Here is a 72,089-nt window from a genome sequence, read left to right on the forward strand (position 1 = left end):
CTCCCATTATTATTGTATGGGAGTCTAAGTCTCTTTGTAAGTCTCTAAGGACTTGCTTTATGAATCTGGGTGCTCCTGTATTGGGTGCATATATATTTAGGATAGTTAGCTCTTCCTGTTGAATTGATCCCTTTACCATTATGTAATGGCCTTCTTTGTCTCTTTTGATCTTTGATGGTTTAAAGTCTGTTTTATCAGAGACTAGTATTGCAACCCCTGCTTTTTTTTGTTCTCCATTTGCTTGGTAAATCTTCCTCCATCCCTTTATTTTGAGCCTATGTATGTCTCTGCGTGTGAGATGGGTCTCCTGAATACAGCAGACTGATGGGTCTTGACTCTTTATCCAGTTTGCCAGTCTGTGTCTTTTAATTGGAGCATTTAGTCCATTTACATTTAAGGTTAAGATTGTTATGTGTGAACTTGATCCTGCCATTATGATATTAACTGGTTATTTTGCTCGTTAGTTGATGCAGTTTCTTCCTAGCCTCGATGGTCTTTACATTTTGGCATGTTTTTGCAATGGCTGGTACAGGTTGTTCCTTTCCATGTTTAGTGCTTCCTTCAGGGTCTCTTGTAAGGCAGGCCTAGTGGTGACAAAATCTCTAAGCATTTGCTTATCTGTAAAGGATTTTATTTCTCCTTCACTTATGAAACTTAGTTTGGCTGGATATGAAATTCTGGGTTTAAAATTCTTTTCTTTAAGAATGTTGAATATTGGCCCCCACTCTCTTCTGGCTTGTAGAGTTTCTGCCAAGAGATCTGCTGTTAGTCTGATGGGCTTCCCTTTGTGGGTAACCCGACCTTTCTCTCTGGCTGCCCTTAAGATTTTTTCCTTCATTTCAACTTTGGTGAATCTGGCAATTATGTGTCTTGGAGTTGCTCTTCTCGAGGAGTATCTTTGTGGCGTTCTCTGTATTTCCTGGATTTGAATGTTGGCCTGCCCTACTAGGTTGTGGAAGTTCTCCTGGATGATATCCTGAAGAGTGTTTTCCAACTTGGTTCCATTTTCCCCCTCACTTTCAGGCACCCCAATCAGACGGAGATTTGGTCTTTTTACATAATCCCATACTTCTTGCAGGCTTTGTTCATTTCTTTTTCTTCTTTTTTCTTTTGGTTTCTCTTCTCGCTTCATTTCATTCATTTGATCCTCAATCGCTGATACTCTTTCTTCCAGTTGATCGAGTCGGTTACTGAAGCTTGTGCATTTGTCACGTATTTCTCGTGTCATGGTTTTCATCTCTTTCATTTCGTTTATGACCTTCTCTGCATTAATTACTCTAGCCATCAATTCTTCCACTTTTTTTTCAAGATTTTTAGTTTCTTTGCGCTGGGTACGTAATTCCTCCTTTAGCTCTGAGAAATTTGATGGACTGAAGCCTTCTTCTCTCATCTCGTCAAAGTCATTCTCCGTCCAGCTTTGATACGTTGCTGGCGATGAGCTGCGCTCCTTTGCCGGGGGAGATGCGCTCTTATTTTTTGAATTTCCAGCTTTTCTGCCCTGCTTTTTCCCCATCTTTGTGGTTTTATCTGCCTCTGGTCTTTGATGATGGTGATGTACTGATGGGGTTTTGGTGTAGGTGTCCTTCCTGTTTGATACTTTTCCTTCTAACAGTCAGGACCCTCAGCTGTAGGTCTGCTGGAGATTGCTTGAGGTCCACTCCAGACCCTGTTTGCCTGGGTATCAGCAGCAGAGGCTGCAGAAGATAGAATATTTCTGAACAGCGAGTGTACCTGTCTGATTCTTGCTTTGGAAGCTTCCTCTCAGGGGTGTACTCCACCCTGTGAGGTGTGGGGTGTCAAACTGCCCCTAGTGGGGGATGTGTCCCAGTTAGGCTACTCAGGGGTCAGGGACCCACTTGAGCAGGGAGTCTGTCCCTTCTCAGATCGCAACCTCCGTGTTGGGAGATCCACTGCTCTCTTCAAAGCTGTCAGACAGAGTCGTTTGCGTCTGCAGAGGCTTCTGCTGCGTTTATTGTTTACTGTGCCCTGTCCCCAGAGGTGGAGTCTACAGAGACAGGCAGGTTTCCTTGAGCTGCTGTGAGCTCCACCCAGTTCGAGCTTCCCAGCAGCTTTGTTTACCTACTTAAGCCTCAGCAATGGCGGGCGCCCCTCCCCCAGCCTCGCTGCTGCCTTGCCGGTAGATCACAGACTGCTGTGCTAGCAATGAGGGAGGCTCCGTGGGCGTGGGACCCTCCCGGCCAGGTGTGGGATATGATCTCCTGGTGTGCCTGTTTGCTTAAAGCGCAATATTGGGGTGGGAGTTACCCAATTTTCCAGGTGTTGTGTGTCTCAGTTCCCCTGGCTAGGAAAAGGGATTCCCTTCCCCGTTGCGCTTCCCAGGTGAGGCAATGCATCGCCCTGCTTCAGCTCTCGCTGGTTGGGCTGCAGCAGCTGACCAGCACCGATCGTCCGGCACTCCCCAGTGAGATGAACCCAGTACCTCAGTTGAAAATGCTGAAATCACCGGTCTTCTGTGTCGCTCGCGCTGGGAGTTGGAGACTGGAGCTGTTCCTATTCGGCCATCTTGCTCCGCCCCCAAAATATAATTTTAAAAATTGCATATAGAACATCCCACTGGTGGGACTGGATTTGTTTGCAAACGGCCTTGTCAGTGAAGTGGAAGAAAATGTGAAGCCCCACTCAACTGAAGTTTGCAACTTGTCAGCAGATCTGGAAAAACAATACAGTTAAAATTCTTGACTGTCTGGAGATAGGAAATTATTAATACATTTCACGAATGCATATTTCCTCATTGCCATTACAATTGTGAGGAATGGCCATATCTTTTGCTGTTATTTTTAAACCCCATAGAATATTTGTGGAAAAACAGTTTGTCTAAATGTACAAGGTAGTTTATAACTTGTCTACATTTCTATCTCAGAAGCAAAGAGATAAATAGTCAATTCTGAGTTACATTTAATAAGTATTCATTTGTATCTCTCCACCAGAGACAAGAGAGAAAAGCAGCTTAGTCCCAGACCTCAAGGTATCCCAGTATGGCTTGGATGAAGTTTGACGTCCTCGAAAAGAAAAAATAGAGAGCAACATAAGGCAAGTGAATGTAGTGTATAGTATAAGCATTATAATGCTCTAAGGTATAAAATCAAGTGTCAAGATGCATAGTTTACAGTAAGGAAATGTTGTGTCAGACTAATTTGGATATAAATCTGTATGAACATGTGATCTTAAATCTCTATGGCTCAATTTCTCTATCTGAAAAATGAGAATAATATTGGTACTCACTATTGTAAAGATTGAATGCACATTGCTAGAATATGCATAAGAAATTGCACATTGTACTCCCATGTTTACTGCAGCACTATTCACAACAGCCAAAATTTGAAGCAACTTAAGCATCTTCTAACAGACGAATGGATAAAGAAAATGTGATACATGTACATGATGGAGTACTATTCAGCCACAAAAAAGAATGAGATCCTGTCACTTGCAGGACTGGAGGTGGTGGAGGATGGAACTGGAGGTCATTATATTCAGTGAAATGACCCAGGCACAGAAAGACAAACTTTGTGTGTTCTTACTTATTAATGTGAGTTTAAGATGAAAATGACTGTACTCATGAAGATAGCGAGTAGAATGATGGTTGCCAGAGGGTGGGAAAGGCAGTGGGGGAGTGGATGGAAAGTGGGGATGGTTAATGGATGTGAACATAGCCAGATAGAATGAATAAGATCTAGTATTTGATAGCACAACAGGGTCACCACAGTCAGCAATAATTTATCACTCATTTCAAAATAACTAAAAGATGGGGCCGGGGGAGGAAAAACATCAAGAGAAATAATTAATGGATACTGGGCTTAATACCTAGGTGATGGGTTGATCTGTGCAAAAAACCACCATGGCATACATTTACCTATGTAACAAACCTGCATATGCTGCACCTGTACCCTGGAACTTAAAAGTCGAAGAAAAATAAATAACCTGTTTAAACCATTTGCCTGGCAAAACAACAACAACTAAAAGAGTATAATTGGATTGTTTGTAACACAAGGAAAAGATAAATACTTGAGATGATTTATACCCCATTTATCCTGAGGTGATTATTATGTATTGTATGCCTGTATCAAAATATCTCATGTACTCCATAAATATATACACCTACTATGTACCCACAAAACCTTTTTCAAAATAATAACAAAAATTTAATTTTGTTTAAATTTAAAAAAAGAAAATGCACATTGCCAGAATATGCATAAGAAAATGCACATTGCAGGCCAAGCGCGGTAGCTCACGCCACCCAGCACTTTGGGAGGCTGAGGCGGGTGGATTGCCTGAGCTCAGGAGTTTGAGACCAGCCTGGGAAACATGGCAGATTCTCTATGAAAAATTCAAAAATTAAGTGGGCATGGTGGTGTGTGCCTGTAATCCCAGCTACTCGGGAGGCTGAGGCACAAGAATCGCTTGAACTCGGGAGATGAAGATTGCAGTGAGCTGAGATCATGCCACTGCACTCCAGCCTGGGCGACAGTGAGATTCTGTCAAAAAAAAAAAGTACATTGCTAGATTAATATTAATATAATATTAATTACCAGTGAATATCTTGAACCTGGCCAACCAGAGAGCCTTGGATGGAGACTCCCAGTCTTTGCAGCAAGCTGGGTGTGTAGGTTTCTACCTTTAGGATGTGGCTTCCCAACCTGACAAGGAGCCAAGATGCTTGAGAAATTGCCATTTCCATATAATTTGTCAGTTTCTCTCAGCAGACGGTGCCCTCGAGACCTTCACCCACATGAGTTCAGAGGGCAAGAGCTCCAATTTGGCCACCTCCCAAACTAAAGACCTTCGTGTGCAAGCATGGTCGCCGGGAAGCATATTGCTGAATAAATGCATTCTTGAGTTAATGAATGGGAGGCAGAAAACCCTTACGCAGTGTCAAAGGAAGGCCGGGTTCTTTGGGGGTTTGTCTGGCAACTGAGCCGGGGCCACTTTCTCTACTTCCCTCTGCAGGGTTGTGAGACTTTGAGGAAGAGACACAGTCCCTGGTGCCTGGAGACCTGGTCTTGAGTCTTGGCTCTGACTCCTAGCTTGCTGTGGGATCTCAGGTTTGTACTTGTTCACCACAGTGCCTACTTCCCTCTTCATAAAAGGGAGACAGCACCAGTGGGGTTCAAACCCTTTGATAAAAGCTAATATTTTTAGGCTGGGCATGGTAGCTGACACCTGTAATCCCAGCACTTTGGGAGGCCGAGGTGGGTGTATGGCTTGAGCTCAGGACTTTGAGACTAGCCTGAGCAACATGGCGAAAACCCATCTCTATCAAAAATACAAAAAACTAACCAGGTATGGTGGCACGCACCTGTGGTCCCAGCTACTTGGGAGACTGAGGTGGGAGGATCGCTTGAGCCCAGGAGTTTGAGAGCAGCCTGGATAACATAGTGAGACTTCATCTCTAAAAGAAAAATTAAAAATTAGCTAGGTGTGGTGATACATACCTGTAGTCCTAGCTACTTGGGAGGCTGAGGCAGGAGGATCGCTTGAGCCCAGAAGTTTGAGGTTGCAGTGAGCTATGATCATGCCACTGCACACCAGCCTGTGTGATGGATCAAGACTCCACTCATATATATATATATAAAATGTAAAATATGTACAAAATATATAAAATATATTAATTGTGTGTGTGTGTGTTTAACAGCTGTCAATTCTTTGACACCCCTCCCTTCGAGTGATGAGTTCTATGTCACTTATCCTTGAATTTGGGCTGACTTTAGTGACCCTCTTAAAATCAGTGGGCTATAGAGGAAATAAAGCCATGTGTTTTTGAGGCTGAGTCCTAAGAGGTGAACCAGCTCCCACCTTATCTGCTGGAACATTCTTGTTTGTACCCTGGGCCACCATATAAGAAGCCCAACTTCCCAACTTCCCTGAGACTGCCCTATGGTCAGGTCATGTGTGGATGCTGTGGTCAACTGCCCAGCTGAGTAGCTGACAGCCGGTGTCACCTGGCAACTATAAGTAAGCCACCGTAGATCCCCAGACCAATTGCACCATCAAATGTCTTTGGCATCTGCCAACATTTGACTGCACTGTATGAGAGACCCTGGGCAAGAGCTCCCCAACTAAGCCCTTCCAGAATTCCTGACACACAAAATTGTGAGCAAAATAATTGTTTCAGGCCACCAAGTGGTGCGTTAATTTGTTACTCACCAGTGGTAACTAGAACACACTCAAAGATGGAAAGTGATTGCCCCAAGACCTCCATGGGAGGTGGCAAGACCAGGGTTTGGAATACAGCTTCCCCAAACCTCAGCCAGAGTTCTTTCTGCCTGTTCCGATGTGAGGTTGAGCCTGTTTCTCAAGCTCTGGGGAGACGCTCCCCAGTGGATATTCTAACCAGGATGGGAAGCATCAAGCTGTCTAACAGATCTCTGTGCACGATGCCAGGGAACACAGAAGAAAGGTGACATTCCTTCCAGGAAGAAGAGACAAATCTCCTATGCAGAAGAATTCCAAATAATCGATGTAGATTCTCTGCAGTCATGGCAGTGGAGCCTAACTCCAGCACCTTTGGGGTGATCTGAGTGTAGTGACTTCCTTCCGAAAACTACAGTATAGAAAGGGGGAACAAAGAATAACTTCACAGTGGAGAACCCTGGCAAATAGTACCTACACCAGGTGATCAAGTGGTAGGGGAGAAAAGATTTCATTTTCTCACCCATCACTAAGTTCATGGTTAAGGCGCCCATAGCAAAGGACAGGTGAACAAGAGAAAAGCACATACAATTTAATTTTAATTTTATTTTATCTTATTTATTTTCTGAGATGGAGTCTCACTCTGTTGCCCAGGCTGGAGTGCAGTGGCATGATCTCAGGTCACTGCAACCTTCGCTTCCCAAGTTCAAGCGATTCTCCTGCATCAGCCTCCTGAGTAGCTGGGACTACAGGCACGCACCACCACGCCTGGCTAATTTTTGTATTTTTAGTAGACACGGGGTTTCACCATATTGGCCAGGCTGGTCTCGAACTCCTGACCTCATGGTCTGCCTGCCTTGGCTTCCCAAAGTGCTGGGATTACAGGTGTGAGCCACCGTGCCTGGCTCACATAATTATTTAACACAAATGTTATGGGACGTGAAAGCCTGCAGAAATGAAGACCCAGGGAAACAGGAAAACTTGTATGCTTAGGTTTGATGAAGAGTGAATGGTTGCAGGGAAGGATGATTGAAGAACAAAAGGTATAATCTAATAGTAATAAACTGGGAGAACTTAACAAGGCCTGTTTGGTTAGATTCTTGGCATCTCTGTGGCTTCAGGGTTAAGGATGTTCTTTTATCTAGCGAGGATATCTCTCAAATGACCTGCTTCAGGGGAGAAGGGCAGGTGGATGGATGGTCAGAGAGTGACCTTCTTAAGCTTTATGATCTTCTGCTGCTGTTTTCTGTAATGCCAAGGTGCTATATTTTGGGTTATCGTGTCCTGAACCCCATCAAAGGAAATTATCCATGATGATGTCATGCATGTACCCTTGCTAGAATATGAGGAAAGTGACACTTCAACTCTGCAGTCTTCCTCCCCAAATCCCATAACCCCAGTCTAATCATGAGAAAAATATCAGAAAAATTCCAACTGGGGCACGTTCTGCAACATAACTGACCAGCATTTCTCAAAGTTGTCAAGGTCATCGAAGCCAAGGAGAGTCTGAGAAACTTACAGCCAACAGAATCCTAAGGAGAATTGAGGACTAAATGTAATGTGGGATCTTGGATGGGATCCTGGGACAGAAAAAGGACATTAGGCAAAAGTTAAGGGAATCTGGAAAAAGTAGGGACTTTATTTAATGATGATCTATCAATATTGGTTTGTTAGCTATGACAAATGTACTAGAGTAGTGTTAAGATGTTAACAGCATGGAAGATAGGGTGTGAGTTATATAGGAACTCTCTGTATTATCTTTACAACTTTTATGTAAATCTAAAAATATTCTAAAATTTAAAAAGGAAAGATAAAAAGTGTTGGCAAGGGTGTGGAGAAAAGGGAACCTTTGTACACTGTTGGTGGGAAGGCAAATTAGTGCAGCCATTATGGAAAATAGAATGGAAGTTCCTCAAAAAAACTGAAAATGGAACTATCATATGATCCAGCAATTCCACTCCTGATACGTGTCCAAAGGAAATGAAATCAGTATGTCAGAGAGATATCGGCACTCCCATACTCATTGCAATATGATTCACAGTAGCCCAGATATGGATGGAATCAACCTAAGTATTCACTGACAGATGGATGGATAAAGAAAATGTGGCATATATACACAATGGAATATTATTCTGACCTTAAATGAAAGGAAATCCTGTCATTTTTGACAACATGGATGAACCTGGAGAACACTGTACTAAGTGAAATAAGCCAGACACAGGAAGGCAAATACTATATGATCTCATGTATATGTGGAATCTGCAGAGGTTGAACTCAGAAGTAGAGATTAGAATAGCAGGTACCACAGTCTGGGGGCGGGGAGAGAACGGGGAAGAGTGGGCCAAAGAATACAAACCTCTGGTTCGAGTTGGTGTTTGAAATATAAATGAAAAATGAGTGTAAATATATTTAAAATTATAAAACATAAAAAAAGAAAATCAAAAAGGGTACAAAGTGTCAGATAGGAGGAATAAATTTTTGAGATCTATTGCACAGCCTGGTGACAATTGTTAATAATACTGTATTGTATATTTCAAAATTGCTAAGAAAGTAAAATTCAGATGTTCTCACCACAAAAAAAATGATAAGCGTTCGAGATGATGGATAAGTTCATTATCTCAATTAACCATTCCACCATGTATACATATATCAAAATAATCACACTGTACCCAACAAATATATATAATTATTGCCAATTTAAAATTTAAAAAAAGGAAAAGAAAGGAAAAGAAGCCACATGCCAAGCCTGCTCCCAGCTGTGTGAAGGAAACTGATTTTATAAGCTACGTGGCTTCTCTTTGTCCTTCCCAAACCTTTCACCCTAGCGTGTTACCCTTCCTCCACCAGGGAATGGAAAGAGCACAAAGTTTCGAGTCAAACAGGTGGAGACCACCCCAGCCCTGCGGCTGACTGGTTTCAGGAGCTTGGCTAAGTCACTCAGCCTCTCTGGGTCTATAAAATGCAGAAACTTCTATCCCACATTGAATTTATAGGATTAAATGAACCAACGTGTTAAAGCACTTCTAAAGGTATAAAAGCTTTTATAATCTTCTTTAGACCCACAGACGTGAATGATCGTTTTAAAACATGTTTTAAATATGCAGTTTCTGAAAGTATATGCTTACCACATACACAATTTTATATGAATCCGTGGTGAGATCACCTACATGCCTTGCACGTGTGTGCAGTCTTTTGTTCTTTTCCTTTTCTACTTAGTCTTCCTCCTTTTCTCCTCACTACGTTTCCTCTGGTATGTATACCTCTGTATTTTTCTCCATATTTTATAGCCCTATACATATATTTGCATATCTGTATAGTTATACATATACACATATACATACATAACAGCCATGGGCAAGGTTGCTACTATTTACAAAAAAAAAAAAAGTTGGATCATAATATGTATGCTTTTTTTTTGCATCTTCCTTTTCTTCTTTAAAACACAAGTTAATGTTTTAAGTTATTTGATAATGCCCTATTTCATCTTTTTAGCAACCTTGTACATATTCTGATGTTTTTATTTCTTCAGGTTAGATTCCCAGAGTGAGATTTCTGGGTGGATAAAAGCAAAGTGTATTTTCTGTCTTTTTGTTTTTAGCAGATGTTGCCAGGGCCGCATGTGAATGACTTAACTTGTAATGTCACTGCACTTGTCACTGTAGCAAGGAGAAAGCCTGGACCTGAGAGTCAGGCGGAAGTCAGCTCTGCAAGGGATGGGCTGTGTCACTTTGGACAAGTTGGGTTCCCTCTCTGGGCTTTGATTTTGTAGTGGGTAAAATAGGTGGTTGGTCTAAGACAGTGTTGTTTAAATTAATAATGGAGCTGATGTCCTCATAAATAAAATATTTTTGAAGCCCTATTTATGAAACAGAGATAGAGGATACTCTGGGGGAAACGGAGAGTCCCTGCCAACTTGATCTTTCCCATATGCCCTTGGAGGGTCCTCCAGCATCTCTCAGAAGAGAAGACTGTGCTGAGCACAGTTAGAACTCACGGGCATTTCCGGAAGTTCTATATTCCAAGTGCGTGCCAGCGACGCCTCCCAAAGAACAAGATCAAGGATTTGTTTTTCCGTGTGCCTCTTGAACCCTCTTCCCACTTAATCCTAACCATATTTAAGCCTGATGATCCCCATTCCAGGTATTTGTACAAAATTCCTTTTCGTCCTGTCCCCAGAAAGAATACCATGGGCTGGGCCAAAAGAAAAGAGTTAAAGCAAGGAGTATGTCCAGATACCCTCACATAGACCCTCACCTCCAGGGGCTTCACTCCATCAGGAGGAATTTAAAAACTTTCTATGAAAAAAGTATAAAACCCAATGTTAGCAAAGATGTGGAGAAGCAGGCATTCTCATACCATTCTCCCAATTCATCCTTTCATAGAATTCCTGGGAGGTTGAATTGATACATCATTTCTGGAGAGCAATTTGGCAAAGCGAATTTAATGTCTCATAAAAATGCATGTGGGTTGATTCAGGAATTTCCTTCTGAAAGCTGATCTTAGGGAAGTTATCAGTCAAGTACTTCAAGATCTATACACAAATCTGTTCATTTCAACCTTATTTATAAAAATACTTTCTAATAACACACCCAGGGATTTCACTTACAGTAAATGCCTTACAGCAGAGTTATATGGAAATATACTTTTCTCCTTTTTTGAGTTGGAGTCTCACTCTGTCGCCTTGGCTGGAGTGCAGTGGCACCATCTCAGCTCACTGCAACCTCCGCTTCCTGGGTTCAAGTGATGCTCATTCTCCTGCCTCAGCCTTCCAAGTAGCTGGGACTACAGGCAGGTGCCACCACACCAGGCTAATTTTTGTATTTTTAGTAGAGAAGAGGTTTCACCATGTTGGCCAGGCTGGTCTCGAATGCCTGACCTCAAGTGATCCACCCACCTCAGCCTTCCAAAGTGCTGGGATTACAGGTGTAAGCCACTGCACCCAGCCAAGAAATGCAAATATTTTTACTAGATATTGTTGAGCGAGGAAATTTCTCATGTGATCCATTTTTAATTATGAAAGGATATAATATTTAAATGTGCATTAGGATATTTCACAAAATGTTAACATGATCCTTGGTGATGAAAAATCATGGGTAATGTATTTATCATTACAGTCTGTAATTTGTGTATTTTTCCCAAAAAGGGACATGGATGTTAACTGTATAAAAATATAAAAATACATGAATAAATATATTTATATGGATTACATTGGTCAGAAGAGTGACTCACGAATTTGTTTCCTTTTAGAAATGGACATCTTTTAAATTTTAAAAGCAAAAAAATGCTTGTTGCAAAAAATAAGGAACTCTGGAAGACAATTTTGACAGCATATGTATACATTTTTCATTTCTGATGGATGTTGCCAAATGTTCTGCTGTCACAAAGGAAAAAAAAGCTTTGACACAACAACATGAGTGAATCTCAAGAGTATTTTGCTTAATAAATGAAGCCAGACTCAGAGGCTACATACTCTATGGCTCCATTTATATAACATTCTATAGGGATAGAAACAGATTAGTAGTTAAGAGCCTGATGGTTGGAGAAGGGTTGACAATAAAGATGCAGCCCTAGGAAAATTTGGAGGATGGTAGAACTGCTCAGTATCTTGAGTATAGTAATCATTTGTCAAAACACATAGACCTATATACCAAAGCAATTGAATTTTACTCAGTGTAAATTTAAAATAAATAATAATTTTAAGAGATGATTCAGAGTAGGAGTCTTGCACACTTACCCTGCAATAGCATTGGATAAATCCCCACAATTCTAATTGCTTGAAGCTGCACATATAGATACTGCAGATCTACTCCTTAATTTCTTGGAGGTTGGGGATCTAAAACCTTCCCCAACTTTGCCTTGGCAGAGCCTGTCCAGCAGAGAAGGAAGTGGCTCTGGGATTGAGAGCTGCAGGTACCAGCACTGTGCACATGCTCAATCAATACAGCATACCCAGGGAACCTGAGACCACATTAGCTGTGTTTTAAAGAACTTTCAGTACCCCAGACAGAACCGATCTATGGATTCATGTTCCTTATTATATACTGCAAGGTGTCTGGAAATTCTGCAGTACCCAAGTATTGTCACCTGTTTCCCTTAGAACTCATCTGCTGGTAGCCGGGAGGCAGAGGTTGCAGTGAGCCGAGATCGCATCATTGCCCTCCAGCCTGGGCAACAAAAGTAAAACTACAACTCAAAAACAAATAAACAAAAAACAAAAAAACAAGAACTCATCTGCTGGTAGCAACATTTTACTGGCTGAGGAAAACACTGTTGCTTCACAGCAAACTACGTAAGGTCTAACTCACCCACCCTTCTTGCAGTTCTCTCTGCTTCCTTATTCCCCAGTAAACCCCAAGGTCACCTCCAAGCTTTCATCATTAAAGGGGAAGGAAGAGGTCATCGGTCGAACACCTGTGTGCCAGAAATTGAGCCAAGCACTTTATATCACTGCTGCCTCTCCCAGGCAGTATGATCTTGAGAAAGTGTCTTAACTTCCCTGAACTCTTTCCCTTTCCTGTTGAATGGAGATATTAATAATACTCACCTCTCAGACTTACTGTGAAGATTGAGTTAATGGAAGTAAAGCATTTACAATATGTCTAATAGATAGTAACTGCCCAAAACATAGTAATTATTGTTCATAGCAGTAATCATATTGCTATCATTATTATCACAAGAAGTATTCATTAAGTGTTTACTATGCATCAGGCACTGTGCTTGACAAACTGCATATATCACCTCATTTAATCCTTTTATTGAACCCAGTGAGGCAATTATTAAGGTGGATTTGAGTGCATTATTTCAAGTGGACATTTTGATTCCCATTATACAGGTGAAAAAATAAGGCTCAGAGAGGTTGAGTAACTTGCACAAGCTCACACAGTAATGGGAATACAGGTCTATCAGATTTCCAAGCCCACCCTTACAACACCAAGGGAGTAGGGTAGTAGAACAAAACCTTTAAGGATATTCCCCAAGTCACAGACCTGACTTTGAATGTCAACTTTTTGCTGTATGGCCTTAGACGGTTACTCAACCTCTCTGAATCTGAAAAATGGGAGGATACTAGTACCTACCTTTAAAGGTGTTACCAGTTTTTAAAGAGTGGGGGATGGGCCGGGCACGGTGGCTCACACCTATAATCCCAGCACTTTGGGAGGCCGAGGCAGGCGATCACCTGAGGTCAGGAGTTCAAGACCAGCCTGGCTAATGTGGTGAAACCCCATGTCTACTAAGAATACCAAAATTAGCCGGGCATAGTGGTGCTTGCTTGGAATCCCAGCTACTCAGGAGGCTGAAGCAGGAGACTCACTTGAACCCGGGAAGTGGAGGTTGCAGTGAGCCAAGATCGCACCACTGCACTCCAGGCTGGGTGACAGAGTGAGACTCTGTGTCAAAAAAAAAGAGTGGGGGATGGAAATTGAAGCCACTTAGCACAGTGTCTATTACGTGGTAAGTCGTCAGACAAAGATGATGATGATGACAATTTATATCTCTCAGCTTCTAGGCACATAGATACCTATCTCAGCTAACAAATTGCTATAGTAGTTTGTTTCGGAAATTATAAAAACACATGCACCCATATGTTCATTGCAGCACTCTTCACAATAGCAAAGCCATGAAATCAACCTAAATGTCCATCAACGGTAGACTGGATAAAGAAAATGTGGTACATATATACCAAGGAATACTATGCAGCCATCAAGAAGAATGAGAACCCATCTTTGGCAGGGACATGGATGAAGAAGGTGAAGGCCATTCTCCTTAGCAAACTAACACAAGAGCAGAAAGCCAAATACCACATGTTCTCACTTATAAGTGGGAGCTAAATGATGAGAACACATGGGCACTTAGAGAGGAACAATATACACTGGGGACTTTTGGAGGGTGGAGGGTGGGAGAAGGGAGAGGATCAGGAAAAATAACTAATGAGTACTATGCTTAATACCTGAGTGATGAAATAATCTGTACTACAAATCCCCATGACACATGTTTACCTGTATAACAAACCTCCACTTGTACTCTCTGAAGTTAAAATAATTTTTTTTTTTTGAGGGAGAGTCTCACTCTGTTGCCCAGACTGGAGTGCAAAGGCACAATCTCAGCTCACTGCAACCTCTGCCTCCCAGGTTCAAGGCATTCTCCTGCCTCAGCCTCCCTAGTAGCTGGAATTACAGGCGCCCGCCACCATGCCCGGCCAATTTTCTGTATTTTTAGTAGAGACAGGGTTTCACTATGTTGGCCAGGCTGGTCTCAAACTCCTGACCTCGTGATCTGCCTGCCTTGGCCTCCCAAAGTGCTGGGATTACAGGCATGAGTCACTGTGCCCAGTCAAAATAAAAGTTGTTTTTTTTTTTTTAATCCTTTAAGTGAAGCATTTCATTTTATTTCATTCCAGCTTTTGCATGCATAGTCTGAAATTGCTACTGATCATTCTTTGCACATCTTGTTTAGTCTGTCTGAGAAACTGAATGGACATTTGGCAGGAATGGCTTGGATGGGGGGCCCAAGATGGAGATTAGGACCACATGAGTAATAAACATTCATGCTCATGCACATGCGCACACAAACAGTGCTGCCAACATTTGCCTAAAGTGTAATCTGCTTATAAAAATGTTTTACTTTCCTAGCTCCATGGTTTATCCTTTAACATTCCTCATTAAGGGTTTAGATCTATATCAAAATGGGGTTATTTTTATTTTAAAAACATATACTTATTATGATTATTTCCTGATTAAAAATTGTTATGTACTTAATGGAAAAAGTTAAACGTATATGGAACGATGTCATGTAGAGGAAATCATGACTGTCTTAAAGTCTCCTATCTTCCCCAATCCATTCCTAAAATAACCATAGTTGGCAGTTCGTGGTATATTTTAGAAAAAAATGTGTGAAGATGGTAGACAAGATGGGGAACGATCTGGACTGGGTGGAGGTTGATGAGATAAAATGACGAATATCGAGTGCTCTTCCATCCTACAAACTAAGTGAATAAAGTCTGGATGGGGAGAATGTCACAGGGTACATGAGAGAGAAAAAAGACATTAGAGGATTCTAGTTGAGGTTAAACTTAGCAATACTGAATCATTTACTGGTGATTCCACCCACCTTGCCCTTCAGAAAAAAAAATAGTTCTGACTATCAGAGAGTTTATATTCTGGTAAGAGAAATGGACATTAAACAAAAAATCATATATATATATGTGTGTGTACTATGTTATATTAATATATATATATCTCTATAATTTCCATTGTGATAAGTGCTGTAGAGTAATAGGTCTCAAACGAGAGTGATTTTGCTCCCCATGGTACATTCAGCAATATCTAGAGATATTTTTGGTTGTCGCAATTGAAGGGAAAGAGAAGTGGTTCTGGGGTCTAGTGGGTAGTGGCCAGGGATGCTGCTCAACATCTTAAAATACACAGGGCAGTGCCTACAACAAAGAATTGCCCAGTCCAAAATGTGAATAGTTCTGGTTACATAGAGCTATGAATCCATATCACATGTAAATATAAAGCCACGAATTCAGTGGTTTTATGCAACAGAGGCTGCTTCTTGCTCATATGAATTGCAATAATTAATTCGTAAAGCAGTTAATCCTCTGATGAATTATCAAGAGCCTACTTTTAGTAGTCCGTTCTCACGCTAGTAATAAAGATACACCCGAGACTGGGTAATTTATAAGAGGAAGAGGTTTAATTGATCCACAGTTTCCCTGGGCTGAGGAGGCCTCAGGAAACTTACAATCATAGTGGAAGGGGAAGCCAACGTATCTTCTTCACGTGGCAGCTGCAAGAAGTGCAGAGTGAAGTTGGGAAAAAGCCCCTTATAAAACCATCAGATCTTGTCAGAACTCACTCACCATCACGAGAACCGCATGGAGATAACCGCCTCCAACATTCAATTACCTCTCACTGGGTTCCTCCCTCGACGTGTGGGGATTATGGGAACTACAATTCAAGATGAGATTTGGGTGGGGACACAGCCAAACCATACTACCACGTCGTAGGAGAGGAATCAGAACCTCTCAACTTCAATCCCACCCCAATACTATGCAGTGGTAGAAACATCCAACTATTAAGCTTGAAAGCGAAACAATAAAACCAACGCAGATTCAGCTTCTGTTGAGGTTGTTCCTTTGGATGTATGGGTACTGTGAATAACCTCCAATAAAGAGGAGAGAATAAATCATTGAGCCCGAATGGTACAGAAAACAATGACTGAATCAATTCAAATCACATAAGCTCTACTTTCAAATATCCTGAATGTCTTTACTTTTGTCCGTCTTTGTTACACTACCACAGTACCTATCACACCACAATCACCCCTAGCCTGGAGGAAGACAGTAGGAATCTAATTGCCTTCCTCCATACCTTCTAACTGCACACTCCACACAGCAGCCAGAATGTTACTTTTCAGAAATTTTTATTTTAATCAAAAAAAGCATGGGCGTGAATTTTTTGAGTTAATACTGAGAATTTATAAATGTTTTGCAAATTAAACAGAATTCTGTCTCTCAAAGGCAACCAGGAGAGTGTTTCTGTTCTCCTGTTATTTGCTCACAAGCAAAAATTCGAAATGCCGATAAAAGCCCTTTAGAGCTTGCAGGTAGCACCTTTCTTATCAAAACAAGACAGAAGAGTAAATCGAACCATCCAGAAAATCACATATCCACCCCTTAATAATACTAATTGAGAAAATCTCAGGCAGTTACAGTGTGAACAATGTGTGTGATTTTTTAAAACTCAAAGAGTACTAAAAACTTTATATGTAAAATTGGTCAGTTCTGTTCCTCTCCATCCTAACTTCAATCCCACTACCCATAGGCAACTTTTTCTAGGGTTTATCCGCATAAAACTGAATAATATATGCATACTGTCATTTTTATTTATCAGTTTTAGTCTGTTAACTACCTCTTATGGTAGATAAGGATTTAGTTCCCTTATAACTACCTCTCCTCTTTATTTTCTCCCTGTCCTGCAAATTTTTGGTTAAATAAATATTCAGTGTTTACATTGTTATGACTGTACTAATTTTCTTAAAAGCTGAGCTAAATAATACCTTCTAATCACGTTACTGTCTTGGTTAATTTTTCATTTTTTCCTGGAGTTGACAATTGCCTCTTTTTTTCTATTTGTTTAAGTATCTTTGTACTTTTTAAACTACTCTACCACACTTGTCAAATGTCTACTAGTATTATTTTGTAAGTGCTGAATGAACTTTTAAAAATATAGATCTTATTACACCCCTTTTTAAAACTCCTCAGTTACTTCTCATAGCACTCGGAATAAAATCCCAACTCTCTACCTTGATCAGCAGAGCTCTGCATGACGTAGCCTCTGCCTACTTTTCCAAGCCTTCTCAAGCCAACCTCCCGGTCTTTGTAGACTTTTTATGTATCCTAGAATAGTCAAGCTCCACCCCCTCCCCACTTTTTTTTCCTGTCTCTTTGCCTGGCTAGTTCGTTCTTAAACTTCACATCCTTTTTGAAATGTTGTCTCCTCACAGAGGCTTTCTGTATCCATTGTTTATAAATTAGCACCATCTCATTATTTTACTTCTTTTCTCTCTTATACTTTTTAAGGTTTTTTCATTGCCTTTTCTGTATTCCCTGATGTTTCTCTCTCCTCCTTACTCAGCTTAATTTTCATGATCAATCGTTATAATGACAGCTTCCTTCCCTCATTGACTTCACAGAAGTCACTTGGCAAAATCAAAAATTTGTTTATTCAACTTTCCTTTTTTTTTTTTTTTTGCCTCATACCCGTGCAGTTCAATGTAGCTGAGGGAAAAAGCATACAACCGCAATAATCATAACTACAAACCCTAAGTTAAAACCCCTTAAAGCTGCCAAGCAATAATTTTCTATTCCCCTATGACATTGATGTTCTCAGTCCTAGAAGACTATTGTGCATCTCATCTTCACACCTGAAACCCCTGATGCCTCCTTCTCCTCCTTCACTCCCAATTGACAACCTTGCTTTTTACTGTTTTCGGAAAATAGAATTAGTCAGAGGAGAACTTCTCTGGACTCCCACATAGGGTCTCTCTACCTACTCTTTGCTGTCTCCTGATTTTGCAGAGAAACATCTCAGTTTCTACTCCTAAGTGCCTGCTCACTTGGGTACCTAGACACCATTCCTTCTCAACTATTGAAGAACAGCAGTGCAACAGTTCTGCCCCCTCCCTCCTATGGCATCATTTTTCCCTCCCACTTGGGTCATTTCCATCAGTATGCAAACTTCCCACTATGTCTTCAATTTCAGAAAAAGAAATAAGCCTTCCTTTGACCTCACATCCCTCACCATCTACATTCCTATTTCTTTACTGAATTTTGAAATGAAACACTTGAAATACCATCTGTACCCACTTTATCCAATTCTTCTCTTTCCATTCTTTCTTAGACCCACTTTTTGCCCTGACCACTTGACGAAACTTCTCTTGTCAAGGTTACCATTTTTTTTCCGCATTGCTAAGTCCAATGTTCTATTTCCCATCCTCTTACTTAACCAGCAGCAGCAGTTACAACAGATTATCACTTTCTCTTCTATGGAAAATTCTTATCACTTGCCTTAGCAGATACCAAACACACTTTGTGGTTCTCTTTCTACTGTGTGCTCCTTCTCAGCCTCCTTCACTGATTCCTCCTCCAGTCCCCTCTCTCTTTATGTTGGATCCCCCACTCTGCCCTCGGTCATCTTCTCTGTCTATCCTCACTCTGTCTCTGTCTACACTCTGTCTACACTCACTCCCTTGGCGTTGTCATTCAGTCTTATGGCTTCAAATGCCATCTGTCTGCTGACAACATCCACATTTACATCGATTTGTTAGATTTTTCCCTGGGTTCATCCTAAGATCTATCTATTATGTTTGTTTTTCATGGGGCTTCTTCTTTTCATGCATTTGATTCATTTCCTTACTCTTTAGACATTTTAAACATACTCATTTTAAAGTCATTTCCAGATTCAAATTTCTCTTAGCTCTAATTCTTTGGGTGTGAATTCTTCTCAGGCTCCACAGAGCTGTATTGTCGTTGTTGTTGTCGGCTTCTTGGTTGAGTGTTTCCACATGAGCAGGTTGTCCAAGTTCCGACATGACACACATGGCAAAGGCTTGAGATTCTAATTTTTCACAATGAATTCTGTTTCATACCACAGCTTAGCAGAAACATCCTGGTATGGGTTGTGTACTCTGGCCAGTGGCTTTAGTCTTTCTGATATACAGTCATGGACAGTATGGCCCCTTCCCGACTTCTAGCTTTATTTAGAGAGCTCATTTCCAGTTTCCTGTTGTCAGTGTCCATGACCTTGACCTTGACTCTCATTCCTTCTTGGGCATTATGCCCAGGCTCTATATGCCAATTGATTATTTTCTTTCCCTTCCCTTCCCTTCCGTTCCCTTCTCTCCTTCCTTCCCTCTCTCCCTCTCTCTCTCCCTCCCTCCCTCGCTCCCTCCCTCCCTCCCTCCCTCCCTTCCTTCCTTCCTTTTTTTACTTGTATCTTCACTCAATTTGCTTTATTTTTAAAATGAAAAATGCATAAATTTAAGGTGTCCAACATGATGTTTTGATATACACAGTGAAATGATTAGTACAGTCAAGCAAATTAACATTTCCATCTCCTCATATACTTAACCTTTGTATGTGTGTGGTAAGAACCCCTAAAATCTACTCTTAGCAAATTTTAGGTATGCAATATATTATTAACTGTAGTCACCATGCTGTACATCAGGTCTCCAAAATTTATTCATCTTGTAACTGCAAGTTTGTGCCCTTTGATCAACATCTCCCCATTTTTTTCCAGCCCTCAACTCCTGGTAACCACTGTTCCATTCTCTGTTTCTATGTATTTCACTTATTTAGATTCCACATATAAATGAGATCATGCGGTATTTTTTTCTTCTGTGTCTGGCTTATTTCACTTAGCATAATATCCTACACATTCATCCATACTGTTGCAAATGGCAAAGTCACCTTCTTTAAGGCTCCATCATATTCCATGGTGTGTGTGTGTGTGTGTGTGTGTGTGTGTATAACATTTTCTTTATCCAGTCATCCACTTAGGTTGTCTTCATGTCTTGGTTATTGTGGATAATGCTACAGTGAATATGGGACTGCAGATATCTCTTCAGGATACTAATTTCATCTCCTTTGGGTATATACCCAGCAGAGGGATTGCTGGGTCATATTGTAGTTTAAGTTTTAATTTTTTGAGGAACCTCTATATTGTTTTCTGTAAAGGCTGTACCAATGTACCTTCCCACTAACAGAGTACAAGAGTTCCCAATGTGCCCCCTTGATTTTAACTCCCATTTCCTGTTACCACTTGCAAATCCTTTTATATTTTTGCCACCCGAAGAGTTCCCCTTCTTACATCTGAGCTTCACTGTATGTTAAACATTTTTGGTTACACGTTTTTCCAGAATTTCTCTATTTGGAGTGGGAGAATAGTGGGAGAATGCCTCCTTCATTCTCTGTTGTGTAATACTTTTATTTTCTTCAATGCACAATTTATTTTATTTTGTTTGCTTATTATCGGTGCCCCAGGAAAATGTAAATGCATAAGGGTAAGGGCCATATGTGTCTTATCCTCTGTCCTACTTCTCTATGGCAGACAGTGTATGGGCCCCACCTAGATTCCCTTAGCATTCACTATTTCCATGCATGCCAGTGGCTTCTTACCGCAAAATTATGACTCTGCCCTGGGGAATTTCTTTGTCTGCAAGAGTGCCAGGTTCATGTACTGGACAGGCTGGGAGGTCAGAGAGTCATCCCCTGGGAGTACTCCTTAATTCACGAAAGATGGAAGCTGGTGAATAAATATTTCAGCTTTCTTGCCTCTCAGCTAGGCTGACTCTGAGACATTTTTCTGAGAAATGTTTTACACAGTCTTTCTGAGGTCTGCAGTGGGATCAAAAGCCAGCTGCCCACACTAGCAACATGCTTTCAAACACCCTATATTGGTTGTTATCTTGTCCTGTCTCATTTTGTCATCCACCTTCCAAATTACTTTCACTCACACCTTTTATTGTGTCTGCTTCTGGAAAAAAAGAAAAGAAAAGAAAAAAACCTGAGACACCCTATGGTTCAGAAAGGTTACTGAGGATACAACAGGATCCACTTTTGAATGAATGAATGAATGAATGCATGAATGCATATGGAGAAATTGCATCCAGGTCAAGCACAGTTGCTCACGTCCGTAATCCCAGCACTTTGGGAGGTGAAGGTGGGAGGAGCTTGAGGTGGTAACCACTGTTCCATTCTCTGTTTCTATTTATTTGACTTATTTAGATTCCACATATAAATGAGATCATGCAATATTTTGGAGATCAGCCTGGGCAACAGAGTGAGACCCCATCTTAACAAAAAATTTAAAAATTATCCAGGCATGGTGATGAGCATCTGTACTCCCAGCTACTCGGGAGGCGGATCTGGGAGGACTGATTGAGCACAGGAGGTTGAGGCTGCAGTGAACCATGACTGTGCCACTGCACTCCAGCCTGGGTGACACAGCAAGACCCTGTCTCAAAAATAAATTTTTAAAAACCCAGTTTTTAAAAAGGAGAAATTGCATTCAAATCCCCTAAAAGTAAAACAAGCTGCAGTTGTTTGAAGAATTGGTATGCTACCCTTAGGCTTAAGACAGTGAAAATATCCAGGGAGTATGATAGAGGGGAGGGAACGGGCAGATGTGTGTCATTTGTCCATCGTCATGACTTTAAATAGAGTTCAATAGGGTGTCATTCTTTCTCCTACCCATGGGACAATAGTGACATCTGTTCAGCTTCTCCCATACCTTGTATTACATAAACAATGCTGTAGTGAACATCCGAATAATTGCATCTTTGCACATTTCTGTGAGAACTGCGTAAGAGAAATTCCTGGAAATTGCTATGAGTGTCATAAACTATGAGTCTTTCGCATTTATCAGATCTGCCAAGTTGCTCTCCAGTTTTGCGTTCTCCACATCCTTAACAATAAGTGTAACCCACGTGCTTCCTCTTTGCTAATTTGGTGTATGTATCACAGACTTTTTGGGGCTAGAACTTGCATGTCCACAAATGTGAGTGAGGCTGATTTTCTTCTTCTGTGTTTATTACTTCTCCAAATTCTGAATCAGAAAAGGAAATAGGCAGAGGGAGGTGTACAATTGGACAAAGAATATCAGTGTGGGGGAAAAGAGACATTTTTGTTTTGACATGATTTCAGATGATCGTAACGAGAAAGAAATGAAATTTAGTCGATCATTGTCAAAATGCTGAAGGACTGAAAGAAAGTTAAAGATGTTTACCCAACGAAGGAAGTCAGTGCAAGAGGCAGCTTGAACAAACAGGCCCCAGGGCTGGATGAGATGGTTCATGAGATGGCAAGATTAGGATAGCATTGGTTGGGTGATTAAACTAAGGTCTCTTAGCTTGCCCACGATTTTATTTTCTATCATAGTGAAAGAGTTGCCATTTTTCTCTTTTATAAACAAACACAAGGGTGGTATGATGTTGGTCTACCTTTCAAAGGGCTCCCAGTGATTCCTTCCTGCTGGTATTCACACCTTTCTTTAACCCCCCACCTCTTGAATATGGGCTGCACTTATTACCTGTTTCAGAAAGATAGAAGATGGCACAAGTTATGGGGTGTCCCTTCAATAACTAGGTTCTAGGCAACTGTGACTTCCGTCTTGCTGGCAGAATCTCTCTATTGCCTTCTGGGCTGGCACGATTTGATGAAGCAAGAACCTGTGTTGGAGAAACCTGCATGACAAAAAAAAATGAGGGTGGAGGCCAGGTGCAGCGGCTCACACCTGTAATCTCAGCACTTTGGGAGGCTGAGGAGGGAGAATTGCTTGAGCTCAGGAGTTCAAGACCAGCCTGGGCAAGATAGTGAGACCCCATCTCTACAAAAAATAAAAATAAAAAATTAGCTGGGCATGGTGGTGTGTGCCTATAATCCCAGCTACTTGGGAGTCTGAGGCAGGAGGGTTGATTGAGCCCAGGAGTTTGAGACTGCAGTTGAGCCATGAATGTGTCACTGTACTGTAGTCTGGGCAACGGTGAAACCTGTCTCAAAAAAAAAAAAGGGCGGGAGGAAGGAATTAAACGAGAGTGGCCTCTGGCCAACAGTAAACGAGAATCCAAATCCTGCCTGCCAACAGCCACGGAGTGAGTTGGGAAGTAGGTCCTTTCTCAGTTGAGCCTGCAAATCAAACTCAGGCCCTGGATAACACCCGGAGTGCCTCCAAGAAAAGATCCCAAAGAAAAGGACCCAGTGAAGCCATGTCCAAATGCCTGACCCACAGAAACAGTGTGGTAATAAATGTGTGTTGTTTTGAGCTGCTAAGTTTTGGGGTAATATTTTGTGCTTCAGTCAATAACTAATACGGATGGCATGTTTTATGGTGAACATCACCGATTTTATGGAATTTTGATAGTACTTTCATATTCTAGAGAGATTGAAAATCTCCCTTCACCTCTTGGGGAAAGTGAAGAGAAACTAAGTTCATGTCCTGGTTGCATTTATATTATTTTTCTGGACAAATAAAAGTACTCTTATCCTATCCTTTTTTAACAATTAAAAAAAAATAGAGATGGGAATCTCACTATGTTTCCCAGGCTGGTCTCAAACTCCTGCCCACAAGCAATCCTCCCACCTCGGCCTCCCAAAGTGCTGGGATTATAGGTGTGAGCTATTGCACTCAACCTCTTATCCTATTCTTCTACACTTTTATGCCTATCCCTTTGTTTACACACATTGGTTCTTCTTGCTTCTGATAGTCCCCCAGACATAAACTCAGGTTCATTAATTTCCCTCTTATTTTTTTATTTTTTTATTTTTTTATTATTTTTGAGATGGAGTCTTACTCTGTCGCCCAGGCTGAAGCGTAGTGGCGCGATGTCAGCTCACTGCAATCTCCGCCTCCCGGCGTCAAGCGATTCTCCTACCTCAGCCTCCCGAGTAGCTGGGACTACAGGTGTGTAGCACAATGCCCGGCTAATCCCATTATCTTCATTCACCCTCACATCATCAAATGTTGGCCAAATTCAAGATCTTCCCCTCCAGGTGGCCCCTTGATCAAAGAGGGCCCAGACATCACGGCAGAGTGTCTTAAATGATATGATATGATAGATGGAAATGATCATAAAGAAGGACTTGGGACCCTTTCAGGCATGGTTGCAGGAAGGGCACTGCAATGTGAACAGATGCAGGCCGTTCAGATCATCCTCACTCATGTCTCTGAAACCTGAACATGGTTCACCTTACTCAATGATGCCACTCAAGTGGCTCCTCCAAATACACAGGTTTGGGTGCCACCCTAGATTCTACTGGCTTTTAAATTTCACCTTTTTGAGGCCAGGTGCAGTGACTCACACCTGTAATCCCAGCATTTCGGGAGGTTGAAGTGGGAGGATGGCTTGAGCCAGGAGTTTGAGATCAGCCAGAGCAATATGTCAAAACTCTGCCTCTATGAAAACAATATAAAAATTAACCAGGCGTGGTGGTACCTGCCTGTAGTCCCAGCTACTCAGGAAGCTGAGGTGGGAGGATAGCTTGCCCCCAGGAGGTCGAGGGTGTAGTGAGCCATGATTGTGCTGCTGCACTCCAGCCCAGGAGAAAGAGTGAGACTCTGTCTCCAAAAAAAAATTTTTTTTAACAAAATTTGTTTTTAAAGTCACTTTTTTTTTTTTTTAAGAACAGCATTTGGGGAATTGAGGGAAAATGCCACCAGGCAATGATGGAATGAAAAGAGAAGGAAAAGCAAAGAGAAGTTATACTAACAGAGATAACCAAAGATGTTTTTTCTCCTAAGTTTAAAAGACGGGAAGTCTTAAATTCTCTGCCAGGAATAAATTCTCTCTCTCTCAATCCTGTTCTCTCTTGTTTCTGTCCAAGGTTAGATAAAATTATGCCTATGAGGGTCAGGGGATTTATTTCACTGTTAAGTGGAAACAGCTATGTAAATTTTAATGTAGAGATTATATTTATGTCATAACCAGGGTCTTAGAATTTTGCAATCTAATTGTTATATTCAATGGTTCTTATTCTTTTGGGAGCTGAGGAAGGCTTTCTTTAAATGAAATCTCTCAAGCAAGACCAGTATGTGCAGCAGTTAAAATAAGAGCTGCTGGAATACTACTCAGCAATAAGAAGGAAAAACAGGGCCGGGCGTGGTGGCTCACACCTGCAGTCCCAGCACTTTGGGAGACCAAGGTGGGCAGATCACCTGAGGTCAGGAGTTCGAGCCTGAACAACATGGAGAAACGCCATCTCTACTAAAAATACAAAATTAGCTGGGCATCGTGGTGGGCACCTGTAATCCCAGCTACTCAGGAGGCTGAGGCAGGAGAATCGCTTGAACCTGGGAAGCAGAGGTTGCAGTGAGCCAAGATGGCACCATTGCACTCCAGTCTGGGTGACAAGAGCGAAACTCCATCTCCAAAAAAAAAAAAAAAGGAAAAATAAAGCACTGATGAACAACACAATAACACAATTTGCAGGAATTCCAAGGGAACTTAACCGAGTGGAAAACCAATATCAAAAGGTCCTGTACTGCATGATTCCATTTATATAATCTTGAAATGACAAAATTATAGAGATAGAGAACAGAATAGGGATTGTCAGGGATTAGGGAGGCGAGGACACTGGGAAATAGGTGTGGCTTTACTAGGGTAGCACCAAGGTATACTTGTAATGACTGATCTGTATCTTTACTGTGATGGTCCCATGTATCTGCATATGGTCAAATTGCATAGAACTGAACACACACATGCATACAAATGAGCACATGGAAAACTGGTGAAATCTGAACAAGGTCAGTGGATCACATCAATGTCAATTTATTGGTCATGATGTTGTACAAGATATGCAAAACTGGGTGAGGGCTATATATGGCATCTCTCTGTATCATTTCATACAACTGCATATGAATCAATGCTGATCTCAAAGTTGAATTTAAAAAAGAAAATCAGAGTTGATTTAGAAGTTGGGTGGGACTCACTTCCTCCTCACTTTCTTCTCCTTGAAGTGAGTAACTTAGAGCCCATGAAAAACCCTCAGGTCAACTCCAAGTTCTGCATTTGGCAACGAGGAGCTCCCACCCAGAGATGGAGGGTGACCTGTGCTCACTACCCAGTGAGGGGCTAAAAGGGTTGGAGACTCAGCCTCATCTCAACATCTCCATATTTTCAGCCTAAGACTCTTTCTTCTAAATCTAAACTATTGTTGTTGTATTGAGACGAGCTCTCACTCTGTCACCCAGGCTAGAGTGCAGCGATATGATCTCAGAGTAGCTGAGACTACAGGCAGGTGCCACCACACCCAGCTAATTTTGTAGTTTTTGTAGAGACAGGGTCTCACTATGTTTTTCAGGCTGATCTCGAACTCCTGGACTCAAGTGATTCACTTGCCTGCACCTCCCAAAGTGCTGAGATGGTAGGTGTGAGCCACCATGTCCAGGAAGTCCCAATTGTTTTGTCCTTGCTGAATATTTGCTGTAAAGACCAAATTAACTAAATATATTAAAGCAACTTAAAATCATTAATACTGAAAGCTAATGAGGCCTTGTAAAACCCTTTGGGGAGGGTAATAATCTTAACCCTGTTTTACAAGTGAAGAAATTAGAGCACAAAGAGGTTAAGTAATTTGCCCAGGGGTAAACCCTAGCAGGTGGCTCCGCTGGGATTAGAACCCACATGGTCTGGCCCATGAGGGTTCCCTAGTGCTGGGCTGAGCATATACTAATCACACAAGATGACATGTGTGTGCACGTGTGTGTGTACGCGCATATGCACAGGCGTGTGTCTTTCAAAAGTCAAGTCTGCATGCCTGCTAAGGCCATCACAGAAATGAGATTTGGGTTTAAAACTCAGCAACTTTCCTAATGCTGTGTTTCTCAAACCCTCCATTGGAGAAATTTAATTTGCTCAGGAATCTCCTGTTTTGCCACCAGGGAACGACAAAGTGACAGAACTTTGGCAGCTCCAACTGAGGGCTCCAGTACCTATGGCCCAGCTCAGCCTGATATTGCAAAGGGAGGGGAAGTCAGGTAGCACGGACATCCAGAGCTGGCCTCATGCCAAACCCCTACGACAATGCCCGGGCCTTGTCATTTACTCCTGTTTCTGCTTACACTATCCGAAGATGCTTCATTAGCTCTTCATTCCATATTTATTTAGTTATCCATCAATGTCTCTGTCACTTTTATTGCCTCTTCTTGATTTTAAAATTTGTTCTTAGCTGTCTGTTCTGAATATACCCATGCCTTCCTCATCAGAATCAATTATTTCATAATTACATAATTCATTTGCATCAAATAAATTCCTATAGTTTGTTTTTCTTTTTGCTTTTGTTTTTTTGAAATGGAGTTGTGCTCTTGCTGCCCAGGCTGGAGGGTCATGGCACAATCTCGGCTCACTGCAAACCTCCACTTCTGGAGTTCAAGTGATTCTCCTGCCTCAGCCTCCAGAGAAGCTCTGATTACAGGTGCCCGGCACACACCGAGCTGATTTTTTGTATGTTTAGTAGAGATGAGTTTTCACCATGTTGGCCTATAGTTTTCAATGTGGTCGCTTTTTCGGGACTATCAGAAGACCCTGAATTTTCTATTGTCTCATGAAGGGTGTCCTTGAGTTCGGATGATAAGGATCAGGGATTGGGAGAACACAGCAAGTAACATGCTCGCTCACACAAGCAACTTTTTTTCTTTTTACACAAATAAAACTATATCATGTGGTAGTATCCTTTTTTCACTTAATAAATTGTGGACTGTTTTTCAACATCATTTTGAGAATTACTGTACTGGGTTAAATGGTGTCTCCTCCAAGTTTATGTCCACTCAGAACCTGTGACTGTGACCGTATTTGCACATGGAGTCTTTGCAGATGGAATCAGGCTAAGATGGGGTCTCTCTGAATTACAGTGGACCCTACATCCAGTGACTGGCATTCCTATGAGAAGAAAATTTGGGCACAGAGACATAGGAGAAAGAAGACCCCATGAAGACAGAGGCAGATGTTGGAGTGATACAGCTACAAGCCAGGCGTCTCGGTCCATTTATGTTGCTGTAAGGAAACACCTGAGGCTGGGTAGTTTATAAAGGCAAGAAGTTTATTGGGCTCACAGTTCTGCAGGCTGTGTGGGAGGCATGGCACCAACACTGCTTCTGATGAGGGCCTCAGGAAGCTTCCACTCATGGTGGAAGGTGAAGGGGATCTGAAATGTGTGAAGATCACATGGCAAGAGAGGAAGAAAGAGACCAAGCAGGGAGGTTCCAGGCTCTTTGGAACAATCAACTCTCGTCCAGTCATTACTGCGAGGACAGCACCAAGGCATTCATAAGGGGATCCATCCCCGTGACCGATGGTCATGGGTGTTTAGAAATCAGGTTGCTTTAGAAGCCTCCCATTCTGCCCTACCTCCAACACTGGGGATAGAATTTTAACACAAGAACTGAAGGCACACAAACCGAACTACAGCATGAAGGAATGCCAAGGATTGCTGGTGACCACCTAAAGCTGTGAGAGAGGCATGGAATACGTCCTACCTCAAGGCTGTCAGAAGGAACTTGGCCATGGCAACATCTGCATTTCAGACTCTGGTCTCCAGAACTGGGAGAGAAGAAATCTTCATTGTTTTAAGGAAGCCACTTTGTGGTCATTTCTTATGGAAGTCCTCAGAAAATATTACAGGTACTTAGTACTGCATCGCATGGATCTGTTAAATATATTTAACCAATTCCCTAATGAACACTGGTTTGTTTTTCTTTTTCTTTCTTTCTGTTTTTTTTTTTTTTTTTTTTTTTTTTTTTTGAGATGGAATCTCGCTCTGTCGCCCAAGCTGGAGTGTAGCTGGAGTGTACTGGTGCGATCTTGGCTCACTGCAACGTCTGCTTCCCGGGTTCAAGCAATTCTTGTGCCTCAGTCTCCTGAATAGCTGGGATTAAGGTGTGTGCCATCACACCCTGCAAATTTTGGTATTTTTAGTAGAGACTGGGTGTTACCATGTTGCCCAGGCTGGTCGGGAACTCCTGAGCTCAGGCAGTCCTTCCTTCTTGGACTCTCAAAGTGCTGGGATTGTAGGCGTGAGCCACCGTGCCTGGCCAACACTCGTTTGTTTCTATAAAGAATATTTTCGAACTCGGATTGTTAGTTTCTGTACCTTTATACTATTTTCTAATAACTTGTCTCCAAGTGGCCAGTGGTATAGTGCTGAGCATAGGTGCCTTTCTAGTAATTTATTTTCAAAAATAAATTTGTTAAAGCAAAGAGATGCACTCTTTTAACAATTTTTATTTATACCACAAAGTTCATTTGCCCATCCACCTGCAATTCATCAGAGGACCACTTATTCTATTCCGCATCATGAGATGGCATCATTAAATATTATGAAATACTTGCTTCCAGAATGTTTCTAGAATATCCTTTAGTTTTCACCACCTACCCTGTGACCTCCTGCTAGGCAAATACCATTCTGTCTTATCTACCATGGTATCCCCAGAACCTGACACGTAGTAGGTGCTCAATAAATATTTGATAAGTGACTAAATAAATAAATGGGTGCCCATTAAAATCATAGCAGTGATATCCTTCCTTCCCCCAAATGAATTGTGCCATATGCAATTTGGCAACAAGGGTTAACTTACTAGGTATCATTTTAATCCAGATCATTGATAAATATTTATAATCAATAACCTCCTGTGTACTCAGCAATGTGCTAGTCACTAGATAGATAGATAACAGGCTAGACAGGTAGATATAAAGCATTTTTTAAAATTGCCTTGCCTTTGTGGAATTTACATTGGATTGGGAATTTATTTTTAAATGCTCTTCTTGGGTTTATTCTTTTCCTATATGCAGCTAATTTTTCTTTTTTAATAACAACTTTGCTAAAATATAACCTATATACTATTATACTCACCTTTTTAAGGTTATAATTCAGGTCGGGTGTGGTGGCTCAACCCTGTAATCCCAGTAGCTCGGGAGGCCAAGGCAGTTGGATTGATGGGGCCAGGAGTTCAAGACCAGCCAGGCTAACATAGTGAAACCTCTCTCGACTAAAAAACAAACAAAAATTAGCAGGGCATGGGGGCACACGCCTGTAATCAGAGCTTCTCAGAAGGCTAGGGCACAAGAATTGCTTGAACCCAGGAGACAGAGGTTGCAATGAGCCGAGATCGCGCCATTGCACTCCAGCCTGGGCGACAGAGCTAGACTCCGTCCCAAAAAAAAAAAAGAAAAAGTTGTGCAGCCATCACCACTGTCTAATTTAGATCCTCTCCCTACAAAATTCCATATTTATTAATAGCCACTCCCTGTTCCTTTCTCCTCCCAGGCACTGGTCGCTACTAATCTTTCTATCTCTATAAATTTGCCTATTTGCATCCAGGCAACCTTGCACCTCTGCTGGACAGGGTTTATGCCTGTGTTTTGTAATTCCCTAATGCTTTGCATCTTTAGGAATTTGACAGATGCCTAAATGGCCGATGGCAAACACCCAGAGGCTCTGCAGAATTCTAAAACATCATTCAGAGTTAGTAAATGAAAGCAGAAAAGTGCATCATATTTTAGAAAAATATTCAGTCCATGGGGTCAAAACAGATTTCTGCTTAATTAAACCCTCAGTTTTGTTGTACATGTTCACTTCTTGTGCATTTTTGCTGGTATTTCTTGCTAAAAGAAACAGCTCTGTCAATACACTTGCTGCCTAATGAACTTCATCAATTCACTGAAATGCTGGGTCTTCTCATTTGTGATGACACTTCATCTGCCTTATGTTATCAGGAAGTGAAGGCTTCCACAGAAGTACATTTTCCAGATAATTAAAGTTAGCTCTTTGAGAGGCCACTCCTACATTTCAATTATATTTTCTTGTGAACATCATTCTAAAATGCATACATATGCTGGCTGTGTGGACAGAATTCTAAGATGATTCCCCAAGACACCCCTGTCCAGGTGTACATGCCTTATTTACTCATCAGGCCTTTGAATATGATAGATGTCACTCCTATGATTAGCTCACATCACATGGCACAGTTGCCTTTAACAAAGAGAGCTTAGCCAATGGGCACGCCATAAGTCCTTTAAATCTGGGTCCAGAGGTCAGAGACAGAGCCATCAGGGATTAGGAGCTTAAGAAAGATTCAGACTGGGCACAGTGGCATGTACCTGAAGTCCCGGCACTTTGGGAGGAAGAGGCAGGCAAATTCCTTGACCCCAGGAGTTTGAGACCAGCCTGGACAATATGATGAAATGTCATCTCTGCAAAAAGTACAAAAATTAGCTGGATGTGGTGGCACGCATCAGTGGTCCCGGCTACTGAGGAGGCTGAGGTGGGAGGATCTCTTGAGCTTGGGAGGCTGAAGCTGCAGTGAGCTGTGATAGCACCACGGCACTGCAGCCTGGGTAGCAGAGTGAGACACTGTCTTACAAAAGAAAAAGAAGGTTTCAGTGCAACATGTTGGGTTGAGCATGGAGGGGACATCTGGCACGGAACAGGGACATCCTCTAGGAGCTGATGGCAGCCCCAGCTGATAGCCAGCAAGGAAACAAACACCTCAGATCTATAGCCACAAGAAGCTGAATCCCACCACCCATAGCAATGAATGTGGAAGAAGACTTTTCCCCAGATCCTTTAGGCAAGAACATAGCCCAACTGACACCTTGATTTCAGCCTTAGGATATCCTAAGTACAGTACCCCGTCATTTTGTACCTACAAAACTCTGAGTTCGTAAATGGATGGCATTGGAAGCCACTCACTAAGTGTGTGGTATTTTGCTAGACAGAAATAGCAACAACAGGAAACTAACACAAACACCCGTCTTTTAAATAACTGTGTTTATTTTACTATAAAGTAACTTTTTAAAAAAACTCTCTCTCTTTTTTTAAAGAAAGTCTCTATTTCTTGATGCCTGACTAGCCCAGAGAGGAAGGTAAGAAAAGTGGTCTTCGTACAAGGGTGGAAGTATGGGCTGCCACTTCAAGTCATGTCATTAGATGGGGGGTTAGCAGAGGCAAATCAAGACAGTCATGATTGCCTTGCAAATGTTTGAACTGATTCAGACAAATGTTAAAATCTGCCACATCTAGTCCAGTAAAAATGGTAGGAAAAAAAACCTTCCACAACATCCAATAAGTGTGGGAAAAGATGCTCAACATCATTACCCATCAGGAAAATGCAAATCGAAACCACAGTGAGATACTGCTTCACACCCACTGGGATGACTGCAGTCCAAAAGTCAGATAATAACAGGTGTTGACAAAAATGTGGAGAAATGAAAACCTTCATACAGTTGTCCTTCCCTCTCCTTAGGGGATTGGTTCCAGGATACCCTGAGGATACGGGAATCTGCAGATGCTCAAGTCCCCTAAATAAAATGGCACAATATTTGCATATAACTTACACACTTCATCCTGTATACTTCAAATCATCTCTAGATTACTTACAATATCTAATACAATGTAAATGCTATGCAAACAATTGCTTTAGTGCATTTTTTTGTTTTTATCACTTCGTTACCATGTTGTTATTTTTATTGGTTTTATTGGTTTATGTTTCAAAGTTGGCTGAATCCTCGGATGCAGAATCCAATGATATCGAGGGCCAACTGTGCTAGTGGAATGTAAAATGGTCCAGTTGCTTTGGAAGAGACTGAACGTCCCCCACAATGGTTAAAAAAAGAGTAACCATATGGCCCAGAAATTCTACTCTTAGGTATATACCTAAGTGACATGAAACACAAGTCCACACCAAAACTTGCACTAGAATGTTCATAGCAGCATTGTTCATAACGGTCAAAAAGTAGCAAATGCCTATCAACTGACTAATGGATATATAATATATGCTATAGCCATAGAATGGAATATTATTTGGCAATAAAAAGAGATGAAGTACTAAAATATACTACAATATTGATAAACCTTGAAAACATTAAGCAAAGTGAAAGAAGCCAGGAGCATCCAGTATAAGATTTCATTTGTAAGAAATGTCCAGAATAGGCAAAGCTATAGAAACAGAAGGAAAATTAGTGATGCCTGGGGCTGGAAAGGGCAGTGGGGATTTAGGAATGAGGGCTATGAGGGGTATGATTTCTTTTGGGGGTTGTGAAAATGTTCTAAAATTGATTGTATCGATGGATGCACAATACTGTGACTATACCAAAAGCAATTGAATTGTACACTTCAAATGGATGATTGTATAGCATATGAAGTATATCACAATGTAACTATTTTTTTTAAGATGCAAGGTATATTCCAGGGCCACTTCAGGGACAAACAATTAAATGCATAGTGTGGACCTTGTCTAGATTCTCAAGTGAACAAACCAACTGTCTAAACACTTTTAATTTTTTTAGGCATTCACAGAAGAAATGAATATGGTCTGGGCATTGTGAAGTATGGGAATGGTATTGTGAATTTTTAATAAAACATCCCATGTTTAGACATATCATATGGAAGCGAAATGATGTGAATTCAGGAGTTGCCTTCACATACTTCTGCAATTTCCACTTCTAGCCAAGATAAGTAAAAGGGGTCTTATTATTCCCCTCCACCTTAAAAAAAGGAGAACACTGAAAAATGTATTGAATTATGTTTTCTGGACATTGTCAAACAGGAAGGGCAGGAATTTGATCCCTGGGAGAATGAACAAAAAGAAGGGAAAGTCTATGATTTTCCCGCTTTACTGCCTAGGGAGAAGTTCCAGGCAGTAGCACAGGGAAATAAAACATAAACACAGCCTAAGTAAAACTTGATTAGCAATATTAATATCAAATAAAGTAAATTTTATAACCAGTAATGTTACCAGTGATAAAATAGGATGTTTTATAATAACAAAAGGAATCCCTTTTCATCAAGAAAACATAGCCACCCTACATGTCAATTAATGTGCTTCAAGTTACATGAAGCAGAAATAGTTCATGGATTGGTAAACTCAATATTGTTAAGATGCCACGTCTCTTCAAACTCATCTATAGATTCAACACAATCCTGAAAGCACTCTAGCAGTCATCTTTTTGTAGAAATTGATAAACCACTTCTAAAATTTGTATTGAAATGTAAAGGACTTGGACTAGGCAAGTCAGCTTAATGAAAGAACAAGGGTTAATGACATATACTCACCAATTTTAAGATTTACCATGAAGATATGGTAATCAAGACAGTGTGGTATTGTCATAAGAATGGGCAAATAGATCAATGGAACAGAACAGAGAGTAGAAATTGAACTACGTCATAAATATTCAATTGCTTTTTGGAAAAAGTACCTAGAAAATTCAATAGGGCAAGAATAATCCTTTCAATAAATGTCACTGGATCAGTTTGACAATCATATGCAAAAAAGACAAATATCAGTCCATTCCTCATATAATGCACACAATTATCTTGAGATGAATTGTAGACCTAAATGTAAAAGTGAAAACTAAATTCAGGAAGAAAACAAAATTTCAGGAGAAAATATAGAAGAAAATCACTGTGTCCTCAGGTATGCAAAGATGTCTTTGCATAAGTCACACAAAACATGAATCACAAAAGAAAAAATAATAAATTGGATTTCAACAAAATTAAACATTCACCATATAAAATATAAGACACTGTTAAGAAAATCAGAACTCAAGGCACAAACTGTAAGAAATACTTACAAAACAGTTAGGTAAGAAACAAGATGCATTGAGAAGAGGTTTAAAAAGTTGCAACTTAATAATAAGAAGATAAATAACCTAATCTAAAATGAGTAAAAAACTTTACTAAAGAAGATATATGGCCGGGCGCAGTGGCTCATGCCTGTAGCCCCAGCACTTTGGGAGGCTGAGGTGGGTGAATTGCTTGAGTCCAAGAGTTTGAAACCAGCTGGGCAGCATGGCAAAACCCCGGCTGAAGTCCAGCCTGGGTGATAGAGAAGACTCTGTCTCAAAAAAAAATTTCTTTAAAAAAAGAAGATAAGTGGATGGTAAATAGTTCATGAAAATATATACAACATCAATTGTCATTATGACAATGCAAATAAAAACTACAATGCACAGCAGACACTGTTAGAATGAAAAGGATGTAGAGCAACTGGCACTCTTATCTGTTGCTGGAGGCAATACAAATTATATGTTCACTTTAGGAAATAGGCAGGGTCTTATTAGGTTAAGCATACACTTACTATACAACCCAACAATCCCATTTCTCACTTTAATCCAAGAGAAATAAAAACACATTTACACCAAGGTTTATACTTAAATATTCATAGTGGTTTGATTCATCATAGCCCCAAACTGGAAACAATCCAAATGTTCATCAACTAACTGGTCAGTGAATAAACAAAGTATGTCATAATCATATAAAGGAATACTACTCAACAATAAAAAGGAAGGAACTGGCCAGGTACAGTGGCTCATGCCTGTAATCTCAGCACTTTGGAAGGCCGAGGCAGACAGATCACTTGAGGTCAGGAGTTTGAGACCAGCCTGGCCAACATGGTGAAACCCCGTCTCTACTAACAAAAAATTAGCCAGGCGTGGTGGCACGTGCCTGTAATCCCAGCTACTTAAGAAGCTGAGGCACAAGAATCACTTGAACCTAGTGATTGAGGTTGCAGTCAGCCGAGATCGCACCACTGCACTCTATCTTGGGCAATAGAATGAAAGTGTCTCAAAAAAAAAAAAAAAAGTTTGAAAAGGAAGACACTGTGATGCATATAATAACATGAATGAATCTCAAAAGCACTATAGCACGAGAAGAGCACGCCCTGGTTAGTCCACTGTTCCAAGGAGGATGAAAAAAACGAGGAGAGCCATCTCAGTCAATGCACGAACCTCCAGGGAGAATGCACCTGAACCTCCAAACCTGAGCTTCATCTGAGTGTTAGATCTATGAGAATAAATGATTATCATTTTATGTCACTGAGGCTTCTTCACTACATAAATATACAATTCATTGACATAGACATACCTATAGCCACTGAGGACACACTGAACACTAGCATGACAAATATTAATACATTTTCATTAGAGTAACAGGGAAATTTTTTCCACTGCTATTAGCAGGTTCTCAAGTGTGTGAGGAAACAGACATTCTCGTATTCTGATGGCATAAACACATGGCATTGAGTTTTGTGGTGGTTCTTACAAAGCGTGGTGGTAACAATAGCTGATCAATAAATACATTGCCTGTCACAAGCTGAACCATTCACAGTACCGTCATTTTTTAGCTCTCTAGAATTGGGCATGTCAACCAAGCTTGGCTAATTATTAAAACCATGCTCTAGAATCTTTTTCAACAAGGAACCAGAGACAGTGACTCTCGCTGTCTCTCTGATGGTGAAGTTGTGAGGTGTGAGGATAGAAGCAACTGGTAGACAAGTTTCCAGCTGCACGCTGAGGTCTGATCTGAGCACAGGAAACCGATGGGCAGAGAAAAATGGTACCTATCAACTTTTAAAATGGTGATTGCTCCTGAAATGTACCTGCTTCCTGCCATTCCTACTGATCTCAGGCATGCATCTTGTTTTGTGTCTAACCAACTTCAATAAAGTCCTGACTAATATTTCCTGCCCACCTGCCAAGTACATAGACTTCTTCCCAGGTCAGTCCCAGCCAAGTTCCAGGCAATTGCCAGCTATGAGCTTCAGGGGAGGACAAATCCACTACCTACAGATTAACAGGACTCTTGTGATAATCTAGTCTAAATCTCTCATTTTAGAGATGAGTAAATTAAGACCCCAAAAGTGGAACGACTTTCTTGAGATAACAGAAAACAAAACATACATGAAATCTGGCTTTCCTGAATTTGAAATATAATAAGGGACCATCTAAGATGAACAGAGCATTTATATGCCACTTGGCCACCTATAATGCCTTTAGGCAACTCATAAGCCAGAAGCTTGTGTTCCAAATAAGAAACAATAAAGACACTTAATGTGTTGCCTCTTAGAATGGCAAAGGCTAAGATATATTTTACTACCCAGTGATATTAAATATCTAAAGAAATAAACACCTTCAAAGATGAATGGTGGATATGCAAATTGGGACAAATCTTTCTTTTTTTGTCTTTTCTTTTTTTTCTTTTTTCTTTTTCTTTCTTTTTTTTTTTTTTAAGACGGAGTTTCACTCTTGTTGCCCAGGCTGGAGTGCAATGGCGCGATCTTGGCTCACTGCAACCTCCGCCTCCTGGGTTCAAGCGATTCTCTTGCCTCAGCCTCCGGAGTTGCTGGGATTACAAGCATCCACCACCACACCCAGCTAACTTTTGTTATTTATTTATTTATTTGTTTAGAGACACAGTCTCTCTCTGTCGCCCAGGCTGGAGTGCAGTGGCCTGATCTCGGCTCACTGCAACCTCCGCCTCCCGGGTTCAAGCGATTCTCCTGCCTCAGCCTTCTGAGTAGCTGGGATTACAGGCACTGGCCACCACGCTCAGCTAATTTTTGTATTTTTAGTAGAGACGGGGTTTCATCAGGTTGGTCAGGCTGGTCTCGAACTCCTGACCTTGTGATCTGCCCACCTTGGCCTCCCAAAGTGCTGGGATTACAGGCGTGACCCACTGCGCCTGGCCTAATTTTTGTTATTTTTTAGCATAGACGGGGTTTTGCTACATTGGCCAGGCTGGTCTCGAACTCCTGACCTTAGGTGATCCACCCATCTCGGCCTCCCAAAGTGCCAAGATTACAGCTGTGAGCCACCCCGCCTGGCTGGGACAAATCTTTCTTAGAAGGCAATTGGGCAATCCAGCAATTTATCCTCTAGTACATTATCCCAAGGAGATAATTTCACAAGTTAAGGAAAAAGTTATATGCAAGAATGATCATCATTGTTTTTGTCTGGTAATAGGCAAATACTAGAAACAATGTAAAATCCAACAGAGAGGATTAATATAATTACATTGGTAATGACCTACCTTCTTTTTGATGAAATACTATACAATCATTAAAATTTGGATGTATAGGAGAAAGGGGGCAAGGTGATGGGGAAGAGAGAGAACAAAATTCTGGAAGAATATTCATGTCAATAGAGGTTTCTCTCTCTGTCTCTCTCTCTCTCTCTCTCTCTCTCCTCTCTTCTCTCTCTCTTCCTTTATTTCTTTTTCATTTTTAGAGATAGGGTCTCACTGTGTCACTCAGGCTGGAGTGCAGTGGCACAATCATGGTTCATTGCAGCCTTAAGCTCCTGGGCTCGAGTGATCCTCCTGACTCAGAACTCCCTAGTAGCTGGGACAACAGGCATGCGCCACCATACCCAGCTGAGATTTTTCCTTTGAGATGGATTTTCTGCTGCTAGGATTTTTGTTTATATGTTTATCTGCCTTTCTCTTTAGATATTTCTGTAGGCTTTGAATTTTTTACCTCTGCCCCCAAACAGGGTTACAGCAGACTGTTTCAATATAAGCTGACACCTGGTCCTCTCTGTGTTTATCAAGGATCATCAGCTCTGCAGAGTCATCATAAAAAACCATCAGGACATGAGGTGATAGCCGGCCAACTTAGCTTTCCTGAGGATCTTGGCTCCAAGAACAGCACAGCCCTTCCCACACTTACGTTCACTCATGCTTACACTTTTTATCTGGAACCTGACTGAGAGTTGCAGAACCAGCCAGGGCCACTCTGTTCCTTAGGAAATTCTTGTCCTTTTTCTAGTAAACTTCTGTTTGTTTAATGTGTTCCCTGCATGACCTCTAGCTCCCTGGCTAAGCCAAAGTAAAAAATGTCTTTAGCTTTCCTGGTACCAACATATCTAGACTACAGGAAGGTGTTGAGTTCTGATCCCAAAAGTTACAAATTATACATAGGTTTGAAACGAGGTGACCAGGAGGACTGGATACCTTAGTTTTGAATTCTGGTCTCTTTCACCTATGAACAAATTTCATCTATCTGAGCTTCAGTTTTCAGTCTTGAAAAGGAGATGCCTTTCCTGGGCATTTGGGATACAGCAAGACATAAACAGACCTGATCCTTCCTTTTCACCATAGGGACTTCTCTCTAATGGAAAAGCAGACTGGGTGCAGTGGCTCATGCCTATAATCCTAGCACTTTGGGAGGCCGAGGAAAATGGATCACTTGAGCCTAGGAATTTGAGACAAGCCTGGAAACAAAGTGAGAACCCATCTCTACAAGAAATTTTAAAAATTAGCCAAGTAAGGTGGTATGCACCTGTAGTCTCTGCTATTTTGGAGGCTGAGGCGGGAGGATCACTTGAGCCCAGGAGGTTGAGACTACGGTGAGCCAGTGTCATGCCACTGCACTCTAGCCTGGGCAACAGAGTCCCTGTCTCAAATAAATAAATAAGAAGAAAAACAGGTGTTAAATGAATAACTACATAAGCAGAATATTGGTGTGGAATAGAATTGGGATTGGGGTGAGCAGAGAAATCAGAGAAATGGTATTTCAGCCATCAATTAAAGGACAGGAGCCATAGCTGCACACCATGTTCATCTCTTTATGTAGTTTGGCGTAATAATTATATATCTATATCTGTATAGTCTCTGCCCCTAGTTCCTGGCGGAGTGTCTAAAACCCTTGTAATGTCCTGAGTGATGGGGGCGTGCTAGGTGCATCATTTGTTCTAGTATTTGGTCTTTGACCCCAGTTCTTGACACAGAGTTCCCAATTTCTTGGAAATTTCTGGGTGATAGGCATATCTTTTATTTTAGTATTTGGTCTTTGACCCCAGTTCGTGACATAGAGCTCCTAATCCCTTGGAATTTCCTGGGTGATAAGCACATCTTTTTTCCTAGTGTTTGGTCTTTGACCCCAGTTCCTGATGCAGAGCTCCTAAATCCCTTGGAATTTCCTGGGTGATGGGAGCATCTTTTATTCTAATGAGGTGACTCTCCTGAATGGGGGCTGGTCACCGGAAAGACCAAGCCGTGACTAGAAGCTTGAAACTTTCAGCCCCACCTCCCATCCTTTGGGAGAGTAAAGGGGCTGGAGATTGAGTTAATAATCCATCATGCCTAAGTGATGAAGCCTCCATAAAAGTCCCTGTACTGGGGGGTGCATAGAGCTCCCCAGTTGGTAAACACATCTGTGTGCTGGGAGGATGGTATACCCCAGCTCCCTGGGAACAGAAGCTCTTCCGCTTGCGATCTTTCCAGACCTCACCCCATGTATCTTTTTATCCAGCTGATCTTCCATACCCTTTTTCATATCCTTTATTATGAAATAAATCAGTAAACATAAGTAAATGTTATCCCAAGTTCTGTGAGTCATCCTTGAAAATTATTGAACCCGAGGAGGAGGGAACTCTGATTTATAGCCAGTTGGTCAAAAGTACAGATGACAACCTCCCGGAATCTGCAATTGGCATCTAAGGTATGGGACTAGGGGCCAGGTGCAGTGGCTCACGCCTGCAATCCCAGCACATTGGGAGGTCAGGGCGGGAGGATCACTTGAGACCAAGAGTTCGAGTCTGCAGTGAGCTATGATCATGCCACTGCACTGAGCCTGGGTGACAGAGTGAGACTCCATCCCAAAAAATAAAATAAAATAGAAATAAATGAAAATAAATAAGTAAAGTGGACAACTAAGCCCCTAACCTATGGGGTCTGCACTAACTCCAGTTAGTGTTAGAAGTGAAGTGAATTATAGGACATCCAGCTGGGGTTGGAGAAGTGCTTGGTATGGGAAAACCTCACACATTTTAGGGACCGGAAGTATTGTGAGAGTACAGAAGAGGAGAAACAGTTTGTTTTTTCTATATGCACACACATTACTTCATTCAGGTATCACAACGAGCCTTTTCAGACAGTTACATATATTATCCCCATTTTACAGATGTGGAAAGCTGGGGGTAAGGAGGAATAAGTAAATTTCTTAAGATCACAGACCCAGAAAAGGGACAGATGTGAAGTTTGAAAGTGAGTAAACTTACTCCAGAGCCTGCAAAAACTACATATATATATATAACAATTTTTAATTGCACCCTTATTCAACTTAGTTCATTAAAAATGTATAATACTTGTTTTAAAGATCCTACAAATAAAGTGAACCACCCACGAATGTGGGATATAAGTCACTATGTTTCACCTCAGAACGTTATTTTCTTTTAAAGCAGTATTTCTTATAGGAATCTTACTTATCACACAGTAGTTACAATAATGTCAGCTATAATGATGTATACAAGCGAGACAGACAAGTTAAGAATTTATATAATGGGAGGGAGAGCATCAGGAAAAATAGCTAATGTATGCAGTGCTTAATACCTAGGTGATGGGTTGATAGGTGCGGCAAACCACCATGGCACACGTTTACCTATGTAACAAACCTGCACATCCCATACATGTACCCTGGAACTTAAAATAAAAATAAAAATTTAAATTAAAAAAAATTATACAGCAACAAAATTTACATAATGTAAAAATATACATATGGACCAGGTGCAGCGGCTCACACCTGTAATCCCAGCACTTTGGGAGGCCCAGGCAGGTAGATCGCCTGAGGTCAGGAGTTTAAGAGCAGCCTGGCCAACATGGAGAAATCCCGTCTCTACTAAAAATACAAAAATTAGCTGGGTGTGGTGACATGCACCTGTAATCCTAACCGCTTGGGAGGCTGAGGCATGAGAATTGCTTGAACCTGGGAGACGGAGGTTGCAGTGAGCCGAGGTTGCGCCACTGCACTCCAGCGTGGGAGACAGGGTGAGACTTCATCTCAAAAAAAAAAAGTATATATATAAACCTTTCAATAATATCTGGTTATACATTTAACATTAAAATAAAAAAGCACGGATCATCCATAGCTTTAAGCCAAAAGGTAGAAGGCACTGTGTCTCAATTTTAATGCTTTTAGTTATACTATTCTGTGGTTTCTATCACTGGCCTCAAGAATGACACCGGTACACCGCTTGTTTCTATACCAACGCAGGCACGACTTTGAACTCTTAGATCAAACAACACCTGAAACAAGAAATGCCACTCTTTCTCTGGGGTCTTTTAAGAAGCTAAACCAAAATTATAAATTATTCAAGTTTCCTATTGAATGGTGTTTTTTCATTTGTTTGTTTTTCTTTTTTTTAGACAGGAGTCTCTCTGTGTCACCCAGGCTGGAGTGTAGTGGCACTATCTCAGCTCACAGCAACCTCTGCCTCCCGGGCTCAAGCAATTCTCCTGTCTCAGCCTCCCAGGTAGCTGGGCTTACAGGCTCCCACCATCACCCCCAGCTAATTTTTTTTTTTTTGTATTTTTTAGTAAAGACAGGGTTTCACCATGTTGGCCAGGCTGGTCTCAAACTCCTGACCTCATGTGATCCACCCGCCTAGGCCTCCCAAAGTGCCGGGATTACAGGTGTGAGCCACCGCACCTGGCCTGAATGGTGTTTTTATGTGTGTAGTTATCTAGACAACAAACCAAATAGGCGTCTACCACTGCAAGAGTGTGGACTTTTGGCATTGTTCTCTCAGGAATCAGAAACCTTGAGTACCAGTTTACAGCCAGGGTAGTATTCCTACACAACCCCATTTACCCTGCGTTTGTGCCAACAATTATGGCAAGTGCGTTTGATTGGGGGTGTTGGGGGGCAATTATGCTTCACAACTTAGGCTTATGAATCCTCTTAGAAAGTATCTCTAGCTGAGTAGAAAACCTTTATAAAAAGGCGACAAGGGCCGGGCGCGGTGGCTCAAGCCTGTAATCCTAGCACTTTGGGAGGCCGAGACGGGCGGATCACAAGGTCAGGAGATCGAGACCATCCTGGCTAACACGGTGAAACCCCGTCTCTACTAAAAAATACAAAAAACTAGCCAGGCGAGGTGGCGGGCGCCTGTAGTCCCAGCTACTAGGGAGGCTGAGGCAGGAGAATGGCGTAAACCTGGGAGGCGGAGCTTGCAGTGAGCTGAAATCTGGCCACTGCACTCCAGCCTGGGCGACACAGCGAGACTCCGTCTCAAAAAAAAAAAAAAAGGCGACAGGTTCTGTGAACTTGAGGATAAAATTCCATGTCTCTCCGAAAGCCTTTAAATTACTGCTTGAACTGCAAGTTCCCATTAGGGAGAAATACCATTGAAATACCAGGTTGGTGCAAATGTAATTGCAGTTTTTGCCATTGAAAGTAATGGCAATTATGTTTGCATGAACCTTTTAACTTGAAAGTCTATTTTACTGGCAACTTAGAATGCAAAGTATTTTATTTTTGAATGTTTAAAATTCGAAAACAAGCTAGCCTATGTTAAATAGTAAAATTTCAGCTGGGCATGGTGGCTTACGCCTGTAATCCTAGCACTTTAGGAGGCCAAGGCAGCGCCTGACACCCCTTGAGGTCAGAAATTCGAGACCAGCCTGACCAATATGGTGAAACCCCATCTCCATTAAAAATACAAAAATTAGCTGGGTGTTATGGTGGGCACCTGTAATCGCAGCTACTTGGGAGGCTGAGGCAGGAGAATCACTTGAAACTCGGATTGTAGTGAGGCGATATTGTGCCACTGCACTCCAGCCCAGTCAACAGAACAACAGAGTGAGACTCCTCCTCAACAATAATAATGACAATAATATAGTTTCTAGGCTGGGAGCCATGGCTCACACCTATAATCCCAACACTTTGGGAAGCCAAGATAGGCAGATCACTTGAGGCCAGGAGTTCCAAGACCAGGCTGGCCAACATGGTGAAACCCCGTCTCTACTGAAAATATAAAAATTAGTTGGGTGTGGTGACACATGCCTGTAATCCAAGCTACTCAGGAGGCTGAGGCAAAAGAATCGCTTGAACCCGGGAGGCAGAGGTTTCCGTGAGCCAAGATTACACCTATGCACTCCTGCCTGGGCAACAGAGTGAGACCCCATCTCAATAATAACAATAATAATAATAATATAGTTGCCAAAAGTGAACATACTCACTGGGAACTCAGTTTTTCCACTTGAAATACAAATTCAACTTCTCCTAGATGGGAGCACTACTGTTTGATGATCTGTGATTGGATGAACTGATCTATGTCAGTTAGTAACATCCCTTTTTTCCCTTGGTAACGGTTTTTAAAATGTTAGAATAGACGCATTTTTCTAGTAGTATACTGACAATTTCCTTCCAAACATCTCCTGGGAGGCATAGACCATGTACAGGAATCCATCTTCATCCTTCTCACCCTCATACACCTCTGAGGTTGGTGTGGAAATACTCACCACGCTGGGTCCATTCACCAACAGGAAGAAGGCTTGATTAGCATTGAGCCGCAACTGCCTTCAGTTATCTTGATGAGTTCACTCACATTGACTCGATCAGGTACAAGAAACTTCGTTTTATCCAGGACAGGAAGCTGCTTCTCACCCTGGTATCATTCTATCGATAGCAACAGGAGGCAGATAGGGGCGGGTCCCCAGTGAAGCCCCACCTCCAAGCAGAAGACAGTTTAAAGCCTGAAAGCCAAGCTGCAAGTTAAATCCCCAGACCTGGTTGAGAAATTGTCTTCCCGTTTGGAGCACTTGCCTCTGACTGATCCCCACCCTTTACTTATTTTACATATACCTACCCTTTCCTAATTGGTTTTCTACACTGTCGTGCCCACCTCTGAGTGGTGTCTTCACTTTTAACTCTTTTGCATACTCACAAACCAATCAGCGCGAACTCCCTATTCTAAGTCCACAAAAGGCCCTGAACCCAGCCACATGGGGGGAACTTTCCTGCCTTTTGATAGGGGGACCAACCCCATGTCCCCTCTCTGCTGAAAGTCATTTTCATCACTCAATAAAATTCTCCTCCGCCCTCCTCATCCTTCAATGTCCAATGTATCCTCATTCCTCTTGGGTGTGGTACAAGAGCTTGGGAACTGCTGTAAGCTGTAATGCAGGCAAGCGGGGGCACATCAGTGTGACTGAGCGAGGCTCAGGCCTGGATAGGGTATCACCATCCAGGGGTCCGTGGCTTGCAAGTTGACCGAGAAGAAAATTCCTACATCACTATTATCACCGGGATTTGGTTTGGATGCTACTACTGGATAAGTCAGACATCTACTCTTTGTTTGAAGGTGCAGCAATGCTTGAAGGTCTTCTCTGACAGCATGGTGTGGGGATCTGGGCAGTGGCCACGGATCCAACTGGCAACAGTGACTGCCCTTCAAAAAAAATCTTTTTGGGGGGCCAAAACCTGGGAGCAATTTTTTTTTAATTTAGTAAAGTAGCACATCTGTAAGATTTTAAAAGGAAGAAATAGGGTAGGGCTCAAATGTCAGAATGAGAAAGAGAAAGGAGATAGCTCTTTGCCCCACTTCTGTCACTTCTTGTTCCCAGGGCAACAATCTTCAAAACTCTTAGCAGCTTTTATGCCAAATTTTCAAAATGGTTAGGAAGCACTTTCTTTCAGCTAAATATGAAGAAAATCAAGGTGCATTTCCGAGGGTCTCTCTTGGGCTTGCAGATGGCTGTCTTCTCACGATCTCCTCACACAATCTTTCCTCTGCAGATAGATGCCCCTGGTGTCTCTCCTTTGTGTCCAAACTTCCTCCTCCTATAAGGACACCAGTCACATTGGATTAGGGCCCACCCTAACAGCCTTGTTTTAACTTAACCATCTCTTTAAAAGCTCTGTCTCCAGACACACTTACACTCTCAGGTACTGGAGTCTGGGCCTTCAATATATGAACTTTGGGGACACAAAATTCATCCCAAGCCGCATAGTTTGGTGGAAGTCGGCAGAAACTGAAATGGAGCTGACAAGTTGAGCACCTACTGTGTGCCCGCCAAGAGTTGTGGGCCCCATTCCCAGTGTGTCATGTAATTCTCATGCACCCAGAGAAGCAGCTTTGATCGTCCTTCATTTTTAGAGATGAGGAGCTCAGAGAGGTAAAGACACTTGCCTGTGCTCACACAGCAAAGCTGGGCTTTAAATCCAGGCCTATTGGGCTCCAGGTTTTCTGGTCCAAGGTTTTCTCCCGTTTCCAAGCTGGAGAGTGAGACTTGAACAGCCAGGAGCTGGAATGAGGCAAGAGGGTACCAGGCAAGCCGTGGTGGCTGCTTCATTTTCATTTCATTTCTGATCCTAACCAACTCTTCTAGTCTGCTCGGGGTGCCTATGAGGTACCGGAGATCCAGAGATGGAAGGGCTTGAACAACAGGAATTTATTTTCTCCCCCTGCTGGAGGCTGGAAGTGCAAGATCAAGATGCCAGCAGGGTTGGTTCCTTCGGAGGCCTCCCTGCTTGGCTTGTAGATGGCTCTCATCTTCCCGCATCTTCACATCATCTGCCCTCTGTACCGCCTGTGCCCAGATTTCCTTTTCTTGTAAGGACACCAGTCATACTGGATTAAGGCCCACTTCAGTGACTTCATTTTACCTTCCTTACCACTTTAAACACCCTGTCTCCAAATACAGTTACATTCTGAGATACTGGGGTTTAGGACTTCACTGTATGAATTTGGGGGTTTCTGGCACATTGACACGAGTCACAATTGCACATACTCAGGAAGCTGAGGGGAAAGGATTTGTTTGAGGCCAGGAGTTCAAGACCATCCTGGGCAACATAGCAAGATCCCATCTCTAAATTTCTTTTTTAAAATTAGCCAGGAGTGACAGTGTGTGCCTGTAGTCCTAGCTACTTGGGAGGCTGAGGGGGGAGGATCACTTGAGCCCAGGAGTTGGAGGCTGCAGTGAGATGTGACTGTGCCACTGCACTTCAGCTTGAGTGACACAGTGAGACTTTGTCTCAAAAAAAAACAAAAAACAGAAAAACCACCACATTGAGGAGGCATGTAACACCAACCTTGCTCAAAGCACTTAGCGGTGGAAATGGAGTAGAAAGTGGATGGTAACAGCCTCTCTGCTCATCTTCCACCAGTCTTGGTCCCCAGGCATCCACAGGACTCCCAAGAATAACAAAGGACTCAGGTACCTTCCCCTCTATCCCCATTACACCTGACGGCACCTGTAGCCCACAGCAGGCAGATTTCCAAGCTTGGAACCTTTCTGTTTTTTCCACAATCACTTTATATTGTTTATTATTACAAAGTTAACCATTCTTGTTGTACAATAAGATATAAATTAGAACAAAATCTGGCACGTGAAAGGTATCTCTCAAATCTTCACCTTCACCCTGTGATAGGCCACCGTGAGAGTTTGGTGGATGTGTCTCCAGACTGTCTTCTACGCATAAAACAATACATCCATTGTAACATGGGGTAGTGTGAAAATTCAGAGCTTGGAAATGGGAGTCAGATCTCCTGTATGGCCCTGAATGGAGTGTGCTACTCATGGTCCCATCTTGGGCAAGATAATTAACTGACGGATTTCACCGTGCCTCTCTTTCCTATCTTACCTTGCAGAATCATCTTGAAAATTAATGAGTGGGGAGATGGAAACTGCTTAGACCAGGTAATTACCCAACAAATATGGGCAACCGTGGAGAAGCACAGCTCAGATAAACCTTATAGAAGGAGCTAGCCGCACAGTTGCGTGGAGTGCAGGGGGCTGACAGGCTCCACCTGCAGCTCCTTGGTACTGTTGACTTCCTCTTCCGCCGTAATTGTAAGTTTCCTGTGGCCTCCCCTGTCGTGATGAACTGTGAGTCAATTAAACCTCTTTCCTTTATAAATTACCCGGTCTCAGGTATGTCTTTATTGGCAGCGTGAGAACAGAATAATACCGATATCTTTTATCCAATAGATTTTATTATTTTTCAAAATATGTAACCAAAGTAAATGCATTCAGATATAAGTTTGAATCATATGAAATGGCCTGTCTTCAACCATTTTGCACCTATGAAAATGGCAATTTCATATGGTTCCATTTAATAGTTTAAAAAATAATATAACACCTAAAAATCTCAAAGTAAAATATAGCACTCTCCTCCCCTATCTGTCTCCATATGGCCCCTTCCTAGAGGCAGCCACATTAAATACCTTTAGCTGATCCACTAGGCAACGACTTCTACATGTCTAAATGAGATGCTTCCACTCCTATTACACAATTTACTAACATTAACTGTTATGTATTGATTTCCGGTTGGGATAGATGTAGATTTAGCTCCCTTTATACCCCACCGTCTCTTTTTTCATTTTCTCACCATTGTTCTATTTTTAGTCAAAACATTAACCAGTCTCAACATCACTCTGACCATACAAATGACATGAGGAGATTTTAACCAAGGTGAACCTTGCCAGTAAAGCCCTGAATGGAGACTTTTGAGCAGCTGCAGCTGCAAGAATTCTACTCCTCAGCTCTTGGCTTTGCTGCTCCCTGGTCACCTTTTACATCATGTATGCAGACAGTGCCAAGTTCCCCTGAGAAGATGCTAAGGGGACCAGCCAGCTCGTGGGCCCCTCCCTGTACACGCCAGGTGGTTTTGGAGTGGCCCTGCAATATACTGTGCATCTTTTTAAAAAAACATTTATACTGATATATAATCCATATACTGTACAATTTATCCATTTGAAGTGTACAATTCAATTGCTTTTGGCATATTTACAGTGTTGTGCATCCATCAATATGATCAATTTTAGAAAATTTTCACAACCCTGAAAGAAATCCTACCACTCATAGCCCTCATTCCTAAATCCCCACTGCCCTTCCCAGCCCCAGGCACCACTAATCTTCTTTTTCTTTCTATAGCTTTGCCTGTTCTGGACATTTCTTATAAATGAAATCTTATATTGGGTCCTCCTGGCTTCTTTCACTTAGCATAACGTTTTCAAGGTTCATAAATACTGTAGTATATATCAGTACTTAATCTCTATTTATTGCCAAATGATATTCCATTGTATGGATATAGCACATATTATATAACCATTAGTTCATAGGCATTTGGGTTGTTGCTACTTTTTGACTGTTATGAATAATGCTGCTATGAATATTCTAGTGCAAGTTTTGGTGCGGACTTGTGTTTCATGTCACTTAGGTATATACCTAAGAGTAGAATTTCTGGGCCATATGGTTGTTCTATTTTTAACCGTCAGAGGGATGTTTAGTCTCTTCCAAAGCAGCTGGACCATTTTACATTCCACCAGCAACGTACAGTTAGCCTGCATATCACTGGATTCTGCATCCAAGGATTCAGCCAACTGCAGATTGAAACATAAACCAATAAAACCAATAAAAATAACAATACAGTAATAACATGATAAAAAGGAAAATATAACAATTATTTGCATAGCATTTACATTGTATTAGATATTGTAAGTAATCTAGAGATCATTTAAAATATACAGGATGAAGTGTGTAAGTTACATGCGAATGTTGTGCCATTTTATTTAGGGGACTTGAGCATCTGCAGATTCGGGTATCCTCAGGGTGTCCTGGAAACAATCCCCTAAGGAGAGGGAGGGACAACTGTATGAAAGTTTCCATTTCTCCACATTTTTGTCAACACTTGTTATTATCTGACTTTTGGACTGCAGTCATCCCAGTGGGTGTGAAGCAGTATCTCATTGTGGTTTCGATTTGCATTTTCCTGATGGGTAATGATGTTGAGCATCTTTTCCCACGCTTATTGGATGTTGTGGCAGGTTTTTTTTTCCTACCATTTTTACTGGACTAGATGTGGCAGATTTTAACATTTGTCTGAATCAGTTCAAACATTTGCAAGGCAATCGTGACTGTCTTGATTTGCCTCTGCTAACCCCCCATCTAATGACATGACTTGAAGTGGCAGCCCATACTTCCACCCTTGTACGAAGACCACTTTTCTTACCTTCCTCTCTGGGCTAGTCAGGCATCAAGAAATAGAGACTTTCTTTAAAAAAAAAGAAAGATTTTTTAAAAGTTGTTTTATAGTAAAATAAACAGTTATTTAAAAGACGGGTGTTTGTGTTAGTTTCCTGTTGTTGCTATTTCTGTCTAGCAAAATACCACACACTTAGTGAGTGGCTTCCAATGCCATCCATTTATGAACTCAGAGATTTGTAGGTTAGAAGTCTGGTACAAAATGACTGGGTACTGTACTTAGGATATCCTAAGGCTGAAATCAAGGTGTCAGTTGGGCTATGCTCTTGCCTAGAGAATCTGGGGGAAAGTCTTCTTCCATATTCATTGCTTTGGGTGGTGGGATTCAGCTTCTTGTGGCTATAGATCTAAGGTGTTTGTTTCCTTGCTGGCTATCAGCTGGGGCTGCCGTCAGCTCCTAGAGGATGTCCCCATTCCTTGCCAGATGCCCCCTCCATGCTCAACCCAACATGGTGCACTGAAATCTTCTTTTTCTTTTGTGAGACAGTGTCTCACTCTGCTACCCTGGCTGCAGTGCAGTGGTGTTATCACAGCTCACTGCAGCCTCAACCTCTCAAGCTCAAGTGATCCTCCCACCTCAGCCTCCTCAGTATCCAGGACCACTGGCACTTGACACCACATCCAGCTAATTTTTGTATATTTTGTAGAGATGGGGTTTCACCATATTATCCAGGTGGGTCTCAAACACCTGGGCTCAAGCAATCTGCTTGCTTCTCAAAGTGCTGGGACTACAGGTAAGTCCCACTGTTCCAGGTCTGAATCTTTCTTAAGCTTCTATTCCCTGACATCTCTGACCTCTAGACCCAGATTTAAAGAACTTACCGCAGGCCCATTGGGTAACTCTCTTTATTAAAGGTAACTGTACCATGTAACGTGAGCTAATCATAGGAGTGACATCTATCATATTCAAAGGCCTGATGACTAAATTGCGCCTGTATACCTGGGCAGGGGTGTCTTGGGGAACCATCTTAGAATTCTGTCCACACAGCCAGCATATGTATGCATTTTAGAATGATGTTCACAAGAAAATATAATTGAAATGTAGGAGTGGCCTCTCAAAGAGCTAACTTTAGTTATCTGGAAAATGTACTTCTGTGGAAGTCTTCACTTCCTGATAACATAAGGCAGATGAAGTGTCATCACAAATGAGAAGACTCAGCATTTCAGTGAATTGATGAAGTTCATTAGGCAGCAAGTGTATTGACAGAGCTGCTTCCTTTGGCAAGAAATACCAGCAAAAATGCGCAAGAAGTGAGCATGTACAACAAAACTGAGGGCTTAATTAAGCAGAAATCTTTTTTGACCCTATGGACTGAATATTTTCCTAAAATATGATGCACTTTTCTGCTTTCATTTACTAATCCTGAATGATGTTTTAGAATTCTGCAGAGCCTCTGGGTGTTTGCTATTGGCCATTTAAGCATCTGTCAAATTCCTGAAGATGCAAAGCATTAGGGAATTACAAAACACAGGCATAAACTCTGTCCAGCAGAGGTGCAAGGTTGCCTGGATGCGAATAGACAAATTTATAGAGATAGAAAGAAGACTAGTAGTGGCCAGTGCCTGGGAGGAGAAAGGAATGGGGAGTGGCCGTTAATAAATATGGAATTTTTGAAAGAGAGGATCTAAATTAGACAGTGGTGACAACTGCACAACTCTTAAATACATTAGAAATGATTGAATTATATACTTTTTTAAAAAATTTATTTGTTTTTTTGCAGACAGGGTCTCACTACGTCGCCAAGGCTGGAATCCAGTGGCGCCATTTTGGCTCACTGCAACCTCTGCCTCCTGGGTTCCAGCGATTCTCATGCCCCAGCCTCTGAGTAGCTTGGATTACAGGTGTGTGCCTACTCCCGCTTAATTTTTGTATTTTTTAGTAGAGAGGGATTTCACCATGTTGGCCAACCTTGTCTCCAACTCCTGGCCCCAAGGGATCCACCTGCCTCAGTCTCCAAAAGTGCTGGGATACAGGTGTGAGCCACCACACCCGGCCTAAATTATAAACTTTAAAAGAGTGAATATTAACAGTATGTAAGTTATATCTTAGTAAAGTTGTTATTAAAAAAGGAAAATTAGCTGCATATAGGAAAAGAATAATTCCAATAACAACTTTCTAAAATAAATTACCAATCCAATGTAAATTCTGTAAAAGCAAGGCAATTGTAAAAAATGCTTTATATGTACCTATCTAGCCTGTTACCCATCTGCTTAGTACCTAGCACATTGCTGAGTACACAGGGACTTATATGATTGTAAGTATTTATCAATGATCTGGACCAAAATGATACCTAATAAGTTAACCCTTGTTGCCAAATTGCATATGGAACAATTCGTTTGGGTGAGGGAAGGCTATCACTGCTATGATTTTAATGGGCATCATTTATTTATTTAGTCACTTAGCAAATATTTATTGAGCACCTACCATATGTCAGGCTCTGGGGATACCATGGTTGATAAGACAGTGTGGTACCTGCCTAACAGGGGGCCACAGGGTAGGTGGTGAAAAACAAGAAGGATATTCTAGAAGCATTCTATAAGCAAGTATTTCATAATATTAAATGGTGCCATCTCATGATGGGGGATAGAATAACTGGTCCTCTGATGAATTGCAGGTGGATGGGCAAATGAACTTTGTGGTATAAATAAAAATCCTTCAAAGGACCTTTTGCTTGAACAAAATTCCTTCTGGAAATCAATTACTAGATAGTCAGCTGTGCTCAGTACTATACCACTGACCACTTGGAGACAACTTATCAGAAAATGGCATAAGGATACAGAAATGAACAATCAAAGAGTTCAAAAATATTCTTGACAGAAACAAACCAGTGTTGGCCAGGTGTGGTGGCTCACACCTATAATCCCAGCACTTTGGAAGGCCACAGTTGGCAGATTGCCTGAGCTCAGGAGTTCAAGACCAGCCTGGGCAACATGGTGAAACCCCGACTCTACCAAAAATACAAAAATTAGCCGGGCGTGGTGGTACGTGCCTGTAATCCCTGCTGCTCAGGAGGCTGAGGCACGAGAATTGCTTCAAACCAGGAGGCGGAGATTGCAGTGAGCCAAGATTGCACCTCTGCACTCCAGCCTGGGTGACAGAGCAAGACTATGGCTCAAAAAAGAGAGAAACAAACCAGTATTCGTTAGGGAATTGGTTAAATATGTTTAATAGATCCATGCGATGCAGTACTAAGTAGCTGTAATATTTTCTGAGGGCTTGCATAACAAATGACCACAAACTGGCTTTCCAAAAACAATGAAGATTTCTTCTCTCCCAGTTCTGGAGACCAGAGTCTGAAATGCAGATGTTGGCACGGCCGAGTTCCTTCTGACAGCCTTGAGGTAGGACGTATTCCATGCCCCTCTCATAGCTTTAGGTGGTCACCGGCAAACCTTGGCATTCCTTCATGCTGTAGTTCGGTTTGTGTGTCCTTCAGTTCTCGTGTTAAAATTCTGTCCCCAGTGTTGGAGGTAGGGCAGAATGGGAGGCTTCTGAAGCAACCTGATTTCTAAACACCCATGACCATCAGTCACGGGGATGGATCCCCTCATGAATGCCTCGGTGCTGTCCTCGCAGTAATGACTGGGTTCTTGCTCGATCAGTTCCTGCGAGAGCTGGTTGTTCCAAAGAGCCTGGAACCTCCTTCCTCGGTCTCTTTCTTCCTCTCTTGCCATGTGATCTTCACACATTTCAGCTCCCCTTCACCTTCCACCATGAGTGGAAGCTTCCCGAGGCCCTCATCAGAAGCAGGTGTTGGTGCCATGCCTCCCACACAGCCTGCAGAACGGTGAGCCCAATAAACTTCTTGCCTTTATAAACTACTCAGCCTCAGGTGTTTCCTTACAGCAACATAAATGGACCAAGACACCTGGCTTGTAGCTGTATCGCTCCAACATCTGCCTCTGTCTTCATAGGGTCTTCTTTCTCCTATGTCTCTGTGCCCAAATTTTCTTCTCATAGGAACACCAGTCACTGGATGTAGGGTCCACTCTAATTCAGAGAGACCCCATCTTAGCCTGATTCCATCTGCAAAGACTCCATGTGCAAATACGGTCACAGTCACAGGTTCTGTGTGGACATAAATTTGCAGGAGACACCATTTAACCCAGTACAGTAATTCTCAAAATGATGTTGAAAAAAAGTCCACAGTTTATTAAGTGAAAAAAGCATACTACCACATGATATAATTTTGTGTAAAAAGAAAAAAAGTTGCTTGTGTGAGCGAGCATGTTACTTGCTGTGTTCTCCCAATGCCTGATCCTTATCATCCGAACTCAAGGACACGCTTCATGAGACAACAGAAAATTCAGGGTCTTCTGATAGTCCCGAAAAAGCGACCACATTAAAAGCTATAGGCCAACATGCTGAATCTCTACTAAACATACAAAAAATCAGCTGGATGTGGTGGTGGGTGCCTGTAATCGCAGCTTCTCTGGAGGCTGAGGCAAGAGAATCACTTGAACCCCAGAAGCGGAGGTTTGCAGTGAGCTGAGATTGTGCCATGGCACTCCAGCCTGGACAACGAGAGCGCAACTCTGTTTCAAAACCCACCCCTAATAAAACTATAGGAGATCCTTTAATACAAATGAATTATATACTGGGAAATGATTGATTCTGATGGGGAAGGCGTGGGCATATTCAGAATAGACAGCTAAGTAAAAATTTTAAAATCAAGAAGGGGCAATAAAAGTGACAGGACAGGCCACGCGTGGTGGCTCACACCTGTAATCCCAGCCTTTTGGGACACCAAGGCAGTTGGATCACCTGAGGTCTGGAGTTTGAGACCAGTCTGGCTAACATGACAAAATCTCATTTCTAGTAAAAATACAAAAATTAGCTGGGAATCGCGATGCATGCCTGTAATCCCAGCTAATTGGGAGGCTGAGGCAAGAGAATCGCTTGAACCCAGGAGGTGGAGGTTGCAGTGAGCCAAGATCGTGCCATTGCACTCCAGCCTGGGCAACAGAGCAAGACACCATCTCAAAAAAGATGTAAATAAATGAAAAACAAAAGTGACAGAGATATTGATGGATAGCTAAATAAAGATGGAATGAGGAGCTAATGAAGCATCTTTGGATGATGTAAGCAGAAACAGGAGTAAATGACAAGGCCTGGGCATTGTCGTAGGGGTTTGGCATGAGGCCAGCTCTGGATGTCTGCGCTACCTGACATTTGGGAGGAACTTCCCCTCCCTTTGCAGCGTCAAGCTGAGTTGTGCAGCAGGCACTGGAGCCTTCAGTTGGAGCTGCCAAAGTTCTGTCACTTTTTGGTTCCCTGGTGGCAAAATGGGAGTTTCCTGAGCAAACTAAATTTCTCCAGTGGAGGAAGGTAGGAGAAACACATAGCATTAGAGGAAAGTTGCTGAGTTTTAAACCCAAATCTCATTTCTATGATGGCCTTAGCAGACATGCAGACTTGACTTTTGAAAGACACACACCTGTGTATATGCACGTACACACACACACACACACACACACACGTCATCTTGTGTGATTAGTATGTGCTTAGCCCAGCATTAAGGAACCCTCATGGGCCAGACCATGTGGGTTCTAATCCTAGCAGAGCCACTTGCTAGGGTTTACCCCTGGGCAAATTACTTAACCTCTCTGTGCCCTAATTTCCTCACTTGTAAAACAGGGTTAAGATTATTACCCTCTTCACAGGGCTTTACAAGGCCTCATTAGCTTCCAGTATTAATGATTTTAAGTGGCTTCATATATTTAGTTAATTTTTTCTTTACAGCAAATATTCAGCAAGGACAAAACAATTGGGACTGGACATGGTGGCTCACACCTGTCATCTCAGCACTGTGGGAGGCGGAGGCAAGTGGATCACTTGAGTCCAGGAGTTTGAGATCAGCCTGAACAACACAGTGAGACCCTGTCTCTACAAAAACTACAAAGTTAGCTGGGTGTGGTGGCACCTGCCTGTAGTCCCAGCTACTCGGGAGGCTGAGGTGGGAGGATCTCTTGAGGTTGGGAGGCAGAGGTTGCAGTGATCTGAGATCACATCACTGCACTCTAGCTTGGGTGACAGAGTGAGAGCCTGTCTCAAAAACAACAATAGTTTAGATTTAGAAGAAAGAATATTAGGCTGAAAATCTGGAGTGTTGAGATGAAGTTGAGTCTTCAGCCCTGTTACCGCCTCACTGTGTAGTGAGCACGGGTCACCCTCCATCTCTGGGTGGGAGTTCCTCATTGCCAAATGCAGGTCTTGGAGTTGACCTGAGGTTTCTTCATGGTGCTCTAAGGTACTCACTTCAGGGAGAAGAAGACAAGGAGGAAGTGAGTCCCAAACAACTTCTAAGGCAATTCTGATTTTTAAAAAAACTTTCAACTTTGAAATCAGCATTGATTCACATGCAGTTGTATAAAATAATGCAGAGAGATCCCATATATAGCCCTCACCCAGTTTTGCATATCTTGTACAACATCACGACCAATAAATTGACATTGATGTGATCCACTGACCTCTTCAGATTTCACCAGTTTTCCATGTGCTCATTTGTACGCATGTGTGAGTTCAGTTCTATGCAATTTTATCACATGTAGATATGCGGGACCATCACAGTAAAGATACAGAACAATCATTACAAGTATACCTTTGTGCTACCCTAGTAAAGCCACATGTATTTCCCAGTGTCCTTGCTTCCCTAATCCCTGACAATCCCTATTCTGTTCTCCATCTCTATGATTTTGTCATTTCAAGATTGTATCAATGGGACCCTGCAGTACAGGACCTTTTGAGATTGGTTTTTTCAGTCAGTTAAGTTCCCTTGAAATTCTTGCAAATTGTCTTGTATTTCAGTGCTTTATTTTTCCTTCTTATTGCTGAGTAGTATTCCAGGAGCTCTTATTTTTACTGCTACACATATTGGTCTTGCTTGAGAGATTTCATTTAAAGAAAGGCTTCCTCAGCTCCAAAGAAATGTTTGAGAACCATTGAATAGAACAATTAGATTGCAAAATTCTAAGACCCTGGTTATGACATAGATAAAGATAATCTCTACATTAAAATTTGTATAGCTGTTTCCATTTAACAGTGAAATAAATCCCCTGACCCTCATAGGCATAATTTTATCTAACCTTGGACAGAAACAAGAGAGAACAGGATTGAGAGAGAGAGAATTTACTCCTGGGGGAGAATTAAAGACTTTCCAGTCTTTTAAACTTAGGAGAAAAGAACATCTTTAGTTATCTCTGTTAGTATAACTTATGTTCAATTTTCCTTCTCTTTTCATTCCATCATTGCCTGGTGGCATTTTCCCTCGATTCCCCAAACGCTGTTCCAAAAAAAAAAAAAGTCACTTAAAAAAATTTTTATCTTTTTTTTTTTTGAGACAGAGTCTTACTCTGTCAGCCAGGCTGTAGTACAGCAGCACAACCATGGCTCACTACACCCTCAACCTCCGGGTGCAAGCGATCCTCCCACCTCAGCTTCTCGAGTAGCTGAGACTACGGGCATGCACCCCCACGCCTGGTTAATTTTTGTATTTTTTTGTAGAGAGGGTTTTACAACGTTGCTTAGGCTGGTCTCAAACTCCTGGGCTCGAGCCATCCTCCCGCTTCAGCCTCCCAAAGTGCTGGGATTACAGGAGTGAGCCACTGCCCCAAGCCTCAAAATGTTGAATTGTAAAAGCCAGGAATACATTTCATTTCTTGACCTTTCGGTAAGAGAAAAGCCTGCTGTGTATTTTGGATGGGGAAATATAAAGACATATTCTTTTCATGGAAATGAAGCCTGGGCTTCTTGTTAATCACTTGAGATGACTGCAGAGCAAATTATAAGCAATAAAAATAAAACTATTAAGTGTTTATGTGCCTTGGTTCTTCTCAAGTTCCTCTCCCAAGCATTTAAGCTCTCCAAAGTCTGTGAATGAGGATTCAGCATTTGATTGTGCAAACACCAGGACATCAGATGCTCAGATAGAAAAGGAATGGTGTCCCAGAGGTCAACACAATTAATATGCACTTCATAACACCTCATGCCTACACATTTCTTGTGGCCATTATGACTGCTTGTCAGAACACGAATTATGGGTTAGGCCTAGTGTTGTGAGGAAGACAGATCATTTCTCCCCAAGGTAAGATTTCTGCTCTAATTTCTTTCCTTCGGTGCCTCTGAGTTATCACCCTCTTCCTCCATGTGTGCCAGCTCTTCTGGACTTTCCTCTTTGTCTTTCACCTCCCTGTTCTTCCTTCCTCCAAATGCCCTGAAAGGCAAACTTGAAAGAAATTAACAAGTATTCAAGAGTTTAGAGATGCCTGCCTCCCTTTTATTTTTATTTTTTATTTTTTTGAGATGGAGTCTTGCCTATCGCCCAGGCCGGAGTACACTCGGCTCACTGCAACTGTTATAAGTTTGCAATTTGCCTAAACTTGGATGGGTTTCACCATTGGCTCCCAAGGGCAGGAATTGTTGTGTATATATATATATATACACACACACACACACACATCGATATATATATATATCGATGTGTGTGTGTGTTTGTGTAACAGGCAGAATGTGTGTGTGTGTGTGTGTGTGTATATATATATATATATATATATATAGAGAGAGAGAGAGAGAGAGAGAGAGAGAGAGACAGAGTTTTGCTCTTGTTGCCCAGGCTGGAATACAATGGCATTATCTTGGCGCACTGTAACCTCTGCCTCCTGGGTTCAAGCGATTCTTCTGCCTCAGCCTCTTGAGTAGCTGGGATTACAGGCGCCCACGACCATGCCCAGCTAATTTTTTGTATTTTTAGTAGAGACAGAGTTTCACCATATTGGTCAGGTTGGTCTAGAACTCCTGACCTCAGGTGATCCACCTGCCTTGACCTCCCAAAGTGCTGGAATTACAGACATGAGCCACCGTGCCCGACCTGTTGTCTTTAAATTTATTGCCCTATTTTCAGTGCTTATATGCTTGTCACATCGTAGGCACTAAATATTTATTACATGAATTTGTTAAATAAATTTACCAAAAAACATGCAGTTTTGAAAGAATGTTTTGGATGTGAAAGAGACACTTTCTATCAAAAATATCAAATCATTTCTCAACACATTTATATATATATATATATATATATTTTTTTTTTTGAGATGGAGTCTGGCTCTGTCACCCAGGCTGGAGTGCAGTGGCCATATCTCAGCTCACTGCAAGCTCCGCCTCCCGGGTTTACGCCATTCTCCTGCCTCAGCCTCCCGAGTAGCTGGGACTACAGGCGCCCGCCACCTCGCCCGGCTAGTTTTTTGTATTTTTTAGTAGAGACGGGGTTTCACCGTGTTAGCCAGGATAGTCTCGATCTCCTGACCTCGTGATCTGCCCGTCTCGGCCTCCCAAAGTGCTAGGATTACAGGCTTGAGCCACCACGCCCGGCCAACACATTTATATTTGACCACATATTCTGTGCCAGGAATTTTAAATGATAGAGCAATAAATAAACTCAGTCTAGTACAATTAAGAATATATATTTTAGCACTCTATTTTGTATGGTAACCTTGATGCAGGGCAGGCCAGCCCCAGATTGGAGCTCAGCCCTGCTGTGTTCTTTGCTTCGCCCAGGAAAGAATTCAAGGGCGAGCCAGAGGTAGAAGAAAAGAGCTTTACTGAAGCAGCAGTGTTATAGCCCAGGCTGGGTTACAGCTCTGTCACTCCTCCTGCAGAGCAGGGCCACCCCATAGACAGCATGCTGAGACTAGCAACTCAGTAGTTCTATAGTCATACTTATACCTACTTTTAATTACGTGCAGATTAAGGTGTGGATTATGCAGAAACGTCTAGAAAAAGGGTAATAATGTCTGGGGTGTGGAGTCATTGGCATAGAAAGAATGGTAACTCCTGGATGTTCCCATGGCAATGGTAAACTGAAACGGCACCCTGGTCAGTGTGTCTTATGGAAAGCTGCTTCCGCTCCATCCCTGTTTCAGCTAGTCGTCAACTCGGTCCAGTGTTTAAGCCCTGCCTCCAGAGTTGAGTCCCATGTCTTACATCATCCTCATTTAACTTAATATAAGTTATTCTAATCTGCGTCTTCCAAGTCATTCCTCAAGGTGAGAATGACTCTCCCCTTGCCTTTTTTCCTTCAGATGGAGAAACTGTGACTCTGAGAGACTGTCCCCTACCAGTAAGTGGCAGAGACTTCCACCCAGGTATTTAGAGACCAGGCAAGTGACAGGGACTAATTTAAAGCTTTGCTTAAATGTTAGAGCCCCGTATACAGCTAGTTCCTTCCCATATTTGAACACATGCAAATTGTGATGGTTAATTTTATTTGTCTACTGGACTGGGTGGAGGGGTGCCCAGATACCTGCTCAAACATTATGTCTGGATGGGTTGTGAGGGTGTTTATGAAAAAGACTGTCATTTGAATTGCTGAACTGAGTAAAAAAAGATTCACCATCAGTCACGCACCATCCAATCTGTTGAGGGCGTGAATAGAACAGAAAGGTAGAGGAAGAACCAGCTTTCCTGGTTCTCCAGCTTGCAGACAGCATGTTGTGTGATTTCTCGGCCTCCACAATCACATGATAAATCCCCTGCTATATGTCTGTCTATATCATATTAGTTCTGTTTCTCTGGAGAACCCTGTATACTCTCAGTACACCCTCATGGAATTATTACACAGATACCAACTGAACATCCACTAAAGGGTTAGGTGCTTCATGGAAATTCATAGATAAGTAAGACATGACCCGTGCTCCCAAAAAGCTTACAGATGAGTAGTGAACCTGACAGATTCAAAGTCAAATTTGCTACAAAGACAGGATCAACGTGGAGGGGAAAGTGAATATAGCTTGGTGTTTGTAAACAATGTCTTTAAGGTCAGACAGCTCTGTGACTTTAGGTGAGAAGCTCACTCTCTGAACCTCAGAAAAGTGGACTTATTGAAAATGCATAATCCCTGTGGATCACTGAGATGATGATGTCACCCACTACACAAGCTGATGTAAGTGGCACACTTAGCACAGCACCAGCCATACTTATAAGCTCATGATAACTGGTATTAGAAGTAGTCTGGAGAAAGAAGCCCTCCCTCTTTTTTTCTATCAGCAAACCTAGTGTGTATTAGATTGAACTATATATAAACGTGCTGCTTTTGTAGCTTAAAAGCATTCAAATGTCAAAAATTTCATGTGGTTCAACCTAATCAGATTGTTCATTGGGAGGAATTGATAGACAAGTCTATAAACAGGGAACGAAGTGTCTTAAAACTCAGGAAAACCAGGGCACTCTGATTTGCTGTGACCATTTGGCTCAGTGTCCCCTGGACTGGTCACTACCCTGCCTCCCTCTCTGAAACCTCCCTCTCTGCTCAACTGGTGAGTTCCCAGCTACAAAACTTCAAGAAAGGAAATACCAGTAGCTGTAAGAGTGTCACAACTTGGTTTTATGTGGCAGTAACCAACCCCTAGCCAATTGTAGAGTTTGGCTAGCAGTATACTCCACACCTTGTTAAAAAAATCATATAGAAACTTCTGTGTGAGTTCATTGTACAGCACTTGCTACTTAGGAGGACCACTTGCTGACAGGGCAGGGAGGTTGGGCTTTTAAAAGCAAGTTTCAGTAAGGGGTTGGTTTCTAATTGACCAGCAAGTATCCCTACTGAGGTCAAAGAACAGATGTTGGGCAAAGAAGGTACCTAGGGTGGAGAATAGGAAAGGAAGTGGTGCACCGTTTGCTAAAACTTTAAGAAGCATAAAGGTCTATTTTCTCATCCTGGCTTTCCCTGGCTCACTGGGTGATTTGAACAAGTTGTTTCCCCTACTTGAGCCATTATTTTCTCTTTTTCATAATGGAGCTAAAGAGTAAAATAGCTACCACAAAGGGCTGTTGGAAGAATTAATTAAAATAATGTGTGTAAATTACATGGCACATTCGTGGTTAATATCATTTTTCCAGTGTCTGATGTGTGCCAAGAATCATACCAGGAACTTTACATTTATTTTTTCAATTAATTCTTGCAGCAACTCTATGAGGTGAACATACTTATATCCATTCTGCAAGAAGAAACTGCATTCAGGCTGGGTGCAGTGGCTTATACCGATAATCTCAGCACTGTGGGAAGCCAAGGTGGGAGGATTGCTAGGACCCAGGCATTTGAGACCAACCTCAGCAACAAAGTGAGACTCCCATCTCTACAAAAAAAAAATTAAAAATTAGCTGGGCATGGTGGTACACACCTATAGTCCCAGCTGCTTGGGAGGCTGAGGAGGAAGGATTACTTGAGCCCAGGAAGTTGAGGCTGTAGTGAGCTGTGATCACATCAGTGCATTCCAGCCTGGGTGATAGAGCAAGACCCTGTCTCTCAAAAAATAAACAATAAAAAATAAACTGCATTCAAAAGGTTAAGCCACCTATTGGAAGTCATACAGCAAAAAAAAAAAAAAAAAAAAAGAGCAACAACTAACAACTAGAATTTGAATCATAAAGGAAGATTTGGATTTGGATAACTTGGAGGGTTAACAGAAATTGCTGTTTGATTGTCTCTTTAAATCCCAGTTCCAATTCAGTGACACTTGGCACATATTTATCATGCTCAGACTCATTGCCGGGTGCTCTGTTAGGTGAACGCAACATGATCTCACACTCACCTGTTGAAACTTTCAGTGACTTGTGACTAAAGTTTTTAAAAAGTTAAAGACAGCACCTAAATGAAAATAAGCATGAGGGATGTCCCGACTTATTTCTACAGCTGCATGAAAGAGCTTCTGGAACATTCTAGGAAGGGAGTGTCTGGTGGCCTCTGCCACCCACCTGCTCCCTATGGACAGATAAGAACAACTCTCTGGGCTAGTGGAGAGACGTGTAAGTTTCAATTAGCTCACTTTTATAGAGCATATTTCCAGAGGCATACTTTTCGACACAAGTGGGGCGCCCCCCATGTGCATGTGCAGACCCCGGGTTTTGGACGGTCGTTAAGGGAGGAAGCATTGCCCAATGCAGGCACTAAAACAGGCGGAGACACACGGGCTAATTCTCCTGCCCTGACCCCCACTTCTTGCACCTGGAAAATTATAACCTAGAAACAACTGGCTCTTTAGTTGTGGGGAACCACCCACAGGCTGAAACAGCTTCCTATGCCCAAGGCTGACCAGTCACCTCCTCTTTCCCCAGCCCTCGCCCCCAAGCAAGGAAGCAGACTAGCTGACTCTGAACTTTCTTTTAGGTGTCCGAAGCTAAGATACACCCTTCTAGCATTAGGAAGAAAGACCATTTCCCTCATCACCTGTATCACACCTCATCACCTGTATCACACTGCTGTAAAGAACTGCCTGAGGCTGAGCCTCATAGCTCACACTTGTAATCCCAGCACTTTGGGAGGCCGAGGTAGGCAGATCACATGAGGCCAGGAGTTCCAGAACAGCCTGGCCAACATGGCAAAACCCCATCTCTACTAAAAATACAAAAATTAGCCAGGCATGGTGGCTGTAATCCCAGTTACTCAGGAGGCTGAGACACCAGCACTGCCTGAAAAAAAAAAAAAGAAAGAAAGAAAGAAAGAAACTGCCTGAAACTGGGTAATTTATAAAGGGAAGAGATTTAATTGACTCACAGTGCAGCATGGTTGGGGAGGCCCCAGGAAATTTACAATCATGGCAGAAGGCGAAAGGGAAGCAGGCACCTTCTTCACAAAGTGGCAGGAAGGAGAAAGCAAACAAGCAAAGAGGAGAAGAGCTCCTTATAAAACCATCAGATCTCTTGAGAACTCCCTCACTAACAGGAGAACAGCGTGGGTGAAACCACCTCCATGATCCAAACACCTCCCACCAGGTCCTGCCCTTAACACTTGGGGATTTTGGGGATTACAACGTGAGATGAAATTTGGGTGGGGACACAGAGCCAAACCGTATCACCACCCAAAGATATCAACCGTTAGAATGCTACCACTTCTAGGTTTCTATATTTTCTTTTTAATTTTGCAATACATATTTTCACAAGTCATTGTCTTTTTTCTTTCAAGATTGGATATTCTTTCACAAAGATAGTATCTCTGTTTCTGATTATTAAACATTGCACTCATCCCCACTAACAATGACAAAACATCCATTACATGATGTGATACTACTTGGGGCCCTACAATATTAACAGCAAACACTTAAATTCTTTATATTACTATGTTGAGTATGTTCTGAGCACTCTACACTGAACATAAGGACTTACTTAATCCATACAGCAACTCTATGATATGACTTTTACTATTATACCTAACTTACTGGTGAGAAAACCGGAGACAAGGTGATATATCCAATACGTGATAGAGCTGGGATTTGAACCCAGGGAATCTTCCTCCAGACACCATGCTGTCAACTAGGATTAGACTACCTCTCAGATTGGCAAACTTAAACTAGTGATGATAACTAGAGTTGATGGGGGTATGGAGCGACATACCTTCATGAATGCAGATGAGAGGACAAAGTGGTAGAAATTTGTGCAGGGCAGGACAGGCACAGTAGCTGACGCCTATAATACCAGCACTCTGGGAGGCTGAACAGGGGGTGGATTGTTTGAGCTCGGAAGTTTAAGACCAGCCTGGACAACATGGCAAAGCCCCAACTCTACAGACAGTACACACACACACACACACACACACAAAATTAGCCGGGCACGGTGGTGTGTTCCTGTAGTCTCAGCTACTCAGGAGGCTGAGGAGAGAGGATCACTTGAGCCTGGGAGGTCGAGGCTGCAGTGAGCTGAGATCCTGCCACTGCCCTCCAGCCTGGGCAACAGAGTGAGACCCTGTCTCCAAAAAAGAGAAAAGAAATTTTTGGAGGGCAATTTAGGAGAATTTATAAAAAATGTATACATTGGTTTCACCTAGCAACTTTGCATTTTAGACTCAACATCTAAATCATAGATATCCACCAAAGAAATACACACACACTGTCAAGGTTCACTGCAGCATAGTTTGTATAGGAAAACTTTGAATAATTAAATTAGTGAATATATGCCATGAAAAATTGATGGCTAAATCTTGACAAACATATATCAAAACAAAGAACTCAGGTATAAAGAAAAGGACTGATGCTCAGTGCTGTGCCCATTTAAATATAAAATTAAGGTCAAAGAACTATGCTAAGAGTAGATTTTAAGTGTTTTCACCTCAAATAAATCAGTGAGGTAACACATATGTTAATAATTAACCTGGTTTAGCCATTTCACAATATATACATATTTTAAAACATCATGTTACACATCATAAAGAGATATAATTTGTATGTATCAAATAAAACTTTAAAACTTTAAAACTTTAAAAAGAGCTATGAAAATCATGATTACAAAAAATAAAATATTCGTGTTACAAACATTGACAAAATAGAACAATATAACTAAGAGGTCAGGATGGAGGGAGGGAAAGTGAGAAGTAATAAAGAATACTCACTTCTTAATCTTTTCAGGGATTCAAACTGTCAAATATTGCAATTCGTCCTATTTATTTATTTATTTATATTTTAGAGGCAGGGTCTTGATCTGCTGCCCAGGCTGGAATGCAGTGGTGTAAACATGGCTTACTGCAGCCTCAATCACCTGGCTTAAGCCATTCTTTGGCCCCAGCCCCCCGAGTAGCTAGGACTATAGGCATGTGCCACCACCCCTGGCTACTTTTTTAATTTTTATTTTTATTTTTATTTTTATTTTTATAGAGATGGGCGTCTCTCTATGTTGCCTAGCCTGGTTTCCAACCCCTGGCCTCAAGTAATCCTCCCACCTTGGTCTCCCACAGTGCTGGGATTATAGGTGTGGGCTACTATACCCATCCTGAAGTTTGTTTCAAACATGATTCTAAGAACTCAATATTTTTCATGACCTTATTGTCTTTATGTAGATTTTTTTAAAGAAAAGGCTATCTTTTGTGGTCAAGAAAGTTGTACTAAATTTCTTCCCTTTTCTTTTTCTCCTGTCCAATGAATTACTTTTCTTTAAATTAAATAAAACATATTGAATGTTTTATATTGAAAAATTTCCCATTATGCTCAGATTGTGGTCTCCAAATACTAATTCACACTGAAAGGAACCAAGGCTTCTTGGCTAAATGACTGATTACAGGTTGGGGGAAGGAAATGGATGGGCAGGGGGCATATTTTTATACCAAAAGGCTGGGAAGCTGTTAAAAACTCCTGAGGTCTGAACAAAGGACTCGGAAGCTGATAGGATAGGCTCTCACTAGCTAAAAATGAGAGAATTTGAGCATAAATAAGGATAACACATTGAAATACATTAAATACATTTGAATTCAAGAGTTCATAATGACACTCAAGAATTCACTAATTCCTTTTAGGGGATGCTAGGAAACCAACTCATTATTTTGAAAATTGAAAAATAAAGGAAAAGAAATGAACATTTACCCTGCTTTTCATCTAAGAATGATACCTTAAGGTAATAAAAGAGTATATGTTCATGACAAGCCAGAGCTACACATGAAATCACTATCTATATAAAAAATACAAAAATTAGTGAGGTGTGGTGCCACATGCCTGTAGTTCCAGCTACTTGGGAGGCTGGGGTGGGCGGATTGCTTGAGCCCAGGAATTCGAGGCTGCAGTAAGCCATGATTGCACCACTGCAATCCAGCCTGGGTGACCAAGCAAGAGTTTCTCTCTTAAAAAAAAAAAAAAAAAAAAAAAAAACAGGAATGGAAGTTTCTCTTCACAGAAGTATTCTACACAATTAATGAAGATGCAACAGTACAATTAGAATATCACCATTTTGCACCCTATGAAGTAATGAGTTTTGGCACTGATGGTCAGTGTCCATTAACATCACAAAAGATACACAAGCAGGTGTAATGTACCTTCAAATGGAAGAACAGACACCACCTGTGAAGTAGTTTTGCAAACAAAACCAAAAATTGGACTTGAACCCGATCAAGCCCCTAGGCTTAACTATCAATTCACAAAACACATGGGGGTAAAATGACAGCGCAGAGATTCAGTCAGGAACGTCCAGACTGGGGAAAACTCTATGGACAAAAAGAAAATAACACAATAAATACAAATAAATGGAATCGTATTTCTATGTAGGCCTACATCTCTGTATCTAGCTATAGATAAATATGGAGCTATAGAAACAGATAGCAAGCATCTATAGATCAAAAGTGTCTTGAGAGATATATTAACCAAAAACAACATCCGACTTTTATTTGGATCTTGATTCAAACAGGTTATTAAAAAATAAAAAAGCATGTAGAAATTTTTTTTCTTGAGACAGTGTGTTGCTCTGCTGCCCAAACTGGAGCACAGTGGCGCAATCATAGCTCACTGCAGGCACGGCCTCCCGGGCTCAAGCAATCCTCCCACCTCAGCCTCCCAAAGTGCTGGGATGTGAGAGCCATGGTGCCCAGCTACATTTAAGAAAATTTAAGGATTGGTTAGATACTTGATGTTGTTAGGGAATTATTATGATAACGACACTGCGGTTATGTTTTAAGAGTTCTATCCAGCTTTTGGGTTAATTAAAGATAAATAAATAAATAAATAATAAAAGAGTTCTAGAGTAGCAGTTGCCAACCATTTTGGCACCAGGAGCTGGTTTTGTAGAAAACAATTTTTCAATGGACAAAGCGGGGTGGTGGGGGTGGTGGATATGGTTTCAGGATGATTCAAGCACATTACATTTCTTGTGCACTTTATTTCAATTATCATTATGTTGTAATATATAATGAAATAATTATACAACTCACCATGTTGTAGAACCAATGGGAGCCCTGAGCTTGTTTTCCAGCAACTAGATGGTCCCATCTATGGGTGATGGGAGACAGTGACAGATCATCAGGCATTAGATTCTCATAAGGACCATGCAGGCTATAACCCTTGCACGCACAGTTCACAATATGGTTCGTGCTCCTATGAGAATCTAATGCAGGCTGGGCACAGTGGCTCACGCGTGTAATCCCAACACTTTGGGAGGTCGAGGTGGGCAGATCACCCAAGGTCAGGAGTTTCAGACCAGCCTGGCCAACATGGTGAAACCCTGTCTCCACTAAACATAAAAAAATTAGCTGAGCATGGTGGTGCACACCTGTAATCCCAGCGACTCAGGGGGCTGAGGCAGGAGAATTGCTTGAACCTGGGAGGTGGGGATTGCAGTGAGCCGAGACCACACCACTGCACTCCAGAGCCTGGGCGACAGAGCAAGATCTGTCTCAAAAAAAAAAAAAAAAAAAAAAAATCTAATGCAGCTATTGCCCTGACAAGAGGCGGAGTCAGGTGGTAAGGGGAGTGACGTCGAGCAGCTGAAAATACAGATGAAGCTTTGTTTGCTTACCCTCTGCTCACTTCCTGCTGTGTGGCCCATTTTCTAACAGGCCACGGACAGGAACCTGTTCATGGCCCAGGGACTGGGGACCCCTATTCTAGAGGATTATTAAGGCAGCGAAACTTCTGATTATGATACTATAAGGTGAATACATGTTGTTACACATTTGTCCAACCTCCATAGGATGTACAACACCAAGAGTGATCTTAAAGCCTTTATTTTAAAAATGAGTTCTTATCTTTTAGAGATATATACTAAGATATTAAGTATAAAAACAATATGACATGTGGGATTTGCTTCAAAATAATTGAAGGAGGAGAGGTTGGAAGTATCAATGAAGTAAGATGGCTGTGAGTTGGTAAGATGGATGATGAATAAATGGGGATTTATTTAGCTATTTCTTTATCTTTGATTATGCTTGAAATATTTTATATTAAAATTATACAGAGTTTTAAAATTATACAGAGAATGAAGCCAGGTCCGGTGACTCATGCCTGTAATCCTAACACTTTGGGAGGCCGAGGCAGGTGAATTACTTGAGGTCAGGAGTTTGAGACCAGACTGGCCAACATAGTGAAACCCCATCTCGATTGAAAAGATGAAAACTTAGCCAGGCGTGGTGGCGCGTGCCTGTAATCCCAGCTACTCAGGAGGCTGAGGCAGGAAAACCGCTTGAACCTAGGAGGCAAATGTTGCAGTGAGCCAAGATCATGCCACCGCACTCCAGCCTGGGCCACAGAGTGAGACTCTGTCTCAAAAAAAAAAAAAAATAAAAAATAAATTTAAATAGATACACATATAGAAAATGACTCCATCTATATAAAATTAGTCTATTTATCAGCTAGCCATGGCAGCTCACACCTGTAATCCCAGCCCTTTAAGAGGCTGAGGCAGGAGGATCACTTGAACCCAGGAGTCAGAGACAAACCTGGGCAACATAGTGAGACCCCATCTTTACTAAAAATAAAAATGATAAAAAAAAAAATTAGCCGGGCATGGTGGCAAAAAAAAATTAATTTATCTATCTATATACCCATACACATACACACACAGACACACACGCACAAATGTTTTATAATTGTATACATGTACATATACACGCATTGCTGACTGTCTTCCCATTCCTGAGCCTTATCACTCATTCCTGACACCCCATTCCATTTCAAAACGCCATGCATCTGTAGGAACACTCAGGCATAAGTCTAAAGAGGTAGGCAAGAACCGGATTACAAATACGGTGTTTCTGTTTGCCTTGCTAAAGAGTTTGAACTTTATCCAGATGTCCATGAAGATCCCGTGAAGGACCAGCAGCCTTAGTGGCTGACTATGAGAACAGAGGAAATACGGTGGTAAATTGGGGGCAGCTGAGGAAGAGAAGACTCTGTAATCTGAGAACAAGTTATGGCAAAAAGTGTTCTTGGGTAATCCCACAAGAGGGTCTCAAAATTCATTTAGAACTGGCCTTAACAGAAACCCCAGAACAGAGGTCAGCTCAGCTCATTCTTTCTTGTTTTCTCTGTGGTAAACTCCAGCTGGTGGTCTCAGAGGGAAGAGGCTTGTAAAAATTAAAAATGAAGGGTGTTGAATCCAGCAGTTCCACTCTAGATATATGCCCAAAAGAACTGAAAGCAGGACTTGAAGAGGTATTGATACATTTATATTCATAGCAGCATTGTTTGCAATAGCCAAAAGGCGGAAGGAAGCCAAGTGTTCCCCAGTGGGTAAGCGGATAAACAAGATGTGATATAGCCATACAATGAAATATCATTGAGAGCCAAGGGTGGGCGCCAGTCCTTGAAGGCAAATAACTGTAAACCAGACAAAAAGTAACCTTGAGGTGTTTGGAGAGCCAGGTAGCAGGCAAGCGGGGCTTTTCAGCGTCATCTTTAGAATTTGCAGCTCACTAGCTCAAGGAAGTGAGATGTCGAAGCTGCTACCCAAACCAGTCAAACCAGGGTAAGATAAAGTCTTCAGAGCCCTCTATACATTTGAACCCAGAACTCCAGATGAACTATGCTTTGAGGCAGGTGATATCATCTACATTACTGATATGAATGACGTCAATTGGTGGAAAGGCACCTCCAAAGGCAGGACTGGACTAACTCCAAGCAACTATGTGGCTGAGCAGGCAGAATCCATTGACAATCTATGTCTGAAGGAGCAAAAAGAGGCAACTTGAGTTGGTTGCGAGAGTGTTTGGACAACCGAGTGGGTGTTAATGGCTTAGACGAGGCTGGAAGCACTGCCTTAGACTAGGTTTGTCGTGGGATTTCAGAGATATAGTGGAAATGCTATTCACTCAACCGAGGATTTAACTGAGCCAACAGAACAAGTTGGGAGACACAGCTTTGCATGCTGCTGCCTGGAAGGGTTATGCAGATATTGTCCAGTTGCTTCAGGCAAAAGGTGTCAGAACAGGCTGAAGAAACAATGAGAAGAAGCTGGCTTTGGGCATGATTAACAACACCCATGGATCTCTCCTGTAAAAGAAACAGGAGACAGATGCAGTTCGAACATTAAGCAATGCTCTTGCTATTCCAAAACTTTGTCTGCCAGAAGAGGGTTGGTAATTATTTTTTAAGTACATATGAACATGGCAGTGTTGTACTGTGTTGGAGTAGAACAGGTAAATGAAGGGTTCTTACCTTTGGTTTACCAATAAATGACTGGATTCTTTACTGTATAAAATACATTTATGTTCACCAGAGTAGAACAAGAAGAGATGATTTCTATTTATCAAGCTAAAGGAATTTTATAAATTTTTTCTTTAAAAAAATGAGTGCTGGGCGCAGTGGCTCATGTCTGTAATCTCAGCACTTTGGGAGCCCGAGGCAGGTGGATCATGAGGTCAGGAGTTCGAGACCAGCCTGACCAACATGGTGAAACCCCGTCTCTACTAAAAAACACAAAAATTAACCGAATGTGGTGGTGCACACCTGTAATCCCTATTGGGGAGGCAGAGGTAGGAGAATTGCTTGAACCTGGGAGGTGGAGGTTGCAGTGAGCCAAGATTGCGTCATTTCTCTCCAGCCTGGGAGACAGAGCAAGACTCTGTCTTGGGGGAAAAAAAATCAGGATGGTATTTTGGTTAAACTTCTTTACCTCAAGGATTGGCATATTTTGAATGGATTTTTCAAGGGAGGGAAGGCTTACTATAATAATAAACCAAAATACATAACAGAAAATCATCAGCTATTCTGACAAGAATAAACATTTTAAGAGTCTTTAAAAAAAAGAGTAATATGATTCATTGTTAAAAAGACAGGGATTTCTCTCTTTTTTTTTTTTTGATACAGAGTCTTGCTCTGTCACCCAGGCTGGAGTGCAGTGGTGCAATCTCCACTCATTGCAACCTCCACCTCCCAGGTTCAAGCAATTCTCTTGCATCAGCCTCCCAAGTAGCTGGGACTACAGGCACCCATCACCACACCTAGCTAATTTTTTTCTTTTTAGTAGAGACGGCATTTCACCGCGTTGGCCAGGCTGGTCTCAAGCTCCTGACCTTAAGTGATCCGCCTGCCTTGACCTCCCAAAGTGCTGGGATTACAGGCGTGAGCCACTGCACCTGGCCAGGAAGGAATTTCTGACACATGCTCTAACACAGATGAACCTTGAGAATATTATGCTGAGTGAAATAAGCCAATCACAAAAGGACAAATACTGTATGATTCATATGAGGTATCTGAAATAGTCAAATTCATAGAAACAGAAAGTGGAATGGTGGTGGCCATTGATTAACGGGTATAGAGTTTCAGGTTTGCAAGAGGAAGATTTTCTTTTTTTTTCTCTTTTTGAGATGGAGTCTCACTCTATCACCCGGGCTGGAGTGCAGTGGTGTGATCTCGGCTCACTGCAACCTCCACCTCCTGGGTTCAAGCAATTTTCCTGCCTCAGCCTCCTGAATAGGTAGGACTAGAGGCGCCCGCCACCGTGCTCAACTAATTTTTGTATTTTTAGTAGAGATAGGGTTTCACCATGTTGTCCAGGCTAGTCTCAAATTCCTGATGTCAGGTGATTTACCCGCCTCAGCTTCCCAAAGTGCTGGGATTACAGGTGTGAGTCAGCGCTCCTGGCCAGATAAAAATATTCTGAAGATCAGCTGCA

General features: G+C 41.8%; 1 protein-coding gene and 1 pseudogene across 1 annotated transcript; one reads left to right on the top strand and one right to left on the bottom strand.

Moving 5' to 3' along the window:
• Window positions 1-43,887: 43,887 nt before the first annotated feature.
• MAP1LC3B2 (microtubule associated protein 1 light chain 3 beta 2) lies at window positions 43,888-46,542 on the bottom strand. The gene is given in 4 exon segments (XM_021923380.2): window positions 43,888-44,280; window positions 44,283-44,375; window position 44,566; window positions 44,994-46,542. Coding segments are annotated over 4 exon segments (378 nt in total). The 5' UTR covers window positions 45,096-46,542; the 3' UTR covers window positions 43,888-44,098.
• Window positions 46,543-69,023: 22,481 nt separating this feature from the next.
• On the top strand, window positions 69,024-70,811 carry LOC101019783 (annotated as a pseudogene).
• Window positions 70,812-72,089: the final 1,278 nt, after the last annotated feature.

This window comes from Papio anubis, chromosome 9 (assembly GCF_008728515.1).
Source record: "Papio anubis isolate 15944 chromosome 9, Panubis1.0, whole genome shotgun sequence".
In the NCBI taxonomy this organism is placed as follows: Eukaryota; Metazoa; Chordata; class Mammalia; order Primates; family Cercopithecidae; genus Papio; species Papio anubis.